This window comes from Anas platyrhynchos, chromosome 5 (assembly GCF_047663525.1).
Source record: "Anas platyrhynchos isolate ZD024472 breed Pekin duck chromosome 5, IASCAAS_PekinDuck_T2T, whole genome shotgun sequence".
Taxonomy (NCBI): Eukaryota; Metazoa; Chordata; class Aves; order Anseriformes; family Anatidae; genus Anas; species Anas platyrhynchos.
Genome location: NC_092591.1, coordinates 1175093 through 1236040, shown reverse-complemented (window position 1 = coordinate 1236040; position 60948 = coordinate 1175093). Strand labels below are relative to the sequence as shown.

The 60948-nt window shown below is 46.0% G+C and overlaps 1 long non-coding RNA gene across 5 annotated transcripts; it reads left to right on the top strand.

The window, feature by feature from the left end:
• Positions 1–5182: 5182 nt before the first annotated feature.
• On the top strand, positions 5183–44829 carry LOC106018308 (uncharacterized). 5 transcript variants are annotated; one of them, XR_011809373.1, is made up of 9 exons: positions 5183–5317; positions 5412–5518; positions 29429–29553; positions 29864–30076; positions 37076–37204; positions 42062–42213; positions 43212–43316; positions 43425–43544; positions 44032–44829. It is a non-coding gene; the product is annotated as an uncharacterized lncRNA (long non-coding RNA). The 5 variants fall into 5 exon arrangements; XR_011809372.1 differs by having other exon boundaries at positions 43212–43326; XR_003497779.3 differs by lacking the exon at positions 44032–44829 and having other exon boundaries at positions 43425–43774.
• Positions 44830–60948: the final 16119 nt, after the last annotated feature.

Sequence of the window (60948 nt, the reverse complement as noted above, 5' to 3'; positions counted from 1 at the left end):
CACAATGCACATCAACAGAGCACGTACGTTCAGGGCCCTGAGCAAGGGACGAGACGAGGGACGTTTCACTTGGCTGCTGGCTTTTGCAGGCTGTGGGCACTTCTGGTGCTTCCTCAGCTGTGCCTTGGGGGTGCTCCGTGGTGCCCGGGGCCGTGCAGGAGGCAGCTGGACAGGCATGGGGGTGCCACCTCGCTGGGTGCAGCGGTGGCTGCTGTGGGACAGCCTGACCACAGCCATAAGTGCCTGCTGCAAAACCAGTGGCCCCCAGGCTGCAGGGGCTTCTGCCATGCATGAAGCAACGGTGCAGGAAAAGAAGCCTCAGTTTCCTCCTTAAATAATATTTCTTTACATAAGATTTGTTTTCAAGTTATCTGTGTGTGTGTGTTTGTTTTTATCCCAATAACATATGGTACAGTGGATGTTGCCTAACTGCTGTGAGTAATTTAGCAGCGAGTAGGTGATATTATAGAATATGTACCTTGGCAAATGTGCAAGTCCTTTTAGCAAAATTGGTAAGGGAGCAATACCAAAGAGCAGAATGGAGAAGACACTGAAATATGAAAATCCTTTTCTACACCACAATTGTAATTCACTTGTGTGCTGTGCAATAATAGGCTTAGTGACCGGTGCTTGCGATATAAAGGTTTAATAAATTACCCAACTGCTTGCTGTAGCCTCTTCTCCAGGCTGCTATCCAGTGAGTTGCAGTTGTGCCAAATTGTACATCGGTGCCAGAGTCAGGATTGTGAATATTCCAGTGATATAGAGGTTTAAGCAACTTAGAAGCTTAACAGACGTGGACAGTTAATGCAATTTCATGGGGAGGTAGCTTTTCAAGTTTTTATCCTGCATTTCCTGCTCTAACTAAAAATGTGCCTGATTTCCTTCGTGATCCCTTGAAAGAAGAAAATTCAAAGGCTTTGTTTTTCAGGCAAAGGCTCAGACGCTCACTTGTATTATAATTAGATTTATATCCTATTGACCATTTTGTTTACCCAGGAGGTTTGTTTGTGAGAAAACGTGTGAGAGATGTGGGCTGTGCCTGGCATCTCCCGCTCGCCCACAGCTCCATGCACGAGCTGTTGAGAAGCTCAAGATCCCAGGCAAATTCAGTGCCTAATTTGTCATTTCCAGCCTGAGTGCCTAAGTTTCAGCTGTGTCTGCAGAGAGAATCAGAGACGGAAATCCCCCTTGGTCTGCCCCAAGCCCAGCTCCTTAGCTTGGCTGGAAATGTGGGGTGCTGGGGCTGGCGGGGCCCAGGAGGGCTTCATGCAGGGACTTGGGACACCCCATCACTCAGGTCCCACCACTGCAGAGGGGAAGGATGTGCTGACTGCCCCACAGAACCCCCCAGGTAAAGCCCTGTGCCATGAGAAGCTGGAGTGGGATGGAGAAGTGAAGAATGAGGGTGTCCTGATTTCCTGGTTGGCACCGAACACCTCGCTAGGCTTTTCTTTTTTAAAATGCAGTGGTTTCTTTGGAAATCCAGCACAAACAAACATTCTTACTGAGCAAGAAAATTAAAACATACCTTTTCCAACATATTTGTACCTTGTGCATTACTGGTTATTCCCACATAGATCTCCTATATTTACTAATTTCCATGATTGTCTCTCCCAGAACCAACAGCGATTTCAGCCTGCCTGCTGTCTGTCCAGTTTCAACATGAACAGCTTTGGGGAGCCACCTCCTGCCCACTGAGCTGAGCGTAGCCAGGCCTGGTGTTGCCAGGGGACAAAACTCTCTCCCTTCAGTGCAGGACAGCACTCAGACTGGGAAACTGCTCCAGCTCCTGGCAAGAGAAGTCTGCAAAACCCTTTTAAGGTGTTCAAGGGAAATTGACACTCTAAAGCCTAATATGTATTCTTTTGATCACCAACATAGTTTTTAAAGTAGGAAAACGTGTAGAGATGTGCCTGGAAATCAATTTTTCTGTTTTGCTGACCTTTGTCCCCTACTTTATCTACAGAAGCAAATTAAACGTGTGCCTGGGGTGCTGCTGCCCGAGGGCTGCATGAGATGTGGGTGCTGGCACTGAGATCTCCTCCGCCCCTTCCCCTCCGCTCTCCCCTGGTCTCCCCCTGCTTGCTGCGTGCTGCCAGGTCTCAGGCACGGCACAGCAGCCTTCCCAGAAAGAGAAAACACCAAGCAGTAAAACCACACTGTGGGCAGCATCTATTTGTGTTGCTGGCCCATCCCCGCTGCCAAAGCTGCTCGGGAAACGGAGCTGCTGCGGGATTGTTTGTTGGCGTAAGCAGCACTCTTGATGAGGTTTTGATAGCTGTGGTCCAGGCTCTGTACTCAACATATAATTTATACCAAAAAGGGGCTTTGCAGATGGTGTTGCAGTATAAACAGACAATAATTTGCAACTGCAGTCATATCAGCTTGGAGGAGAACTGAAGGGGCTTTTCCCACTGCTGCTGCAATGAGTCACGAACCCAGTGGATCAGTTTGGGGTGCAGAGAACGGGGACAGGGGAACAGAGAGCAATCCGTGCAGCTGGTCTGCCAGCAACCTTCCTTGGGCCAGTGTCGTGGTTTGGCTGCGTGTTTTGTTCCTGCTGCTCTGTGGCTGCAGCGTGGACTGAGCAGTGTGGCTTTTCTTGCAACGATAATTTGTAAAACAATGTCAGAATGAAAGGAGTGAAAACAGAGAAAGACCTGAAAAAGTGACAAAAACTATGTTAAAGAAAAATATTTCCTTTTTTTGTCCTTAATGCATTGCATTACCCAAACTAAATCCCGAGGCAATGCAGAGCTGTCCCCAGGGCAGGCTCTCCCTGGCGTGCAGGCGCTTCCAGGCTGCACCAGCTCGCTCTGCTGCCCTGGCAGTGTGGTGTTTGCACAGGCCCAGCCTCCCCACCTTGTTTTGGCTGTTTTTTTCTCCTGCAGGTAATGCCCGTTCCACAAATGATTTTGTCACATGAAGTGCTTTTTCCTCCCAGATGTTGGTGAAGGTATTGCAGCAGTGCATTTGATACTGGACACTGCAGAACCCTCAGAGGAGCACACGTGCTGGTGAGGTCTCACTGGTGTTTGCTTCTTCATATATTGGCTATTTGCACATTAATCCAGTGTGGCTTTGTGGGTTTTGTTTGTTTGTTTTTCCCCTTGGGAATGCTTGTATTTTTAATGTGAATAATATATATTTTTAAGTCATTTACCTTGAAAATTTGATTTATGGTACCTCTGTTCTATTATTTTATATTAACTAGACTTGAGCAGATTTTTTTTTCTCAGTCTGGAATGAGAGAGGAAAGGTGCAGCTCCTCTGGAGGACCAGCAGCTCTCCTGACACCGAGCGGCCAGGTAACGCCTGTGGCTGTGGGTAAAGGGAGCGGCCTGCCAAGTGCCATGGCAAAATACAGCACTTCTCCGAGAAAATGTTTGACTTTGCGTGAATGGTGGCACAACCTAGGACCAGGCTGAAAGATGCCAGCTGTGCCGGCACAGCGCTCTGCTGGGCATCCCACCCCGGCCAGCAATAGGGGAGGGCCCAAGCAGCCCGCGGCTCCCGCTGCTGCTATGCAGATCAGCGTTCACCAATGCCTACCATGTCAACGCCCTTCGTGAAATAAAATTGCTCCCTGGCCAGCCTTTATTACGAGCAAGCCATGACTCTTGAGTTCTCATCTGCGGACTTCAATGAATCTCATTTCGGTGAAGTAAATTCCGCAAAACGTATGATTTTCCTTGTCAAACCAAAGTGTGCAAATGTGAAGTTTTGATGTTAGAGTTTTAGACCAAAACACACTTTGATTGGGTAAATTTTAAAATACTGTCATTTATCAAACTTTTTTTCTCGGTTTCGAAGGAGGTGAAAAATAGTGATTGATACATGGTTGGGAGCTGCTCCTTCAATCTTCACCGGCCTGTCATTAAAAAAAATTGCAGCTCAGTCCATGGCCTATGCATTTTTCTTCTGTGAAATTTTGCAAGGTCAAAGCGTTGTCAACGTAACATCAATATCAGCAATCTATTATACTGCATCTTGTGAACAAGTTCAGAAATAACAAGTTTGCTGCTAGCATGGTAATACCAACTTACATCTGTCATTTATCAGGAGCAGGAATTGATAAAAAAAGAAAGTATATTGCGAGTGCTGCTACTGTGTTGTTTTCTTGTTTGGTTTTGTTTCGTTCTGTTGTTTTAAAGCTGTCACTTATGTCTTCTTCAGCAATACAGCTGCTGCCAGTAGGAGGCTTGGAAATGTTAATTTTTAATTTATAAATATTCTCAGTTTAGCTTTAGGGTACACCAGGGAGTATTTTATGGGGTCATTAATTCTTGTCTTGAATGTGATGTGTTGGTTTCTTCATTCCCTTGGGGCACTTTATTAATAGTCCCATGAAACATGCCTTGAAGTATCTAACAGCAATTAGAACATGTCCCTTTGTTCCTAAATTAATCTTTCTAATTCTCTTTTAAAAACAATTTGCTGAAGAACCCTACATTTAGAAGAGGGTTTGTGCACAAGCTGCAAATGCTTCCTGCAGATGCCCTCAGGACCGAGGGTCTGTGCATTAGGGATGATTTCCCCTACAGCCAGCCACTTTAATCACCAAAACTGACCAGCAAAATCATCTTTTGATTCCCTTCCACCAGCCCTCCCCTCCCCACAATCAGCTCCTCTGGGTGGTGTTGCATTTGTTGAAATATTTTCCTTTAGTAGCTACACAAGGTAGAAAATGTTAGGCTTGAGGAGTTTGCATGACATAAATAAATCATGCTGTAGGGATGCAACAAACTGCCCGTGTAGGAAACATGGCACACAGATAAGGGAGAGCATTAGGTCTCTGCACACGTGGAATAGAAAGTGCAACTTCTTTGCTAAACGCTGTGTTTTGGCTACTAATGAAGTGCAAGTTTAGACAGTAGTAGTAACATAATCACAGTAGTATATTAGTAAATGTGATGTGTTTTTAACAGAAGGGATTTGTGTGGTTCCTGAGATAGATGGCATGGTAGGCAATGGGACTGACATGCTCTGCAATAACGCTGCAAATGAAGCAAGTAAGGTATGGATGGTATGCCTAAATCCCTGGGTTTGGGAGGAGTTCCCTACGTGATTGAAATGCTAATTCCACCTCTTAATTTCAGTTTAAAGTAACCTGCAGCTCTGATCATTTTAGTGTGATTGATCCAAATCAGTCTAGCAGAGTTAGCAGGTCGTAATTAGGCTCCATCTAATCTTAACGCAATCTGATGATCACCACCTGCAGGAGGGCTGATGGCCCTTCAAAGGAGGCAGCCCAGGAGGCTCCTGTTCCTTCTAAGTGGGGTGCTGGTAGCTCCTGAGAGCTCCTAGCTGTGTGGTGAGTAAGCACGTTAATGCATAGTGTAGGTAGGTGTTTCAGAAGTGGATGGGTTTAAGTTCAGGTTCTTATTTCTATTCATTCTCTCTTTTAGATGCTTAAGAGGATGGCAATGGAGTTGCTGTAGTAGAAGTGTGACTACTTTATTTGCTTTAATGTGGTTTGGAGGGCTAGACTGGAGAAGGAAGCACAGAGGGAAGTGTAAGCACATGTGAGAATGAGAAGATGATGGGAATAAAGCCTGTATGCTCTCCTCTTGTAACAGAGCTTGAACACATGCACAAGTCACCTCCTGATTTAAGGCTGTGATGTGAGACTTACAGAAGAGCCAGGCAGCTTGCAGCAGCAGCTCTCTGTAAGACAGAGGAGGTGGAGATGTGCTTCTGTGCTGCATGGGCTTAAACCTGCACCTGCAGGCTTGGAGCTCCCCAGCTAGTTCAATGTACTAGTGTGCTGCAGGTAGCTTCCATCCCACGCTTTCCTTGGTCTGAGGATGAGCTGCCTTGCAGGCATGGTGTTAGTGCTGCAGCCCCTGCTCTGTTTCCAGCAGCCTGGTCTCTGGGCCAGGCAGTGGGCATGTAGCTGATGGGCACGGGGCAGAATGGCCATAGGGCTCCTGATGTGACAGTTAGCATCACAGGTTGTGGTGTGCTCTGCATACAGCAAATATGCTTCATGACAGTTAATCCTCGAAGGATGACAGCAGAGATAATGCGCGCACACACACACATATATATATCACAGAGTCACAGAATCTCTAGTAAATACAAATTTCTGCAGAAGCCACTTAGTTGCATGAAGGTGGGAATGTTACTGGTGCTTTCCTCAGGGCTGTGCGGACTCAGCCTGTTACTCTTCAAGCTCTTTGAGTCTGTCTTTGGTTCATGTCCATTGTCACTTAAACTGGCTGAAAACATGTGAGCTGAGCAGTATTTCCTCTTCTGGTTTAAGTAATCATATCTGCCGTATGAAAGCCTATGTGATCAACTGAACTCCTGTGGAATTGCTGGTGTATGTTGATCTATATATGGGTGTTATGTTTGCAGACTGAATAATTTCACAGTTTAAGTACCAATATCCTGGATTTAAACTTGCACTCTGAAGATATTTTTTGTTGCTGCTCTTTTTGTTTTACTCTTTTCTTAATCTGATGCCTTTGGTTCCTGTTATCATTCTTGCTATTGACTTGTTTGCCTCTTTCCAAAGGCAATCAATTGTAAGTGGGAAGGCAGTGAATGTTTGTGCTCCCTCCAGAGAGGTTTTCAGTCCGTGTGGGGAGCTTTTTATTTGCAGGGTGCTTTTTCTCTTTAAAATAGCATAATCCTCATTGTACTGATATTGATGTGCTTCTTAATAAGGTTAAAAGTGATACAGAGCAAAGCAGTAAGTGCATTGACTCAGCGTAGCTACCTGCCTGAGTTGCTTATACGTTTAAGTTACTGCTGTTGATGTGGTCTTTAAAAAAAAAAAACAAAAAACTTCGTCTTGAAGTTAATATTAGGATATTAGGACTTACTGAGGCTTAAATGCTGTGTAAGAAAGTGTTTTAAAAACCAACATGTTCCAATTCAGCCATTATGAAGCTATCTTGTAATTCAGCAAACTAGTAACATTTTTCATAAGTTTGAAGGGCAAAGTTACTGCTCTATGTGGCCTTTAGGGATGTGGATGTGTTGCCAGGCTGTCAGTGTAAAAGGAATGAGTAGGCATGAGTATTGCATGTGATGATGATACAATAATCTTGGACAAGACAAGAACTATGGGGTCCCTATAGGTGACATCTCGGACTGACAGAATAAACACAGTGCTGCAGCCAGTCCCAGACCTTGTGTGAGGTGGGTGCTGTCCAGATCTGCCATGTGAGGATGGGAAGATGCAGAAATGTGGGAGGGGGTTTTACTGGGAGGGCTGGGGTCTCCTACAGGCTCAGTGGATTTCTCAGAAGGATGAGGTGTAAAGATAAAAACTGGGAAAGCATTGAATTGTTTTTCCTGAGGGTTAGTCTCAAAACAAGAAAAGGTGGTACCTGGGACCTGGACAAGGGAAGGGGGGAGAGTCTGGTTCGAGAAGCATTTGGCATACAAGGCAGTGGCAGTCATGATACAGGGAGGTATGGCAGGCAGGAGGAGACCCTGAGGCCAATATATCCAGGTAGAGGTTAGAAAAAAGAGGATGTCAGAAGAAAATTGTGGTAATTGTCTCCTTTATTGTCTCTTTTCTTTAAGAGCAACCAAAAAGCAAGGAGCCTGTGAGCAGCCTGTTGCTGCTTTGCAAGCTCCCAGTAGGAAATGAGATAAACTATGTGCCAAAACAAAGTAAAGAAATTTTCCAGGGCTCAGGGGGGAGCATGTGGTGCCCTCATGCCATGTGGAGCTCTAAGGCTCACTAAAATAGCCTTCTGGTGTTGTGTTGGTGGTTGACGTGCTGCTTGCCGGGTTTTGTGAAGGAACCTCTCCAGATCTGCAGTTACAGTCTGGTATCCTCTGGGAAGGATGCGTTGGCATGAATGAGGCAAATCCAGTTTTATCTTTGTTTTGGGTTCTTCAGGACTCACTGAGAGGAAAGGCATTGACATGCGTGTCTCTATGCCTTGCAACTTGCCTTCAGGCAAAGGGGCTAACTGATCTTCAGCTGCAGTGGGTATTTCCCTTCTTACAGCTCCTCTATCAGCTTTGTAGTGACTGGCCCTCTTGCTATTACAGGGAGAACAAAACATGCCCTGGTTTTCACCTTTCTTCAAGAACAGTTAAGAAGGGTCAAACCAGCCTGGACAAACATTCTTGTGATATGTGCTGTCTGGGAAGAAATGGTCCTAGGAAATTTGCCTTAGGGTGCTTCTCTCTTCCTGAAATTTACTGTGTCCTTTCCAGAAGGAGGATGGAGCTGGCTGTTTAAATGCCCCCGGTCAGCACTCTGATGTTACAGGGTTTTCCTTTGCACAGCTCTAAAAAAGCAAAATCCAGCCTGTGCGCTCCCTGCTGCTAGCAGGACGTGCTGCTCTCCTGGTTAGGGAACAGCAAGGAGCTGCAGCCCCTGTTTGCCAGTCGTTGATGGAGGATGTTTTCCTAAGCTGAAGGAAAAAGGCTGCGTGCAGCACTGCAGGGGAGCAGAAATACTGTCCCGAGGACACTATAAATGGGATGATTTGCCCTTCACTTGATTCTGTGCTGCTCTGCTGTGAGGTGGGGACCCATTCCTTGGCTTAGTTTTTAATGTTTTTAGTTTCAAAACAGCTTTTTAATCTGATGGTTCTCTCTGTAAAGTGCCAAAAAGTAAAGGATAGGAGGCTCAGCTAGGTTGAATTACAGCAATGATGCTACAGCCACTTCACTTGAACCCTACCACTGCTCCTGGTGAGCTCTGGGGAAAGGTGCTAGATCACCTGCCTGTTGGTTAAATGTAGCTCAGAGTGTTTTCTGATGACTTGTTACCATTGTATCTCTGACACTTCAGACTGAGAAGACTAGTATGTGAAAGAAGGAGCAAAGCTGGCACAATGTCTGGATTCTGTCCTCCCAAATTCTGTGAGCTCCCTTTCTCTCCTCCCTTTCCCAGAACACCTGCTGTGAGGTTGGAAGAAGCAATTAACTTATTTCTATTTCCATTGCTAATCTTCATGCTTTGCCAGAGATGTACCTCCTTGTCTGAGTGGTCTGACACTTTTACAGCCTATTTTCTTTCTGTCTGCTCTGATTTCTGTTTATTTGACCATAACAAGGAGAGACTGCTCCTCCTGTGTATAGCTCTGGGCCCCTGGTGCTCTGGCCATGAATGAATTTCCCTGTTCCTGCCAGTGACTTCTCTGCTCTTATCTAAAACCATCTTCATCAGTATGTTCCTGCGAGTGCCATAACAGAAGGAACCTTTAGATCAATGATCTGATATCTCTGGCCAGCCTACAGGAGATGTTGATGCTGGAAAATCCTGTAGGGAAGGGAATGTGGTTGCCTGCATTTGGAAGCTTGTTAAATATGTATACAGGCCATGAAAAATGGGGTAATTTCAACAGAAATGTCCATTTGAGTTTCCCCCTGGGGCTTGCAGGCCATAATGAGTGGGGAGTGTTGGGCTCTGCACAGGCTGTGCACTGCACCTGGCCTTGAAAGTGGCTTCTTGAAACATCAGCAAGTATCTAGAGCACAGCACGGTCAGGGATGAGACCAGAGAGCTTTTTCTCTACGTACTAACACCACATATCAGTCTAAGTTCCACAAGAGGATCTGGTAGCAGCATGCCCTGACCTGCTCCTGAGACACTGCTGGGTGCTGCTCTCATCTGAAGCCTAATCAGTCATGCAAGTGTGCAAACTTGTGGGGAAACCACCCCTGAGTGTCCTAGTGAGTTCACACAGGCATAAATGATCTAATCTCCCTGCTAGAGTAATAGCTGTGGCACTAAGGAGATGTGACTCAGCAGGGGGCTAGTGATTAAGAACAAATTAATAGATGGTATGAATAAAACAAGCTGTAAGAGCCTGTTTTCTTTAGCAATTAAGATACACTGGGTGAAAAGTACAACTGGAAATTGCTACTTTTGGCAACTGCCTGACTTCACTGAAAAACTAGATGTTTACATGCCCTGTAAGGGGGAAGCAGGAAGGGCACAGGTAAAAGCAGTGTTTGAGTCCTGCGTTATGCTGGGCAAGAAATCAAAAGCATAAGGAGTGGAGAACAAATCTTGTATCAGACATCTGATCATCATCAGGCCTACTTCTAGGATCATTTTGGTAGCCCTCTGGAAATGCTGCTGACCCTTCCCAGGCAGCGGGCACCTGATGCTGTGTGCTGGCTCCTCCCCAGTTCTCAACCCCATCTCTTCCCAAAGTCCTGGCCTCCCATCGCGGCACTGGAGGAGGCAGTCCTGTGCTTGGTGCTGCCAGTGCCGGCTGCACCGGGGGCTGATGCCACTGACAGCACCAGGTGGTACCCGAGTTACCCTGCAGCTCCAGACTAGTGTCTGTCCCTGGGATTTTGGCAAGTCAAAGCAGCCCGAAGGCCATCTGAGCAGCTTTAGTCAGCAGAAAGGCAGCTCCAGACCAGGCTGGATGCCTGCTGCCCTGACACCAGCTGCTTTCTGCAGAGAGCACAGCAAGCCCAGCATGAACCTTCCCTGCTCTGCTGCTAAGGCAGCCTGGGAGCAAAGGCTCCTGTGCTCTTTATTGGGCTCTGAACACCAGCAGGGCATGGGTTATAGATTTTCTGTAGCCAAAATATATCTGAGGGACTGAGAGTGGTGTCTGCAACTGGACAGTGCTTCTAAATCTGCCCCTGGCCACTGCTCACTGCACAGGAGGAGCAGCACAAATGCCTGCTCATTGACATGTTGGGGGGAGGCTTTGGCTGCCCCATGCAGGGACCTGATGGGGATGTGGGGGTGCTCAGCCAGGGGCTGGCCCCAGGCTCCCTGTGGCAGGGCTTCTTACATCGCATGGTGACGTTGTGCTGTCAGGCATTACAGCAGGACCCCTTTCACTCCTGCCCCAGGCAATATTCCCCCATTTAGAGGTGTTTTGGGGTCTTCTCCTTTCTGTTCTGTTTTTTCTTCTCTCCAGGCTGTTCTGTAAATAACCCATTGTTTTAAAAACATATGGAGCATCTGCAATAATCAGGTGATCTTAATCTTTTATATCTGACCTTAACTATCACTCACTGCATGCCTCCAAAGGGTACAGGTCCTTGCACGATTTTGCTCGTAGCTTCCTCCAAACTTGAAACAGGAAAATTTGTAACAACTTTATGGTATCATGTTAATCACTTCTGTCTTCTCACTGGCTTTTGTAAAGCTGTAGTCACTGCACATGATTCAAAAGATGTTAGTTTTATTACTAAACTTATAGGGAAATAGATGTGAAAAATTGCATGTGCTGTTCATGCTGATTTAAGGGCTCCTAAGTGGTGAGATTCTGTCTTGCCATTGCATGAGATGCAGCTGTGTTAGAGCTATAGTAATAGAATGAGTTATCAAGGAGTGCTTTTCCTTTATAGGTTACCTAGCTGATAAAGCTATATAAATCTTCTGACTGAAACACTTGGGCACATCTCATCCTTCATGGGATGTGATCTCCAGTATCCTGCCTTCTGCCAATTCCTCTCTTCTGCCACCAGTGCAAGCCTGAATTAGTGCCACTTGGTATGCCTGCATTAGCCTGTTTTGGCATGATTTAGCTGGTGTTTCTCTCCTGGGAGGCCAGAGCAGCACCTGGCAGACAGCCTGCTCTCCCTGACCAGCTGGAAGCACGGTGCCCGTGGTGTGCACACCCCAAGTCATGCTGCTCCCCAGAGAACCTGCTAGTGCCAGTCCTGTTTTGTGCTGGAGTATTAAGTATGCTGCAGTGGGCATCAGAAGTCTCTTTATTTTTCTCCCCTCATGCAACCAGTTGCTTCCCAGGATGGAGGAGAGCAGGTTAAGGCTGCTGAGCAGATGTGCCTGACCGAGTGGGATGTGTGTCAGGGGATTAGCAGGGATGTGCTCCCAGGTCTGCGCTGTGAAAGCAGGAGGATTATGTACAAGTGCAGAAATGTCCCCCTGCATCACGGAAACAAATGCGTTCTGAACTGAGTGCTGCTGAGTGACTGTGTGCACTTAGCATGTGAATAAAGTAATTATGCGAGTGCATGATGTGTGGTAGCCAGTAGTATGGGATCTCAGGTTTTTATAAAGGGCAGAAAATGATGGGATTTTTGGCTTCAGGTAGCAGGATGCTGTACTCCATGGCCCTCAGTACAGGTAATATGGATATCTGAGATGTTCCAAATACAGACACCCAAGTAATGGATTTGGTCATGAGTCAGTCTGCTGGAAGTAGGTGGATGTCTCCAGGTCCCTGCCTTGTATGAGAAGCAGTCTGGAGCAGTCAATGCTCACTGGTCAAAGCTAGGAACTGATGCTGGAGCTCTGATCAATACTGGGCAGTAAAAGATGTATCCTAATAAGAAACTCACCTGGTGCTGCTCAAAGGTGTTAATTTGATCCTCTTACATGAGGGAATCTGGTTTATATTCTGATTCATATTAAGGAGAAAATCACTTGTTTTTACGATGCTGATGAGCTGCACCATGAAGGCCTTTGCCAGAAGATATCACCTTGTGATTTTAATGCCTTTGCCTTGAGACTCAGCAGCTCAGAGAATCATCGAGTGGTTTGGGTTGGAAGGGACCTCAGAGCCCACCTGGCTCCAGCCCTCTGCCGTGGGCAGGGCCCCCTGCCTCCAGCCCAGGCTAATGGATTAGTGCTGGATAATTCAGAAACTTGAAAGTTTCCCACATGTTCTATGATCCAGATTAAAATCAGTTTCTAGTCTGAGAAACCACAACCTGTTCATTTCTAACACTGATAGTTCCAATTAATAAACTTACTACTGGTGGAAAAAGGGCTCTTTGGGATCTTACACAGACTGCTCATTCTCAATTTCACATGAAGACACTTCCTGTACACATTTATTTTAATTTTAGTGCCTTTAAGATATTCCTGGTAGGATGTTTGCTGTACAAATAGTGGTTCTCTCTGCACCTCATCGTGGAGCAGCAGCAGCATGCTGCCCCCAGCTCAGCACCCAGCAGCTCGCCTGCTCTCTCCCTTGCTGTGCAGCACCTGGGTCAGTCCAGCCATCAGCCGTGTGTTGCCCTGCACTTAAACCCAAACCAGCACCAACACCTAGGTGAGGGCTTGTTCTCCTACAGGCTTAGGGCCTTGAAAGGGAGGTGTAAGGGTGCTGCACCCATTGACCTGGCAGATAAGTGGGTGGATGACACTGAAGTGGAAGGAGCGATGAGAGGTCAGATCTGGACAGACCAGAGGGCTGGGCAGTCACCAGCAATATGAGGTTTAACAAAAGCAAGTGCTGGGTTCCTCACCAGGGTTGGGGAAACCCTGCCTGTACGTAGAGGTTGGGGGATGATAGGCTAGAGAGCAGTCCCACAGGAAGGACGTGGGAATTTTGGTTAATGGCAAGCTGAATGTGAGCCAGCAGTTTGCCCTGGCAGCCAAAAGGCCAAGCGTACCCTGGGGTGCATCAAGCACAGCAATTTATTCCTCTAGAGCACTCATAATTTTTATTACTGTGAGGTGTCTTACCAGCATGCTTAGTAGCATAAATTATTTGCAGTGTTAACCTCTGCTCTGCAGCAGTAAATAGTAAATAGCAGTATCAGTGCCCCCCCCTTATACCCCCCCAAGAGCTATCATTGTTCATCCTTAAGGATGTTATTGGGAGAAGCAATTCGTCTGCAAGGTAGAAAGAGAACCTCCCACCAGGGCAGTGAAGGTGTTACCACTTAACCAGGCAGTTATTGGTGAGCATCTCAGTGCAGCATCTGTCTCCTGGAAAATAGAAAATTATAGGTAGGATTGGTATCCCTGTGATGTGAATCAGTGCTCTGCAGGCTTCAGATTAATGCTGTGTACTGAATATCGCGTGCTCTGTTGCTGTACTGTATACCAGGCATCACAGCTGTCACAGAATGCAAACACTTTCTCAAGATTGCCACAATAGGGGGGTTAAGCATGGTCTCATCAATAGCTTACCTTGCTGTAAATCAGGACTTCAGTGTATAAGATTTTACTAAACTATTGAAGTCTTCAGTGGTGCCGAGTATGGAGCTCAGCATTTCTCTGTCAACTGGTGGCACAGTGTTGTACTTCAGTTGGCCCAATATCAGTATTTGGGACCACACCAACACAAGTATAACCTCTCTGTCTTTTTTGTAAGTGGAAGTAGAGTTGGCAATACCTAACCTCGTATAAGTCATGGCACGAAAATGCCAAATTCTTGCCTGGAGCATTGTTCTGGGTCACATGTTGGTGTTCCAGACTTCAGTAGTACAGTGAAAGAGTTAAAGGATTTTTTTTTTTTTTTGCAAGACTTCTCAATAACTATATATGCCTCAGGTGTTTTCTAACTTAGAATCATAGAATCATAGAATATCCTGAGTTGGAAGGGACCCTTAAGGATCATCAAGTCCAACTCTTGACACCGCACAGGTCTACCCAAGTTCAGACCATGTGACTAAGTGCACAGTCCAATCTCTTCTTAAATTCAGTCAGGCTTAACATCAGTGTCTTTTATTTTAAAAGCACCTTTATGGTGATTACTTCTATATTCCTTAAGTAGTTCTTTGTGTCATATTTTGAGTTTAATGTGTTTAAAAGCAAGTAATCTGAGAGCAGAAGTGAGCTTAGATGCAAGAGAGTGGGTGTTGTTCCCACTCTGTGTGTGAAGCTCCCTGGGATGGTGCCTCTGCCCTGGGTCAGGTCTACCTTGGACCAAGTATTCCTCCTTTCCAGACATGCTCTTCCCAAACATCAAGAAGCAGATCAAGTTCCCCAATCTATCTGCAGCATGCAATTGGCTTTGAAACTCAGTGGTGTGCTGCCTCCTTCAAAATGCTCCAGCCTTAACTTCCTTGTGATGGCGTTTTTGTGGCATTATTGTTCCTGCCTTAATTTAATCTTCACTTGCTAGTCTTCCTTCTAAAAAGCAGAATGTAAAAACTGCATAAGGAGTCTTTGCTGCTTGCATTCATTATCCTTCATTTCTTAAATTGTGGCAGCTCCCACTGTCTCTTCTGTAAGCACTATAAGCATCTGTCAGTGGTACCATTAGAAAAATCCCATTTTCCCCTGGCTTTGTAAGTTAGCTATGTGTACCCAGTCTGGATGGAAACTTGCTCGTGTTTTAGCTCCCCTGGAGTGATTGCTTTCTTTTCCTTGTGGATGTTAAAGTAAAGGCATTCCATCATTCTTGAATTTGATTTTTTTTTCCCCTTCTGGTTCTTTAGCTTATCTGCTTCATTGTATGTATTCTGCTCTGTGCTTAGTAATTTTTTTTTAGGAAGAGCAATGAATGTTAGAGGCAACTGTGCTGTTCTGTAGACAGAGTAATTTAACAACAAAAAAACAACCCTTCCCCTACAGATTCACGTCTGACAAATTTCAGTGTCAGTTGGCCTCAATTTTTACAGATTTATGCATTTATTAATCTATTGACTGCAAAAGCTTCACACATTTTCTGAAGGAATGGTTGCTTCACCAATTACAGTATTGAGGAAATTACAGTATTGAGCAATAATGGCTAAAATAGTAAAAGACCTTTTAGTGAGACCACTGTGACCTCTGTCATTCTACAAACGGATGGGTGAGAAAAGTGAAACAAAACTAAAAATGGAAATGACTGCAGAAATCAGTTTTTTGCACAGGTTTTTGTAGCCAGCTCATGCATGGGGCCCCATGTGGCAGCTCAGCCTCAGCACCCAGCACTGTGCTGTGGGAGCCCATCCCATGGGGACTGGAGCTGGCACCCAGGCACCACCCTGCAGTCAGGCCCTTGGGTGCCATCGCCCTGGTGCCCCTCCAGTGCTGGTCTTTGCCCCTGGGGAGGGCACAGGGTGCTCTGCCAGCCCCCCCCTGCAGGACCCCAAGTGCTGCTCGGGGTGAGCTGCGTGTGCCCCTGCTCCCCACTGCTCCCTGCCACCCCACTAGGAAGCGAGATGAAGAAGCCTTCATCTCAGGGTATTTCCTGAGTCACTCCTAATGTCTCGCCTCTGCAGCGGACAGGTGCTGAGCCTTTTGGCTCTGAAGCTGCCAAAACAAGTGGTTGTTTTCTGGTTTTTGTCTCCTCGGCTTGCAGCACGGGGCTGGCTCCCACACCAGCCTCCTCTGCTGAGTCTCTGTTTCATGCCTGGGGCTTAAACGTTCTAGGCCAGCTGCTGTAATGTGTGGTCTCGCTAATGTTTCTAATGTAATATTTATAATAACCTGCACAGCGAAGAGAGCCCATGGACCCTAACAGCTGCTGTTTCCCTTCCATTTTTCCTGTCTGCTTGCTTCTGGCAAGGCAAAAAATGGGGAGAAGTGGGAGTCCTGCCAGTGATGCTTCGTCTTGCTGTTCAAAACATGGGTTCACTCTCTGTGCTAATCTGTTTGCTGCAGCCTTCCTAATAGTCTTTATATGGAATTATTATGCACTGGCAAATAACCCAACCTGATGAATGTAGGTATTTAGCAGGGCAAGAATTCAAGCTAAATCGGTTTTGGGAACAAAATCTGTCTCTGCATAATGTCAGGTCTGCCCTGATAATGCAGTTTTGTGTTTTTATTTCGGTGCTGCTCAGCCCTCTGAAGTGCGTCATGCCCGCAGGCAGCGGCTGCTCTGATCACTTCTGCTTCTCTCTAGGTATAGCAGCAGCATTTGTCAGGCACGCAGACAAAATTGGGCTTTCTCTATTCAATATGCAGCTTGCACTGGTAGCTAATGGCTGAAAATAAAGCTATTACAGCTGACCTTATGGACACAGCTTTGTCTCTGCACCACGGCCAGGACTCAGCCATCTAACTGCAATCCCAAGGAAGCTCCCACTGAAGTAGCCCCGATGAAGTGGCTGAATGATGATGCTATGGAAATGTGTACAGTGCCATCTGAATTGGAAATGCTTCGTGCAACTAAATGAGAACCTTCTTGGGGAGCTCGGCTTCTTCCCGGGGATGCTCTGTACGGGCAGTGGTTGGCACAGGAGGAATTTGGGTTTGTGCACCAAATCCGTGTGTGTTGGGGCCTCCAAGGTGCTCATCTGTCCGCCCCGTGCTTCTGTAAACTTTACCTTGAAGGCCTGTAATACAGATAGCAGGGAGAAAAACTGTTAAAGCATATACAGCATTAAGTGATGGCTTCATTTTAAGGTTCATTCATCATTTCCCTTTTAGCTGAAACAGACCTTTACAGGGAAAACCCTTATTTGATAGTCTTAGATGGTATTAAAATGGTTTCCTATTTCAAGAAGAGATGAACAGCTCCCTGATAAGCTGGTTATTAAATCTGATCCTATTTCCTTGAGGACTGAACAAGACAAATATATTTGTGTGTGTGTGAGGGGGATGTAGTTCCTATTACCTTCTCAATCAGGATATGTCTTCACCGGTTTCACCACACATGGAGGAAGAAGCTTCAGTACTGGTCTGCTGCTGAAAAAGCATTGAAGTCACAGCAAACAGCTGTGCTGCAGCAGCTCCATAACTTGGATTTTCTTGAGTGATAGAGAGGAGAGGGAATGAAGGGAGTGAAGACAAATTGAGAAAGTGCCATGCTCATGTGTTCCACCTGAAGCAGAGATGCCGTCCTTGCTGTCACTGGTACCCGTGCACCCCGAGCGATGCTGCCCTGCCCTGCATGGCTTTGCTGCTCCATGTTCCTCCTGCTCTGCAGGCACAACAGCAAAATCCATTTCTCTGCTTTTGTCAGCCCTTCTTAGGGTATGCTGCTTCCAGTCTCCTGCCTTTTAACCTCAGCTGGCCATTAAATGTCTGTCTGCAAAGAACCAGGTTAGGTTTCTGTTAGTTTGGCTGGTGGGAGCTATAAACGGCAGCACCTGGAGCTGCTTCCCAGGCTCTGGGCCAGAATGGGTGTCACTGCCTCGTCCCAAGGCGGAGATGTGCAGCAGGTCCTGGGCACCCTCCGTCCCTCCCCAGGGAGAGATGTCAGAGTGTTACTCAGGGTATAAATAATACATCGCTATATCCTTGCTGACATCTTTGAAATTGGGCTGTGGTGTCTGAGGATTTAGCATCCAAATCTGAGCTGAGCCATTGGCATGTAGACAGATTTTCTGCTCAAGAGGAGCAGAGCTATCATGTCCATGCAAATTAGTGGAAACCAGAATTAAAAAGCGATTAAGTTACTTAGGAGCAGAAGTGCTTGTGGAGGTGTTTGCTATACCCCCAGGCTGGTTATGGTGCAGGGCTGCTCACAGCCAGGGAGCCTCATCCACATGGGTGCTGCTGAAAATCAGGGCCTGGCAGTGGATCTCCTGCCTTCAGGTGGCTTTGTCCTTCAAATAATGGTACAAAAGTAACAACAAAAACTATTTCCATGCACATTTGATATGATATATCCCTCTTAGAAAATATCCCTCTTAGAAAAGTCCCTCTTAGTAAGAGCTACTTAGAAATACGTCTACAGCAGCTTGTTAGAGCAGCTATAAATAATGCAGCAGTGATGCAGAAACGTCTGTAATGTTACTTTATTTACTGGAGGTGCACTTTCTCCCCGAGATACGGAATTTTTCTGTAACTCTTAAATTCCCCAGATGCTGCTGTGTGGACTACAACACAGAGCACATGCTATAGCACAGGTCAAGCTACAGCTCAGCTGATGTGTGGCCTGGGGCTCCTCTGACTGTACACACCGTGCTTTTTCTCGTAATTATCTTGTCATGATAATTCTCCTTAATTATCTTGCTGTAATAATTTCAATAGGTGAATTAATGCAGAACAGTCACTGTGCAGCACGGGTAATTCCACCAGCTCTGTGTTCTGTCAGTGTTTCTGCTGACAGATCAGAATCCCTCTGCTCCCACAAAGAGCACTTCCGTGCTAATTTAATAAGTGCCCAATTTCTTGCATTCCGTGTTTCTGTAGCACAAAGGAGGCCATGGCACAAGGTGTGAGGTGTGCGTGGCATGTCTCTTACTGCACTCTGAGAGGGGATGGGAGCAGGCCTGGCAGTGCTGCAGGAAATATAACTTTGCTACTGCAATGGACCAGAGAAGTTCTGCAAACTTTTGCTGTAATAGTTTACTGCTACTGTGTAAAGTCAGTGATTCAAGGTCTCTTGCATACACTTTTTTTCAGAGGGAAGAAAGTCGGAATGCTTCTTGTCTTATGAAGATTTACAGGAGTTCAGCTGCACGCAGAACAACCCGGGTTTAACAAAACAAAGCGTTCTGACAGCGATATTTGTTGTGTTGGTGGCACAGCGGGAGCTTTAATTTGGTCTCTTCTTCCCAGTTGTGTTCGGAGAGGGAGGGAGAGACCGAGGCTGGGGGTGAAATGCCTTTTTCTGCCTGGCTGCTGAGCACCTTCCCCCTGCCCCAGGGTGCTGTGGCCGCAGGTCCTGCAGCTTCCCCCCCTTCTGCGTGCAGAGCTGCAGCATCCCGCGGTGATGCTAATTCTCTGGGACAGGGGAAAAAAAGACCTGTCTCTTTCTGATCTCGTTAGCTGAGAAGTGAATCTCAGGCTTGTTAGCCGGTGCTGCAGTGCGGTGTGCGTTCCTCCATCAATCAGGAGGCTGCGTTTTGGCACCCTCAACAGAGCCCAGGAACCTTTTAAATACAGGCGACCTACATACGGCCCCACCATGGTCTGAATCAATAACTTTAACCTGTTTTTTTAAAGCTGGCTGATTTAGGTAGGCACAGTCTCATGCACAAACTGTTGGTGAAAGCTATTATGGCCACCTGTAATAGCTGGGGGTATTTTATGGTGGCTGTGTGCAGGTGCTGATGGAGGAGCTATCAATTCCTCATGTGCTGCCCCGTGCCTTTTTACTGCATCCTTTGCCTTATCTTGCTCTGCAAGTCTTCCGAGCTGCAAGGCTGCCTTCTTGATGCTGTTCTCCAAAGCTGATAAAGCTTTGAGGGTAATGAAGTGCCCTGGTTTCCCCCAGAAACGGGGAGAGGGAAATAAAGCCTTGCAGATGGTCTCAATGCTTAAACAGACTCGTCTCATCCTGGTAAATAAATGCTGGCTCTTCTGTAAGAGCAGCTGTGTCACACCTGAGCTGTGGTCAGTGCTCTCCCAGGCAGCTGTTTATTGTATCGGACTGCTGAGAGCAGAAATGTCACCCTCCTCTTGGCTTCTTCCAAAACGTGGGGTTTCGGTGCTCCCTCCCCTCCCCAGGGAGAGAACGCTTTCTCTCTGAGTCCCAGACAGCATTAAAAATTCATGGCTCATGGCTTTCTGTTGTAAAGCTGATAGTTATAATGACATTTATTCTGAAGCACAACAGCCCTGGGCTTCTAGGAGGAGAAAAGTTGGGAAAGAATAAGTGGCTGCTGAAAAGTCACTTTGACCCATGCAGGGAAAAAGTAAGGTGTTTATTTATAACAAACATCCAGAGAAAGCTTTAAACCATTTTGAATGATTAGCCTGTGGAAAAACACTGTTTTGATTCGGTTTCACTTGTATCCATGCATGGACACTTGCTGAGGCTGGGTATGGGCACAGGTCTGTGCTCCACTGAAGCTGCGGGTTTCTCCATTGGGCACGGATCCTGATATCCATGACTATTGTGTTGATCTCAGGCTCAGTGAAGCCCATCCGATGTGCAGCTGGCAGAGGAGCTCTGGGAGGTGTGCTGTGCTGCTTCTCCAGACTTCATTCCTGTCTTTCTCTAGTGCCGGTTTTGTGTCAACTCTCCTTATACAAGAGGAATTGAATGCCACCAGCAGCTGGACCTGTGTGCAGGAGCTCTCTGGGGCAGGAGGAGCTCAGCCCTGCGTGGGTGCAGGAGGAGGCACAGCCCCAGCCACCGTGTGGGTGCCCTGGGCCCTCCCTGCCACCAGCATCCTGCAGTCAGCACTGGTCCTGTGTCCCCTGGGCACGCTGCGGCCAAAGCAATACTGCACTACTGATGTGTTTGATGGTCTGTGGTGACAGGTGCTTGACTGACTTTTTCTTTACCATGCTCACAAGCAGCAGGTTAAGTATGGAGAACTGAAACTCTGGACAGGTTTGTTGCCTGTAGCGTGGTGATAAACCACAGGGACGTCGTGGGTGACTGCTTCCCGAGGCAGTGGTTTGGTGGTGGTGCTCTTGTGAATGCTGCCCCCGCCCCATCCCTATGTGACATTAATGTGTACTTGCTGCTCAGACGTAAGGTGTCTCGAGATTTGGTCAACTGTTAATAAAAAACAAATCTCTATATAACTTCGCACCCAAAGTGCAAATGGACGCTTTCATTTTCTGGATAGAAGTAATCTCAAGATACAATGCAACCGTTTATCCTATTGTAAATGAGAATGTTACAGAAATATTCTCAGCATTTTTATGACTTGATAGTGGTCTTAGATGATGTGAATGCATGTTGTCATCTGATGAGGTGCTGCAAAGCAATCTTGAGCAGCTTTTTGTAATTTCTTAGTCCTTGTGTATTCCGGTGGAATTTGCTTCTTAATTTGGAATTGCAGACGGGAATGTCCTGTCCTTCCCTCCTGGGGCTTACTTAGCCAGCTCTGGCAACTGCTCAGGAAAATCTCAGCATTGCTTTCCATTCATTATATGTTTTAATGGCCACACAATTATAATAGTGCAACAGTTGCTCATTTTTCAGTTTTTCTTTCGTTTTGTGCATGTTGAAACAGCACCAAGAGTCAGTGAGGATGGTTTTTGGACTTGCAGATGTGGCTGTAGGGAGAGGGCACTCGCAGACATCATGCTTGGGTCCTGTAGCATCTACAAACGATGCAGTTTATACTTAACAGGAACATTGCTGATTGCTGATCAGCTAAGGCTGATAACTTAATTAGGAAACTAATCTGTGCGCACTACCTGCAAGGCACAGACCTTGCAGGGGGCCTTGCAGTGCCCAGGGCTGGGTGCATGGTGGGGGGCACGGGGGTGCCCTGAGCAGCTGTGGGGCTGGCATCCCATCCCACCTCTGGTAACTGCCTGCACGTGTAACTTCTTGTTGCTGGAAATCCATTCCCTTCTGCTGGCATGTGCTTATTGAGCATTTTGTATTGCTTGTCTTCAATCACTGCTAGATGCTGTAGCTTGAAAAATAGGCTGTTATTATTGGGTCACCATCCAGGTGGTTCGGGGGGGGGGGGCTTTTTCTTTCCATTTTTGTGGCTTTGGAAAGTTCCTATATGCTTTCTTCTCCATTTGCCCACACATGAAATGGATATAATACTTACCTGTCTAACAATGTTGTGAAGCTTTTATTTATTTAAAAAGATGGTTTTAATACCTTAGGATCAAGGTACAATTCAGTCCTAAATGCAGTGTTGTATTTCCACCTTCAAGCAGTTTTTCAGCCCTGCTGTTCCTTCAAGCTTACCCTTACAGTAGAGATGAGCGGGGTTGCAGCAATGAGCAGTGGTCTGTGCCCTGTCCTTGTCCCATCTCTGAAGGTAAGCCTTGGAGCTCCATCTGTTTTCACTTCTATCTTCACTCCTGTCAGTTAAATAGCCAGGACTAACCCCCTTAAAATTAGTCACATTAAAAATGGCAAAGAGTAGATATGAACCAAGAACACCCGAGTAACAGTAAACAAATTATTTTTTAGTTTCTATAGAGATGTTTGGGCTGGGAAAGTAAGCAGCCATGGCATAAAATGTGCAGGTCGGGGATAAACGATGTTGCTATTACTAAAAACACATTCTGTATCTTGCTTTTTTTAGAAGGGCTAAAGATCAAAACTTTATGAAGATTTTCTTTTTGTAAATGGGCTAAATAAAAAAGATGTTGTGTTTTTTTTATAGCAGACTAAGAAAACTAAAAGCAATGGTACTAAAACACTTGACATCTTGATCCTGAGTCATTATCCGTTCATGCCAATGGGAAATTCTTAATTCCTTAAACATCAACCCCACTGACCACGGGGCTCAGGAATATATAGCCACCCCTATTTATACTCTTGATTGTTCGCTAGAAGCAATGATGGAAAAGCATTTCTTTATTAAAAACAAACAACAACAAAATCATCTACAGTGGTTTCTAAGCAACAAAGTACAGGAAAAAAGCAAGTATTTTCTATTTCCTTTTATGCTCATTTTTAACAATATTAAACAGGCTGGTTTCTCCCAATGCTGGTGAGGACGCAGTGTGCAAATCAGCATTAATTCCTCCTTGCAATCTGCAGCTCCTCAGAGTGTTTGATTAAAAAGACACCAACTTCTCTGGACATTCAAAGCATTAGAGAAAAGTGCTGGAATACGGCTAATTTAGCCTCATGCATTCAACAATAGATCAAGAAAACATTCAGCAAGTCCTGGGAATACAGCTCTGGGTTATTTACAGACTAATCATGAATGAAGCAGGGGAAGCCACTAATGAACAGTGTGCTTAGACTGAGTGGAACAGCACAAAGAGGCACCAGCCGCTGCCTTTGAGGTAAAAGCCTATAGGTCACGGCTGTTTACAGATTAAGCACCTTCACCATCTTGCTATTGCTCACAGTGCTTATTTGAGAACAGGGAAATCCTTCTGCCAGTGCCAGGATTGGTACATAATCTTGACATTGCTGGATAGACAAAACAGAAGACTTCCAGTCTATTTAAATGAGGGGTTAGATTTTAAGAGCTGGGTAAGATCTGGCTGCCACAATATCCCATTTCAGGGGTGGCTGGTAATGGGGCTGAAGGAAGAGGATAATAGTCGTGTACCTATGGTCCTTCCCCTGTACAGTCTTCTCAGCTCACGGCTGAGCACATGCATTTCACTATTTTTTTTCAATGTAATATGTTAAACCTTTGTCAAACTTCCAGGTTTTCTTTTCCATGCCTTTAATGACTTCAAACACAGCGATCTTACCAAAAATGCCTGAATCAGGAGCGAGTATGTACCAAGAGACATCATGCGCTGCTGTTCTCCATGAATTCCCGCTGCACCCAGGGGCACAGCACAGCCCTCTGCTGCTGCCTGGGGTCCTGCTCATGTGCTGTGTGTGTGCTGTGCCCCCCGTGTGCTGTGCCCGGGGTCCCACTCACATGCTGCATGTTGTGCTACTTGGGGGCTCCAACCAGCGCTGCCTCCTGTGGGTGCTCAGCCAGCGGTGGCTTTTGCTGCTCCTCGCTCCACTTGTTGGGTGAGGCACTGCCGTGCACACCTTGCTCATGGCCTTGCAGATGCCCTCCCATGGATGAGCATTAGTTTTTACTGTGATAACATAAAATAGAAAACTGTCAGTGATGGATTTTCTTGGGAGGGTAACGATGTGATCACATTCATCACGCAGGCAAGGGTCTCCTTCCCTGCCACCTTCCTTGTTTCCAGGGTGCCTGACTGCACTGAGCAGAGCTGGCTGAAGAGCCTTTCTGTGGGGTGGTTTCCTGCTACAATATTTTGCTGCTTTAAAAGTTTATTTGTACAAAACTGAGGAAAATGCCTCATTTCCATTGGCAAGGGCAGGTTTGTCTCTGATGGGGGCCTGGAGCTCAAGGCTGCACATCGTGGGCCGGAGAGGAGCTCTGGAGAGCCTTGGCCCAGCTGCCTGCTGAAGCAGAGCCAGCTGTGAAGCTGGACCAGGGCCCCTCCAGTGGAGGATCTTTGAGGGTGGAGACCCCAAAGTCTTTCTCGTCCCTGTATATTACCCCTCTCATGATTTTTTGTTTACCCTGGGATTTTGCTGTGCTGCTGTCTCTTGCCCTACCCATGCAATCCTCTAGCCTTGGTCCTGCAAAGTGATCTTCATTGGCTCTGTGGCAATAAAATTTCTTATCTCTGTGTCTCCTACAAGGTATTAACTCACCTGCCCCTCTTAGGTGATGACTCTGCCATCTATTAACTAGATTAATTTCCCTTCAAAGTGATCCAGATATCCCCCAGCTCTGGCTGTGCAATGCTCTGCTCTGGCAGAGTTCCCAGCTCCCCAGTGCGTGTGTTTTAGGGGCTGCCCACGTGTTACACGGATGGGTGCTTCCTTTGCACTCCCAACCACGTCTGTGCCCCAGCAGCAAACACTTGCTCATCCTGGCTTTTACTCTCTCGCAGTGGGAATGGTGCCCGGACACCGCTTGTCTTTTTGTGCAGGAAATTTCCAAGGCTTGCGTGGCTTCCACACCTAACAAATAAATCCACCAAGGCTTCTCACTTCCAGAAATGGCAGCTGGCTGCCTGGGACAGTTATTTATAGTAACTGAGTTAAATCAGAACAAATTGTGTTTTGCTTTTATTTGTAATACTGTGAACAGCATGATAACAATACCAACCAGTAAGTGTTAGCTTGTAGAAAGATCCAGAAGTTTATTGGTTTGTTATGGGAGGTAGTCCAGGCCATGGGACTTGGCTGGTCCTTGGGGAATGCTGCAGCCCTCAGCAGGTGCAGGGAACACCTGGAGGCTCCTCAGTGTGCTCTGGACCCCAAAGCTTTGAGTTTCCTATGTCCTGGTGGAGATTTTCTTTAACCCCTCATCAAAACTGAGATTAGCTGTAGATTTCTTTTCCCAGTGATATTTAGTGAAAAATCTTTTATTGGAAATGGAGGTTGCTGATGTACTTGTTTGTCCAGATAGTCCTTCTTGCTTTTTGTCCTTGGGAGGATTTTGGCAGCTCTGCACAGCTCCTGAGTGCTGGGGCAGGCTGACTGCAGCTCTGGGACCTGAGAGCATCCTCGGCTCTCCCAGCCAGTGAGCTGCCCTCCTGCGAGTGCCACCCTGCCTTCTGCTGTCCCTCTGGGAAGTGGCCCTGGTGGCTCTTCTGGGCCAGGTGGGCATGGCTGGGGGGACCCTGGGTGGCCCTGCCCTGCGGGGGCTGCCCGGAGAGCCCAGCCTGCAGGGCTGTGCATGGGGCTGCGGGCTGCTTGTTCGATTGCTGCTGGCCCGGCACGTTGTTTGTGGCTGCCAGAAGCAAGCTGCCGAGTCTGAGCAGCCTCTGTGTGTAACTGCTCGGGAAGTGACATTTAGATGAATACAAGATTGTGATTTTTTGCTTTTAGGGCTTAAAAGTGCTGTTAGCTTCCCTCTAAATGCCTGTTGTTCAATTCAAACGTCTGGCTTGGTTGCTGCGAGTGTTTTCTGCTTTAAAATATATTGCTAAAAAGTTGCAATGAGGAATTAAAAACATATTAAGAGCATCACAAATCATCCATGCAGCCCCTCGGTGGACTGTGGGAGCTCCTGACCTGTCCCTTTCCTTACACTTGCCAGGGTAAGCGTGTGAGAGCTGCAAAGCTTTGGCTTTATGAAAAGAAAAAGTGACCCTCAAGGACTCCATAATTCATGCCCTGGATATAAGTAAACACTACTCATTATTTTAGCTCTCTGTTGGCAGCAAAGTTTGCAAAATGGTAATGTTTCCCTCAGAATGGCGTTTGGATTAACAGCATGCGGGCTTTAATGCCAGCTTCCCCGAGATGCGTGGCTGTGGCTGCTTTTCCAGAATGCTGTTTGCCTTTTAAACACGACGTGCGTTTTTCTGGTGTGATGTACCTGCAGGTTGTTTTCATACGTGGGGAGTATTTACTGCGCCAGTGGAGCTGCAGTGCTGAGCACAGTATAGTTTTTTCTGGGTTTTAAGTGTAGGTGATCTTTAGCGGTCATAACAGGGTGAGGAGAAGTGCAAGATGCTTCCCCAAGGTCTCTTCTAGCCCCTGCTAATTGTATGGCAGCTCTTTTTTTCCTAAATTGGTCCTTAGATGGAAGTGTTAGTAGGTAAAGTCTTCCCATCCCTCTCCCCGGGGAGACCTTCATTACCAATTAGTCCATTTCTTCTGTTGTTTGGGTGTTTTTTGGGGTGAGAACTTATTGCCTCTTAAACAGCTGCCACGATGTCCTGTGCTGGGCCTCCTGAGGACACCCTGCTCCACAGAGACCGTGTCTCCTCGCTGCTCCAGCTTGCATCGAGGCAGGGAAAATGCTTGGGCAGCTGCAGAAATTACTTCTCGTTTTCAGCCTTGTTCAGAGCAGATGCAACAAGGCAGCAGTGCAGTGCTCCTGCTCGCAGCAGAGCCACAGCTTCACTCCATGCAGAGGCCACTGGACTTCTGCCAGCAGATGGATTTCTGGTGGCAATCCTGGCAGGACCTCACAGGGCTGCGGCTCAAGGCGAGGGGCAGTAGGAGAAGTAGTAATGAATGAAATATATTACTAAATGTGCCACGTTAATGTTGTGCTCTATTCTGTGGAGCTGGAAGAAAAGAACTAACTTGGTTGTGTAGTTAGCTGCAAAGCACCAAACACCACTAGCACAGGGAAGTGCACGGATATTTAGCAGTGACTCACAGAAGCAGAAAAGACCAATGCAAGATTCAGCATATCAGAAATTCCCCACAACACCAGGGAGGTGACCCTACCCTTGGCAATGGGTAAAATGCTAGGGGACGATTATTTAGCATATTCTAATAGATGCACGATGAAGCTGGGGAAGATGTTTGACATGCCAAGTAAAAGATAGGGAGGGGTGCAAACGGGGCACCCAGGACATGAGAGCAATGTGAGGGTTTCCCTTGAGGCTGGTGCGAGACCAGCAGCCTGTTTGAAGATAATATGGAAATGAGAGGAGAATTGCCATCAAGCAATTGCAAGTCAAGCAAAGCTTCTACTTATGCTTGAGACAGTGGAAAACTTTAAGATTTGATTCTGCCAAGCTATAACTCCTCCCGGAGTTAATAATCTTCTGGGGCATGCTCCTGGGAATTGAGTGGTTTTCCTTTTCTGAAGTTTGTTTCAGAAATTAATTTCAGAATTCTGAGTTGAATTATTTATAAACATACGGCAGGTTGTTAAGCATTTGCTAATGACAGGCTTTTCTACAAGCCGGTGAATGAACTGATGTGTAATCTTTGTTTTGTACTATGATTAAAACACAAAGTCAAAAGGTCACAAGGTGAACATTGACTAAGTTTTTTTTTTTCCTCCAAGCCTGAAATATATCTTTATTCCTAGGAACCTGGACAGATGTTTAAAAGTGGTAGGAGGGATACTACTTAATTACCACGAGATCCACATTTCATCATGTTAATGAAATAAAAGTTACTTTGTTACCACTGCTCTAATTCTGTTGTCTTCTGCAAATTTGATTAGTAGTGATTTTGTTTTCTTCAAAGCCCCTGATTAAAATGCTCAGCAGCCTAGAGCCAACTGTCGATTCGTGCAGAGATGAGGCTGCTCAGTGGGCTTTCCACTCTGAGGCCAATCACTGAGATTGCATTTAATTGTTTAAAGACCATTGTATTGATTTTGTATTTTTCTCCTTTCTTCATTGAGAAGCTGTATGGTACCAACTCAAGTTTTAGGTATATTTTACACCAGTGCTAATTCATCTATCACCAAAATGTGTAACCTTCCTTAATTATGGAAATCATAAGATAATTTTTAATGTAATTACCACAAACTAGAGTTAACTGTCTAATTATTTAGCTACATTTCTTGCCTTTCTGTTACTTGAACCAATTTTACTTAAATCAACAAGAAATGACATTTCCTAGACAACTTTTTAAATGAAATGGATTGTCAGTTTTCTTTCCATCTTTCTGCTTTCTCTGCTATCCAATTTTTGGTACTTCCTAATAGCCTGGAAGTCCTTTGTTTGCATGGCTGCTGTCTACCAGCTCCCCAGTAACTGCAGGGAAGGATAAGCAGACTCATGGGCACGTGCATCTCTGTTCATATCCTAAAGAGAAATGTTTAATACTGTTTTTCACCTTACTAACTGTCATACTATATGTCTGCTTATTGATAAATACAGTTTTCAAGATCCTTGGCATAGTTCTTAAAACAAACTCATGCTATCACCTCTAACCTTGCTGGCAGAGGTTTTTTGGGTACTGTCTACACTGGGTTTATATGTATGCTCGTGCTTTTGTAAGTATCTTTATATTTCCATTCTCTTTGGGCAGTTCTTTTAATTACCACTCCAATACTGTCAATAAAGTTCACTCTTCAACCCCTTTGGCTCATGCTGGGCCCATCCAGCTCTGTGTGCTCATCACTGACCTGTCCTTAGCCTGCTTGTGTTTGCCAGCTGTTATCGAGTCACGATTTCCCTGTGCTGAGCCGTCAGCCCACGGTGACGTGGCATTCCTATGCCATGTTTTGGCGTTACTCTGGATCAAGGAGTGCTTTCTGTAGCTCAGGGTGTCTTCTGTCACCCAGCTCATGGCTTTGTGGTGATGTGGGGCTTTATCCCCTCTGTTTTCCAGGAGAGCAGCAAAATCAAATGCATAGACCCAAATTTAAAAAGCCTTTCTATGCAAATTTGGATTCTGTATAAAGAGAAGAGGAACTAGCAGGCAATTCCTAGTAAAAATTCCTAGCAAAATTCATTTCCACATATGACCAAAAAAAACTCAAAACATCCCCTCTTATTTGTACCAAGCACCTGCCACCCTCCAGGGTGAGCACTCCCAGGGACTTGCCTTGGTGTGGGCACATCTCCCTTGTACATGGGTGCTGCCCCCTGCACATCCCTGCTGACCACAGCGGGGCCTCTGCAGGGACTGCAGTTGGTGCTTCTGTCTGCCCAGGAGGGGCTGGCCCTGAGCTGCAGCTGGTGAGCGGGGCTGGATTTCTGTGGGCATTGCATCCAGTTAGCACTCTGCGTGCGGTGCTGTGGGGCTGGAGCACTCCTGTGCATCCAGACTCAGGAGCAATTTCTGACAATTTTTCTTTTTTCCTCCTTCAGTTTTTCTCCTTCAGTGTTGTCTTGATGTCTTTTCCCTGGCTCTGTGGATCCTCTGGAAGGTCTCACAGCTGCACCATCAAACAATTCAGATACTGGAAAATAATATTTCCCACCTAAAATTAGATGTGAGTTTGTGTGGTGGTTTGGAAATGCTTCCTTTGCAATTTCTGTAAGTGCCTCTATAGAGAATATAGGCTGAAACTGCAGAACAGCCTGAGAAGCTTAACTCTCCTGTGGCTTCAGCAGGAGCCATTCCTCCTAATTTCTGACTTTCAGAGAGTGAACCTGGGTGTACTCAGAGAGGAGGAGACAGAGACCCTGGTGCAGCTCTTCTCATCCAACTGATCAAAGGAAGAGTGGTGGGTGGGGATGAGGCTGACTTCTGAGCTCCCTTTTCAAGTTTAATTTTTTGCTGTGTCTCACTTTTTCTTTCAGAGCCATCTGCATTTGCTAAGGAAGGAATAATGCTCTTGCTTTGTAGTCAAATGTGCCTGACATCCCTGGCTCCCAGAGCACTTGCAGCCAGGGAGCACAGAATGGGAGAGTGACAGCTGTGAAGAAGCGCTGATGGTGGCCACGTTAGGATGATTTGTAGGGTTGGTGACAGCAAGAGGCCTCTGCAGCCTACGGGAAGCCACAGAGCTTCAGGTGTGTGCTGTCCCCTGGGAGCCACCCAGGTGTGTGGGGCACGGGGATGTGGGCTGTGGGTCCTGGCTCAGCGTGTGCAGCACCAGAGGCGTGCTTGTTGCTGACTTGCTTCTGCAACACGTGCTAGCCTAAGGCTGACTGTATCTTAAATATGAGTAATTGCTCTCCAGAGTTTATAGAAGAGGACAAATTCCTCATCTTCAGTTGCTGTTCACTCTTGGTGATCTCTAATTCTGCTATGGAAAGCAAAGAGGGGAACAAACCGATGAAGCCTGTGTCAGTGCTCAGCTGGTGGTGCTGGAAGCACACAGGAGGCTCAGCAGCCTCCCAGTCCCAGGGTGCAAAACACCCCTGGCAATTTTTCAGGTACAGTGTTTAGAGGAGGAAAAAATAAAATGCCACTCATCTATTTTTTTAACACACTGCTCCGTATTTTGGTGTCACAGAAGGTGCAGCATTGTATTGACTTCCTGGGTTGTTCTGAAAAGGATCGGGTCCTGGTGGGCATGCTTCAACAGGAGAAGAGATCCCGAGTATGCAGGACTGCTCCCAAATGACCTTTGCAATTGTCTTTCTGCTGAGAATACATCAGATATTTGCCAGTAACATAACTCAAAGATGTTGCAGTGGGTCATTTCTTGATTTTGAAAGATGAAATACTTGGAGTGTGCCATAACAAGTAAAGGTTTTCAAACCTGGTAGCTTGGAAAAAAATATCGTGAAACTGAAAAAGTAACTTTCTAACCCCATGAATTCAGGATGCTTCTCAATCAGACCACTATTTTAATGTGTTATCAATCTCTTTTTAGTGGTCAGCTGCTTTTAAAACATCAAAATTTGTAGCTTAAATTTTTTTTTTAGTGTAGTTTCAGAAGCCATAGCCATGCAAGGAGAGGTTTTATGTGCAGCTCAGTGCCCATGAGACTTGCAGTCCCCTGTGCATCTGAAAGCCTGAACCTTATATCAAAGCAGTGTTAGACTGGGACAAAAATAGTACTTTGAAAATTAAATGAATTAAGGTGAAATTAAATTAATCAGCCAAAAGTATTCTTTTTAAAGCTCCCTACAAGAGAAAACAAATTAAATGTTTGTAATTGCAGCTATGTTAGAGTTTATCCATAAGTAATTTTTGAATGCTGTCTTGTATGGAAAAAATTCACGTTAGTAATGATGATCATGGAGCTGCACAGCATACATGGGTTTCAGTGTGCTGTTTTCCACTGGAAGGGAAGACCTGTAGATTTCACCATCCTAAAGCACTGAGTGCTTATTGGAAAGGAGTTTACTCACAAGTAGCTTCTTACCAGTAGCCACAGAATGGTACAAAATGATGTTAGTGTAAATAACATAAAATGATGCACACAGCAGAGGGAACTGAAGTTGCAGGATTTATTTATTTTCAGGGAAAAATTAGTCTGTTAGATGGGATTTTTTTTTCCTTTTATTTGCCTATCTCATTTGACTTTTCATCAGAACTCAAAGTTTCAGAGGAAAGCTGGCAGGAGGTCAGTGCTGTCACAGATAGGTGATTACCTTTGCTTTCACCCAACTTTCAGAGGGCAGCACCCTCCTGCTCCTGCTGCCAGGACATGAGGGGCTGGAGGGGGCTCTGTATGCCCCCCATGTACCAGGGATTAGTGCTCTGTGCTGGAGGTCACCGCGGAGCAGGGTGAGCAGAAACCAGCTGGTGGGAATTAATGCACCTTTCCCGTGGACACACCACAGCTGTTTGCCTGTGTCTCTGCAAATGAGAACAGATGAGGTGCATGAGGAAGAGCTGCCTTGTTCAGCAAACGGCAGAGCTGTGGGTTATCTCTCATGAGAATTTTGCAAGGTATGTGTTGTCCTCAGTGTGTCCTGCTAACAGGCAACCTTTCCTCTTTTACCACTGAAGTACTGCAGCTGAAAAATAGGAGCTGCTCCTTCCCCTGTTCTTGGGAGTCAAGTCTGATTTCAGCAGCTGGTGGGAGGGGGCCCCATGGCAGGGGTTGGGATTTAGATGCTCCTTAAGGTTCCTTCCAACCCAAACCATTCTGTGGTTCTATGATATAACAAGTTCCCAGTCCAATTAAATATTTTTTTAATGTTTTTCATTTTAAAATGTTTTCATTTTGGTGATACTCAGCAGTGCTAGGATAATTGCTGGGGTTTTACATTTTGTAGCTGGCACAGGGCATGGGGAGTGGTGCAGGGCGGCGATGCCAGCACTGCGGTGCCTTCCTCCAGCCTGGGGGGTGCCGTGGCCAGCGCTGGGAGTGGGACGGGGCCATTCGGGGAGCTCAGGCACTTTGGGGCCCGGGGCTTCTTTTAGCTTGTGTCATTTTCTTGGTCATGCTGGTGAATTAATGTCAGACTGCTCAAGTGCCCATCAACAACACAGGGCACAGGAGTGCGGAGGCTGGCTGCGGTGGTGAAGGCTAATAAATCATGCAAAGCAGCTGTCTCTGTAAGCGTTCGTTGCTGCTTGCTCCTGGAGGTGATCTGCTGTATGAAAGATGTCTTTACAGTGTTGTTTGTGGTCAGGAAGCATTTTATATGCTAATTATTTGGTTAAAATAACAGCAACTCCACATACACTTAGGCTAAAGTGCTTTGGTTGAAACCTGTGGGAACAAAGGCAAGCGGCCGGAGAGGACATTTATTATTAGAATGGAGTGTGCAGAGGCAGCAATTTTACTCACTAAAAAATAGAAAGTAAGATTTCAATAAAGATTTTTTTTTTAATAAAAACAACTATGAGAGAACATTTTGATCTATAGGGGAAACAGAACTGCAAGCACTACCTCCACGAAAGCTAATCCAGGAAGAAGTGCCCACTTAATTCCCGTGATTAGGCTGAGTTACGGCGGTAATGCTCGTTTCCTTTCCATTAACGGGAGTTCTGCGAGGCTGAAAAAACCTTCTGCTTAGCACTGGTTTTTAAAAGACTTCCAAAATGACAATAAATTTAGGGGCACTGATGAACTCTCAGTGATGGATTGAGCTACTTCAGTGCCTGTTTCAGAGTGCTCTTGCTGCAAGCTCCTTCTCCGGAGGCTGCTGACAAGCTCTGGAGGACAGCATAGGACTCGAAGCCCCTGCAGGTGCAGATGGCCCCTCACAACCGCAGTACTAATACTGAGAGACTCGGTCATTGTCTCTTTGAAATTGCTGTAAGACATGACAGTTGTCAAGTGACACGAAGGGGAGTCACTCGGGCTGCCTTGCTGGCAGCGTGGGCCATTAAGAGAAGTGCTTGGGAGAATGGCTGATAAACCCATAAATCCCACTGACGCTCAGGAGTGGAGAGCTGAGCCTGGCTTAGGGGAAGGAACAAGGGAAAAACAGCACCAAGCAGAAGATTTTTGTTCACTTCTAAGAATTTCAAAACTGATTTAAACAATGCAACAACGTGATCTACGATTTTTTTTTTTTTTTAATTTGCTTATTCATTGTTTATTGCATGAATGAGGTTTTAAAGTCTAACTTGAGACGTTTTATTCTAAATTACACTGAGAGCTCTATGGCTCTGCAGGCATCTTGCTTGACTTTACTATGTATGTTTGTAGTTATTTTTGCTTCCTGAGATACACATGCTTAAGTAGTTTTGGCCACTTTCTCTCCATGAAAATCATTAGAATTTGGCAATTCTTTGGTTTAGAATTCTGAAATGAAAGGGTATGTCTGGTAAGTTTTAGAAGCTGAAGTGTTGCTTCCTTTCCTTTTCAATTCTTTTTCTGCTGGTTGGCACGTGGGAATGAAACTGCCCAGCTAAGGCACCGATGTGAGCTGAGCAGAGCAGTGGGTGACAAGCCCCTCCTGCCACCACCACGGGCACAGAAACAATGATGTGCTGGGGAGAGCATGTGGCAAGTTTCTTTAATCACTGGAGCTGGGCATTTTATGATAGTGCAGCTGCGGTGTCACACCTTGCAGGACAGAGAAGGGATGTCCGGAGGGGGGCCAGGAGTGCTCCCACTGCCAGCCCCTGCTCTCAGGGGTGGCAAGGGGACAGGGTGGGACACCGAAAGGTGCTGGGAGGCAAGGGGGTCCTGGTAAGAGCACAGTGTGCGAGTGTGAGTCCCACACCACCAGCAGTGGGTGGGCTGGGGCCACAGGGCAGGGCCAGCACCCACAGGTGTGCTGGGCTGCAAGGCTCCACTGCAGGTAACGGGGGAAGCTGTGTCTATGGGACTGAGTAGGATTAAACCAGCCTGTAATTTAATTGTTCTTGGTTCAGAAAGATACCATGAAGAGCCATAATCTGCTGGGTGCAAAACTGATAAATATTTACTTCTCATTTATGTTGCTGGCAAAAAACGTATCTTAAAAAATGGCTTTTCTATAGTGTACTGTAATCTTCTCTCAGAGTGCAGCGCAGCAGATGTAGGAGGATCACTACACTTTCAGCTGAAATTAGGGCTATCTCAGGTTAAACAAAAGAAAGGCATGTGAGGATGTAAACATAACATTTCTAGGAGACAAAAGGATTTCTAAGCAAATTTCCTCATTTAAAATATATCTCCTCCCCCTGTAAGGCTCTGCATAAAGCACGTGTCATTTCAGTCTCCAGAACTGTTTATTTGAAATTTCCATTTTTTACAATGATCAAACAACCCAACCTCAAGCCCTGAATTACAAAACAGGAAGAAGAGACATAACAACTTTTGATATTTATTTTCTTTTGCTTATGTGTTTGATCGCACGCATTCCCTCCGCTTCCCTCCAGATCGCGTCTTCCGCTTCCTTGTCTCATCACACAGCATGTGTCTTTAAAATACACCCATGAATATGAAAGGCTCATCAGTAATTAGGTTGGCATTAAATGTTAACATGTCCGTGTCACCAGGATCATACCACATGCATCGGCCAGACAAGCTGCTGGCAAGGCCATTTGAAGGTGATGTGAGATGCCGATGAGGGCTGTTGTGGGACGGGGCGCCACAGTCCTGTGCCTCACACGGGGTGCCCCCCTTGCTGGGAGGTCTGGCTCCCTCTGCGCTCTCAGGGGCTCCTTGTAGGGGTGCACCCAGGGGGATCCAGCTGCTGGCGAGAGGGGTGCCCGAGTCCCCTAGCAGCTCTGCCCTGAGCCACCAGCTCCCTGACTGTCAAAACGCAGATTTTCACAGCATCCCAGATGTTTCAAGCACGTCATTCTCTTTGGCCTCTCTTTGTGTTCACCTTGGTGATACAGCATCTCAGTTCCTCCGAGGCGGGGGATGAGGTGTGGTTGTATTTCTTTGCTTCATATTAATGTAGCTCTCACCCCATTGCTCTTGACCATATCTGCTTTTTCTAACATTTCAAGATCCTCTGTGAAATCTGTAGCAACACAAAGGAGAAGGGCGTGATGCCTGGCTTGCAATGCACTGCTGTGGGTATTGGGAATTCAGTGGCCAGGCTGCAAATATGAAAACTCAAACTGCTAGGTAGCAGTGATAGCCCCCTATGTCTCAGGGTCCCTCTCTATCTCATCTGGCAGCCAGCTGCTTTCAGTGATCCTGCGAGCTGTGCTGTGAGCACTGGTGTTCAGAGCAACGGCTCAGTGTTTCCATTGACCATCTTCAGACAGCAACATACATCAGCTTCTGGTGCCTGGTTTCTTTTCTTGTTTATTACACTATTTTCCTTTCCTCTGAAGCATTAAAGACTGGCATCAGCTGGACGCAGTGTATTGGGCTGTGTTAGTGCTTCTGGTACTGGCAGTTCCACAGTCAGTGTTGTTGGGAACGTGGTTTCACACACGTCCTGCTGGCTTTGGTTGTCTTCTGAGTGTAGGAGATGCCCAGGGATGCTCTGCCTTCCTCCATCACATTTACCTCCGTGCCCCATCAGGGTGTTTTCTTCCCGGCTTCATGGGGAACGTGCTGGGAGCTTTGAGGGTTCAGCGAGGAGGCTTCAGCTCCTCTGGGAGGTGGTGCATTTGTGCAGCAGGAGATGCTGTGTCTAATTTTAGACTCAGTATCTGCTGCCTGTAATTAAGCACGGCTGGATATGATGACCAGGGAGTCCTTTCTGTCTATCCGTTTTCTATAAGGCTTCTTCCAAAACATCTGAAGGTGTAAAACAAACAGGGAGGAATCAATCATGTTTTCTCCTGAGACATCCATCCACAGCGCAGACAGGGATTTTCCCCCGCTGTGCAGTCTGGCTGGCAGTGGGCCCTGCAGCAGAGTGCCTGGGGACAGAGGCAGGCCTCCAGATCGCGGCCCCTCCATTTCCCATGGCAGTGACACAGCCATGCACACACTTCAGTCAGCCTTTCCTGCTGAGGTGACGTCTTCCCCTGGCAAAGCACGAGCCAGCAGGGAATGCAGAGCTTAATCCTGCTCTTACAGTGACTTATTGCGTGACCTTTTGAGCAAGGACTTAACTTACCTGAATCTCCATTTTCCTAAGGAGATAATACTGCATCATATTAAGTGGCTCATTGCCTTGAAAATCACATTTCCTCCTGACAACAGTTCCCCTGCTGATTTTCCCAAATGACAGCCAGGACACCCCTGTGCCCTTGGGATGGCAGTCTGCACAGCCTGCCAGCCTGGTGCTGCTGCACGGGGACAGTGCCAACGTGGGGCTGGGGACGTCTGCTCTGCCTGCACCGGGTGCACCTGCCCTGCCTCAGCTCGTGTTCATGGCTCCCGAGCCATAAGTCCTTTAGTCAGGTCATTTAAAAAAAAAAAAAAAAAAAAAAAAAAAAAAAGGTTAACAGAGTTGGGATAATGAAGGTTAAAAAAAAGAAGAAATAAATACGAATAAAAGAATAAAGAAGAATAAATAGAAGAATAAAAACGGAAGGAAGGAAGGAAAGAAGGAAGGAAAGAGAAGGAAAGAAATAAGAAAATAAGAAGGAAGGAAGGAAACATGAAGAAAGGAAGGAGAGAAAGAAAAGAAAGGAAGAGAAAGAAAGAGGGGAGGAAGGAGGGTGGGAAGAGGAAGAAAGGAAGGAAATACGGTGTTATAACTCCTGAATGATAAACTCCTGAAGTTGAAACCGCTGTTGTTTTGCATCATTTGCAGAGACTGTAAAGCAACTGGCTCAGAATCGAGTCCTGACGTCTTTACGCAGTTCTTAACCAGTCCTTGTGCAAGAGAAGAGCATCTTGGGTGCAGATATTACAGAAGCCTGCAAACCTGAAGAACACCAAGGTAATGCACAGATGCTTTTCTATAGTCTTAACTTCAACATAAAATCCTTCAGTGTACTGAGCAAGAAGTTATGAAAGCAGAAATTAAATAGATTAAGAGCAATGAAAGGGAATAACTGCATGCAAGAAATCATTGCTGTACAGAAATGTTTGCACTGAGACTCTGCAGGGCCTCTCCAGCATTTGACTCAATCATTTTGAAGGATGTTACTGTTGATTAAAATGAATAGAAAATGTACCAAAGCTCTGGCAGCTAACGGAGCAGGAGCCAATCAGAGCAATATGGGCCATGCAGCAACCTGGAACCATTCACAAAAATGCATCATCTACTGAAAGAGCAGTGACGTGCGTGCATCTCTACATCGACCTCCCCGAGCACAGTGTTAGGGCCATACCCCACCCGTACCCCTCAACCTCATGGATAAGGCTTCAGTAACTGGCCCGGGGGTCCTAGCACCTCATCGCTAACTGCACCACCGCCTGGCTGCAGTCCCACTGCGATGTGCATGAATAAACCACACGTCCTGGTCCTCAGCAGGGGGCTGCTCCGCCACCGCTCAGCTTGTTCCCGTGCTATATTTGTTTCTGTAAGATGCATTTTTCCCCTTGGATTATGGCTAATTTAAAGGCATAAATATTCATATGGATAGAAAGAAGTTTATTATAGTTCCAAAATGTCAGACTCATTCAAGCCAAAACCCAAATGAAATACTTGATACAAAGCCACGGACACGGAAATGTTACGTTTGGTGCTGCAGCACGAGCTGCAACACGCGACAGATCTTCCCCCTGCACACAGGAAACCAAATGCAATTTGTAGCTGATATCAGCCGTGGGTTCATAAAATCAGTGAGATCTGAAACCCTTTTGCAATTTTTTTTCCCCGTATAAAGCATCAGCAGCCATTTACAGCAGCAGTCATTCAGGTAGCAGTTACAGCAGCTCCTGCACTGTCTCCCTGGGCTCAGCCCTCAGCAAAAACTGCTCCAGCCCCTGCCAGGGGAGAGCTCTCCTCTCCTTGCCCAGCTGGCATATCTCCAAATGAATGTGCTAATTGTTACCCTCAGCCCGTTATCACGCATGTGCTAATGTCAGGGATAGGGACGTTTCTCCTGTAGCTCCCCAAGGGTTTTTAATTTCTGCATGCCCACCCGCAGCAGGCTGGGTGACGCTTCCAGCCAGGCACTGGGAGGCAGCCACGGGGTGCGCTCACCCCGAGCCGAGCCGCGCGTGCTGGAGCAGGACCATCAAGTGCCGGGTGTGCAGCCTTCCCGTGTGCCTACTGTGGGTTTTGGTGTGCCAGCACAGAGAGCCCAGCCTGCTGCTTCCCTCCCACAAGGAAGGAGTCACCAGGAAAGCCCGTACTGAGTTTGTGATTACCACTTTCAGCAGACACTGGTACAGATGGGCAGTGGGTATGGGTGGTCCAGGCACCGCCAGCCACGAGGAGGCTTTCATCTCAAACCTGTTGGATTTCAGGGCCTCCAGAAATGGGGGGTGCAGGAGCAGAGCTGCAGCATCTCTGAGAACAAAGCTCTGCATCTCTTCAAGAGCATCCCGCGCTGTGTAAGCCTGGGTGAAGGCAGCAGGGCAGCGTCAGCACTGCTGCCTCCCGTGCGGCATCTCGCCACCCAAGCACCCCTCCGTGGGCATTGAGGGGGCAGTACGCATCAGCACATCGGCCTGGGAGCAGATGGCACTGCGCTGACACTGACAGAAGCTCCCTGGTGTGGCTGCTTGCAGGCTGGTCCCTGCAGAGCGGCGCTCTGGGAGTGCTGGAGGGTGTCCAAAGCTCTGCAGAACGGGGACCAGCGCCTCGGTACCGCTTGCAATGCAGCGCACGTTGGGGCACTTGTCTTGCTTTCAGCACAGCTTAGTCTCTGTCATTCCGCTGCTTGTCTGAGGTGTCTGGGTTTCTTTCTCAATTAAGCACCCTGCTTAGTGATAGCTGCTGCTCCTCGTCACACCAGTTCTGACTGTAATAGGATGTGGCTGCTAATCGTGATGGATTTATGCAGGTCAGTTTGTCCCGTGCTCATCTCATATTCCTGAAAGGGCTGCTGTGGTGGTGGTGAGCTCTGGTGCTCCTCGAGGTCTGCTGTTAGCGTGTGTCCTCTGGGCAGAGGCCACGAGGAGGGTACGAATGAAGCCTCAGTGGGTGAGCTGGGGTGATTTAACCACAGAGTCGATGTCCTCAGATCAGTGCTGACTCTCTGGAGAAGTGTATGAACATGTTGTCTTGATGCCTCTACGAATTTCCAGCTGTTCCTTCACTTTTCACTTGTACTGCAAAGAAGGACAAGGGGGTGGTGAGAGTCCCTGCAATTTGCACGAGCCAGCAGGATTCAAGAGACACCACCAGACAAGGGCGTCTTCAGGCTGATTTCTGATTCTAGGAGGCATGTTGAAAGTAACACTTGTTGGATTTTCCCCTTGGTTTTGCTTTTCATTACAAAGCTGACAAGCTCAATATCAGAGGATGAGGAACATGACAAACCCAAGGAAGGGAAGATACACTGCTTTCCATCCCGCAGGAGGAGAAAACAAATGTATCCTGTGGCCTCTCCGTGGGCCGTGACACACGGCCCGGTTTCCCATTCATCACCCGCAGTGTGGCTTTTCTCGAGCATTTGTTTGCAAGCAGCTTCTCCGCAGTAGCATTACTATTCAGAAGAGCAACCACCTTGGCTGGAGTTCTTCTTTAAGAGAAGAAAAAATTCCACACGGCTGCAGCGAGGAGTTGCCAAAATTACTTCTTGATACCAGACCCGGTGCTCAGAGCAGCAGCAGTGGTTGTTCTGCATTTTCTTTACAAGAGTTAAGGGTAAGGCCGGTTGTGCTTTGCCTGCAGTGTCACAGCTTTTCCTAGCTGACGTTGGCAGGGATGGGGCTTCTCAGTGCCTCCCCTGTGTCTGATGGGGGCGAGCGAGCAGAGCCCTTAAATCACGACAGAACAGTCTGTTTTTCAAACCTGTTATTCTCTTTCCTGGTCAAAGTGTGGAGTGTTTATGGTGTTCTTTGTAAGACTTTGTCTGTTTTAGCAACAAAGCCTACATAGCACCAGGACCTACCTCTAGAGTCTTCCTCCGTGGGAGATGAACACTGCAGAATAACTCCTAACTTCTGCAGAAATAACCTCTGCCATAAAGCTGTGAGCAATCTTACGGAATGGAAAGAGAACACATCGGGCTGGCTGCAAGGCAGACGGAAATAAATGGGGAGGCTTGTGCAACTGAAGAAATAGGAATAGGAGTGGTGCTCCATGGCAGGGCTGAGAGCTGCAGCCTGGAAAAAGTATGTGGTAAAAAATCTGCAAAATCTGGGGGCTAAGAGCCCATTTGGAAAACATCGATTCTGTGCTACAGGAGAGATGATTTGGTACAGGATTTATACTGATGCGCTGAACTAGATTGACTTTGAAAGACTAGGGCTATTATTTGCAATTTTTGGAATGAAACTGTACGTACGTGCTGCATACAAAAGAAATCTGCATCGATACAGGAGTCACTGACCAAATTCTCACCGAGTCAATGATGCTGAACCATTCCTCCATTCCTCATATCCAGTGAATTCAGCATTCATCTTCAGGCACTGATCTCTGCAGAGAGACCAAAAAGTGAAACAGCTTATATTTGCTGAGAATAAAGTTGGGAAGGGAAGAGAAGGGAAGGGAAGGGAAGGGAAGGGAAGGGAAGGGAAGGGAAGGGAAGGGAAGGGAAGGGAAGGGAAGGGAAGGGAAGGGAAGGGAAGGGAAGTTTCTTTGGTAACCAGCCTAGTTACAATTAATGTTGCATTAACAGGGAACTGCGAGACCATAGTTATAGGAAGAGGGGCAGTGGGGGAGGCTGACGACCTGGCAATGTCATTTTAAAGACTCACACTGACTTGTACTGAGAGGTTTTCATGATCCTCCTCTGTCCCTGGGCTCTGAAGTACTTTGTGAATCCGGGCTGCAGGAGTCACCATGCACAAATGGGTGTTTTGGTTTGCCAGTCTAGGAGGATGGCGGAATAGGGCTTTGCAGGTGTCCTACATGAACTGTGGTTAGGAGAGGTAACATTTGGTGTATAAATAAATACTGAGTGATACCATGGAGGTAACCATTTTCCATGAATACCACATCAATAGTTGTAATTTGCTGCTGCAGCTGTGATGATACAAGGCTGTGCAAGACGCGAGGTGTGTAGGGATAGGTAATGGCTTTTATTAGTCCCAACTCTGTTACATCGATGTGAAAAAAGTTTGTGTAACCAAAAGCTTCCCTGAGTTTCCCAGCTATGTCACTTGGCCTAGTAAAACACCCTGCCCTCCCCACAAGCTTTTCTCTGTGCCGTGAAGCTGTGAGAGCACCAGAGCCGTGCTGTGCTGCACGAGGGTTGCCGGGGCACTGCTGCAGGTCACCAGCCCCTCCTGAAAGCACTGCTGCTAAACTGGATGGGGGTTGGAAAAATGCAGCTCCCGACCTTATCTTCAAAGGAGAGACTTGCAAAGCTGGAGTCTGTGTGAGGGATTTTTGTGTGGATCTTGTCAGCAGTCTACCAGTAACTGTGGGGAGAGCGGGCTTTCAGTGACAGGGAAACCCATAATACATCCAAACAGACGTAACGGGAGGGAAATTGTGTGGAGGTGAAAGCACAAATGGAGACCACTGAGGAGAGCCCTGCAGCTGGGCTGGGCTCAGAGGTGGGCAGCAGTGCTTGGATCCCAGCTCCCAGCTCTGCCTCGTCCCCCGCTGGTCCTGGGGGGCTGCCGGGGAGGGCTGGGCCCGGCTGGGTTGAGCTGGGCTCTGCGGGCTGCACCCGCCTGATCCCAGAGACCCTGCGGGGTCTCAGTGCAGGAGCAAAGCCTTTCCTTCCAGAGAGTGAACACAGGACCTGCACCCATCACGGCGTTCAGCTGCCAGACCTTCACATCTCAGGATGGCCCCTGAAATAGCTGCACACGTGGAACAAGATTTACTCAGTGAATGGTGCTGCTGATGGATGCTGAGTGTTGTTTGGGGACAAAGAGGTACTTAAATTTTATTTTGGAATAATGCATTTATTTTTGGAGCGGAGCTGAACATAGCAGATAGTTACACTCCACCAAAAAGAAAACACTTAAAAAATTTAAAAATGTTCTTTATTTAAAAACCCAAACAAACATAAAAGCTTAAAAAACCCCACTAAACTAGAGTCATACAAGGATTTGAGGCAAAAAAATAACATATATATATTTTTCATATAAATCATAAAAAAATTCTGAAGAAAAAAAAAAGATAATGATAATAGATAGGGAACCTTTTAGTGCAATGACTGTGCCAGCAGGTTTACGTTTGGGTGTACTCAAACCAATTATTTTTTTCCATTGGCCAAAGATACAGAGCTACTCCCAGCATGGTGGTGACCCAGTTAAACCAGTAAACGAGCCGTGCTTTTCACAAGCGCAGGGAGCCCTGCCTGCTCTGCACCCTGCTTGCCATGCTCAGGTTTCCAGCCCCAGACACCTTCAGCTACCACGGGGTTTTGCTGACCTGGGGACAGCTCAGCAGTGCAGCCAGTGCCAAAACATCTCTCCTGTCCTGGGACACTTTATGGCCTTGAGGTCCCGGCAGTGTGGTGGCCTCACCTGCAATGAGGTTCTGTGTCCCAGAGTTGTCTGGCGGTTGAAGGAAACCAGATCTCTCTCTCTCTCTTTATTTTTTATTATTTTTTTTCCCCTACTTCACAGTAGTCCTCCAGAGAGTACAAAGGGGCTAAAACCAGTTGAAGCATGTCTAAGTTCTGAATTTCTATGATGTAGCTTCAAAATTCAAGTTTTCAGAACTCAAAAGATTATTTCTAATCTTCCAGAGGGTTCATTTTATGTAGTTTTATTATTCATGCGTTATTTTATGAAGTGGCAGCCATACCATTGATTTGTCATAATACAGAACTATTGCTGAAATATTCTTTTATTTTATGTCATTTAAACAAATCAGTAACTGTGGCTGATCAGTGCTGATTAAGACACATAATCTCATTTTCCAGGTGCAGATGTCTCGGCTGTATGGAGCAGCAGTGGGGGGGACAGGACTCTTGATTATTTGTTCAAAGTTGCCTCTGCAGTGGACGGTCTTAGGAAGCCACGGCCAGGTGATGAATGGTCGGATTCCTGCAGCTAGCATAAAGCCAGCGCATATTCCTCCTTGTGTGCCCTGGGTAATTTTCCAGAAATTAATGTTTGTGCTATTTCTGATATAGATTGTAGCAGACTTGCTGGGTGACCTGCTGCTGCCCATGGCCAGTACCAACGGCCAGGACATCCATCGTGAGCTCAGTTCCCTCCTGTGAAATGGCTTTGCCCTTCATCTCCAATGCACGGTGAGTTTGTAATTGTGAACTGCAGGGAACACTGCGCTTAAAGCTGGGAGGATGCAGGGGAGGAACCCAGCTGTCTGCGGTCCTGAGCTCCTCTGCCTGTTCGTATTGCCCTCTGTGTCTTAGGATGTGCAGCATGGGGCTTGGTGGGCTGCCTGCTCCTTGCATTCATGGTGAGCACGGGGAGTCCTGCACTGCAAATTGATTTTGGCTCCATCACTTTTTTTTTTTTTTTTTTTTTTTTTTTTTTTTTTTTTTGGTAAATGACAGTGTGACAGTGATAAGTGCGTATCTGAGGTTGCACTCATACAGAGGATTTGAGCTATTCTAAAGCATCTAAACAAGAGATGCCTGACTGATCCCCAAACTTCTGTTCCCAGACATTGCCCTCTGACTCACTGGCTTGTTTTGGTTTGGTGTAAACCTCTCTCCTCTTTCCGTTCTTCTCAGCCGGCATCTTTCAGCTGGTTTTGACACTTCTTAAATTTAGGACGCAGGTGGACTGCCAGGCACCGCTCTCCATACAGGTACAGAAGAGCGAGGTCAAAACACGGTACCAGCTCCACTTTGTGCACCTTCTCCTGGTGAGCCCTCCCAGTGCTCCTTCTGCAAGTGTTTTTTTTTTATACCCCTGCTGGGGGTTATAAAAAATGCATTTTTCTTGGCTCAAAAAAGTAAATTTAGGCACTACTTTTTGTGTTTTAAGACTCTAAGAAATACGTGTACTTTGATTTAAAAATGCCTTTGTGTCACAATTTATGCCCCCTTGAGCCCAGCTCTTTATGAGTTTTTCATACTGGAATATTGCTGTTATTTATTAAATCCCTGATAAAGCTGCACTTAATACTCCCATAATAGAATATGCATCTTTAAATCTGCTGAATATGTGGTTTGTCACTGATGCAAAGTGTACTGATTAATTAAATAAGACTTAGAGATTCATAAAGCAATTGCTGCAAAATGAAATGTTATTTACATCTAAGTATATTATCAATTATGGAAACTTAATTTTTCCCTTACACAATCTGTCTTGAAATTCCACTGATAGCGTAGTAGTCTCTGATGATTTAATGATTTAAAACTAATTTTCAGTATTGAGCACACTTGCAAAAAATCAGCAGTGTTTTTCAAAACAAATAAAGTTGATATTTTGCATAATGGCAACGTGCAGCTCTTAGTGGAGGTGAAAAGGACATGGGAAATGAAACCACATGTGCATTTTTGTTCAGTTGTTTTAAGTAAATGTTTTAGCTGTCACAGCTGTAGCATTTAAATATTAAAACATTCTTCTATCACAATCAGGTTTTGGTGATGAAAACGTTGTCTATCCTGCTTTCATAGGTAGTGTTTTCTGAGTCAGCTCAAACTCTGCTGTTTGCTTGTTATCTATCAGCTGTTTGCTGGCCGGTTAATCAGCCAGCACCAGACAAATTCAATCCTTTATCAAGCCCTTTATCAAGGCTCATCAAATGGCTGGGAGACTGCTCAGACAGTCCAACGAGACCTTACTGTCACAGCTGTATTAATTCAGCTGTATCACTGGGGGGAAGTAAAAAAAAAAAAAAAACAAGGGGGGGGGGGGGGAGAAAAAGACAAAACCTCATTTATTAGGTTCTTGTTGTTTTCTCTTTTACATGTTTTCCATGTAAATAGCCCAGTGAGCTATGCGTCAGGTATCTTACTCTCTCCTTCACAAAGGTCTCTGTCCTCATGTTTCCTTTTCATATAATTAATGTTTTAATAGATAAAGGAACGAAGGTTTGGGAGAAGTTCAGGATATCTAAGGCCTGATGAAAGTTGATGGGTGGAGTTGTTTAGAAAAACATGAGCTCAAGACTTGGTCTCTGGCAGAGGAGTTTTCCTCATTCCTTTGATACCGCGGATCCCAACAGCATCTCCTGCTGAGTCTCTCCCAATTATCACTCACAGCCCAAAGGGTCGTTAGAACTCGTGCTCCCAGGGCCTGCTTTATATGCACCAGCCCATAGGAAATGTTCTCATTACTGCTTTCGTATAAAGGTACAACTGCACTCCAGCCATATGTACCATTTATTCATTAAATTATTTGCTTATTAAATTAATAAAAATGACACCGTTCTGCGTGCTTCTAACCTGTCCCAGCAGGTCCTGCAGACCTCCTGATTTTACCACTTTCTGTGCAGGGACCTGGGGCTGTCTTACTTCCTTACTTTGTTTTTCCTTCTTTCTTGACGCCATCCTTTGGGCTCGCCTCCTCCTTCCCCACTCAGTAATTCAGCAGGGTGTGCGCTGCCTGTGCCCCCTGTGCAGCCACCGGCTAGGAATTTGGATGTCCTGCTGTGCCTCCCTACTGACAGCGAACACGTGTCGGCAGCTGCTAGGAGACTGTTGGCCACTGTGCTTCTGCCTCGGACCCTTTCTTCCCAATGCGCTCAGCCCTTCCTTGCCAGTTCTTGTGAGTTCTTGTTGTGAGCCGCTTGGGGTTGGCTCTCCATGGGAGTGAGTGACAAGGTTTGAGTGCTCTTGAATTTATTGAACCAGTTCACCTACTCTCTTTGTTAGAGAGAATAAATAATAATAATTTTCCATGTGGAGATGGTGAAAATTTAGATTTGTTCCAAGTGATTTTGTGTTAGTTTAATGCTTTTAAAAAGATTTTGAAAGTATTTTTAATCTCTCTGAATGCTGATGGTGTAGAACAGGAAGCACTTGAGTTTTAGATCACTTTGTTTTAAGTACATTGGCTTATTTTTACATAGGGCCTGCCTGAGTCTGAAGGTCTGGCTTTCTTGGCCCCGTGCAGTGAGCAAGCGGTGCCAAAGGCGCGTTCTGGGGCTGCTCCGCGGGGCGAGCCCCTCCTGGCGAGCTCCCTCTGCACGGCTCTGACGGCTCAGCCCTTAAATCTCTTCTCTCTTTGGTGGAACACTGTGCTGCAAATGTGTACTGAGTAAATCTGTCATCGGGATTTTTATTATGCAATTCTGATGTGCAAGAATAGTATCTGAGCTGTTTAGAGCCATTGATTGCTATTGAGCTAATGAGCCAAGTGCTAATCAATTCTCTAGGAGCTGCCATGGAAAACTATTACACCTCCCACAGTGCCTGCATTGACTGCTTATTGGCAGAGTGATTGTGTTATCTGCCTCAAATTTCACCAGACAGACTATAATAATCTAGAAAAATAATTTACCATCAATGCAACTGTAAGGCATGCCTGAGAATGATGGAAGAGAGCGGTGCCAGCAAATGGCTGCACAGAGCCTCTCCTAATTGTGGCTGCGTACTCGCACACTGCATATTCTGCTGTCTCCACCTGCCCTAATGTGTGTCATGGTGCTTCAATCAGTTATCTTCACCTAATTGATTTTCTAGCATGGGAAATGCAAGAGATCTACTTCCAGGCTTCAGAACAGTGCCCGGTACTGGCTCACAAGGAGAGCGGGCATTTTTCCTGGGGGAGGTGTGACTTGGTATAGGAGGCAGCGAAGGAACTGAAGTGTAAAACGGCACCGAGTTGTTCCCAGAGCAGAACTGCTGGGCTGGTCAGAGGATTTCTGAGTGAGAATCTCAGCAGTGACTCAAGCACATCATGGCAGAAGGTGGGAAACTGGAGGGGTTTCAGCAAGGTGAGGGAAGGAACAAAATGTCACAGTAGAGGGAGTGTGCGGAAGACAGAGATTCAAAAATGGATGAAAGTTAAGGGTAAAAATAAGACTATAAAATTCAGGACTAATCATGTATTTATGCCATGAGCTGAGAGTGAATTAACTTGGGTACAAGTGGAGAATACAGACATCTCAGTCAGGCTCAGGGTAGCTGTGAACAGCAGTCTGATCCTCAGAGCTGGGTGCATCTGCATGGTGCACCATGGACTAGGCAGTAGGATTTTAAAAAAACAGACAAAAACCTGTAGAATGCTGGATTCATGCAAACATAAATCAGATCTGAAGTAACTTTGAGAAGTGCTCCCACAATTGGCAAATGCTGTTGAAGCTGTTGAAGAGCAGCGTGTCTGCCTGAGCCTTCTGGAGGGACGGGCCGTAAGGGTAATGTGTCTGTGCATCGAGCCAGTGCAAATGGCAGACATGTAAAAGGATGAAGTTCAAAATGTAGGCTTTAAAATACTTAAAAAATAAACAAAAAAAATCACCCCTCTTCACTCTCCAAAATAGACTGAACATTGCAAGACAGAAGTAATTTTCCCTTTGATTGGATCCTTTTACCTATTTTCAGTGTTTTCAAGGCTTACTTAAAGGTGGAGCAGCTGCCAATGACAGCACAGCCCCAGATGCCTCTCTGGGGCAGGGGTGGTCTTGCTCCCTGCATGCCCTCTCTCTGCGGGTGCTAGGGAGGCCTGATAAAGTGAGCCCAAGAGATGCCAGTGTTTTTTTTTTTTTTTCTTCTCCTTCCTCCAGCTCTTCCTCCTTCCAGAGAATTTTTGAGGCTGCATTTGCCCCTGCCCCTGCTGAAGTCTGGCCCTGCAGTGTGTTGGTGTGGCTGTGTCCATCCTCTTCCTCCGTCCTGCTGCTGCTTGTTCTTTCATCTTATGGGATGGGGTGCAGAGGGACAAAGCTTCAGAGGATTGCTTCGTTTTCCCTGCATTTCTGTCTGGGACAGGATTTCTTCCCTTCCTCCAGCTCACACTTGTGATGTGTCCCCTAATTAGCACATTCCCTCTGGTTGAAGTGCTTTTCACATCACTTATGGCATTCACAAGATTCTCATGGTATTTAATAAGTGGTTTACAACAAGATGTAAAATTTGTACACACTTCACTCCTCTAGTAACTTTATTCCAGGTTCCCACTCAGGCCTTCCTGACACAGCTCATACAGGTGATCTGCAGACTTGGCATTTACTCGTTCTCAGGTATTTTCCACCAGCCTGCACCCCTCACTCTTCTCCTGTGCCTTGAAAACACCTCCGCTGTGTTACCACGTTCATCATGAGCTAAAGGCTTTATTGATAAACTGCTAAATCAAACATAGCTCTAACTGTTGTATAATTCCTCTTCTATTTCTTTCTCTTTATTAGCCAGGAACATTAAAAACAAAACAAATTGGTAGTGTATTTCCATTGATGAATATATTGAAATTTGTTTTAACATCCAAAACACCCAGTAAGCTTCACAGAGTTTTGTACCTTGGAGCTTGATTTCACTAAATATTAATATATAAAAAAAATAAACAAAATGCCATTTCTTTAAGACAACCAAGTTTCCCCACCCATATCTGCTAAATTACAATTAGAGAAATAGGGCTCAGTCAGCTAGGGTGGGATGAGGGGTGGGTTTATGCTAAGCCCAGGGCACAGGGTGGGCAGGAGGTGGCCAGGCTGTGGGGCAGGCAGGATGCTGCTCACCCCTGGGTCTCTGACACAGGATGGCCTAAGAGAGGAGAGCCAAGGCTGTGAGTCTGGGCTGCCTCTGCCTGCAAGCTGGAGCTGTGTAAATAATTTAAATCATGTTACTTCCTTGCTGCAGTGGCTGTAAGAGAAAAGGAGCCAAGGTAGCTTCTAGGGCATCGTGTACTGATCTTTCGGGGAAAAAAAATAATCCTACTTTTCGCAGAAAATTTTCCAATTGGAAGAAAACAAATTTCAAATGTCATTACTGAATAGTTTACTCCTTAGCTCTGGGTGCTGCAAGAATTTCACTGTGCCCACAAAGAAGGTCTTAGTTCGCCACTGCTCACTGCTGCAGGGAGCAGCCTGTTCCAGACATCAGCTGCTGGAGGTGAGGCCGATCTTATCAGCACCAGGTTTTGTGATGGCTCAGGTGAATTCCATCCTCTTCGTGTTCCGTCCTCCAGAGTGCAAAATCTTCAGGCCTCTGGAGATACAGAGTGGCAATACCACTGGAAAGATCATTTATGAATGCATTGGAAAGTTTGCTGTTTGTGGGTTTGCTGTTTGTGGGTTTGCTGTTTGGGAGTTTGCTGTTTGTGAGTTTGCTGTTTGTCACACGTTCCATCAGAGGCTGCAAAGAGCAAGCTGTGGTTGCCTCTCTCACGGCAGTGTGTAAGGGGATGTGCTCCCAGGCTCGCTGGCTGGCACGTTCCCAACTGCCCTGGGCACGGCCACAGCCACAGCAGGGCTGAGCAGCGCCTTGGGGAGCTCCCGGCCAGAGGCAGGCAGGGACACGCGCGTCTCGGCAAGCAGCAGGCGGGGAGGTAGCAAGGGGACAGCCTGGTCCCACGGCGGGGGGCGTGCTGGCAGCAGGGACCTCTGCAGGCTCCTGCCTGGGGGTCTGCAGGGACAGCAGCACCCCCCCAAAGAGCAGCCAGGCAGTTTTGTAACTCTGCAGATGCGCTTTTTCTGGCTGTCTCAGAGGGAATGAATCCTGGATGTTCTGCATTTCATACGGAGTTTTTTTCTAAAGAAGAGAAATGGTGAATTTGCTGTTTTCCTTTCTGTTTGTTTCCTCTTGTTTAATCACAGCAGACTTCGTTCCCCCTGGAATTTGCCGGCTGCAGCTCCTGCCCATAGCTCCTTGTTATGCCTGCCTCGGTTAGATTAGAGAGACCTTTAATACCTGTTGTTTTCTCCCTGTGAAAGTACTTAGACGCTGTAATCAAGGCTTCTCCTAATCGTCTTTCTGATGAACTAAACAGATTAAACTCTTTAAGTCTCTCTGGGTAAAGAACTTTCTCTAATAGTCAAATTATTTTTGTAGCTCTTTTCTGCCCTCTAATTTGTCGAAGGCTTTTTAATGCTGGGGAAGTCAGACTGTGCAGCTCTGCAGCTGCCCCACACACACGCTGAGGGATGTCCTTAGGCCCCGTGCCCAACATCGGTGCCTGTGGTGCTGCCCGGTGGCCCTGGGGTGGGGTGGAAAAGGGCAGGCGGTGTCCAGAGGAGCAGCCCTTTAAGGGGTATTTCAGGGCCCCCATTTCCACAAAGCCAAATGCCTTGTCAGAGTCTGGATACATCTGACATACCCAGGCACCCTTCCTCAGTGCCATGAAATAATAAAACCCCTTTTTTTTGTCAAGCTATATATTTTCCGTAAAGCCAGGTTTGTAGGCTCATTTGTAACCTTGCCCTTACTTCACCTAGCTGAATCTTATTTCTGCTTTTCAGTTTTCTATCTGGGATTTACTTCTGACAAACAAACTTGTTTCTACTCAGATCTGCCACTCTGAACACTGACACATTTTTTGGCCTCTTGCACTCTTCCCAATATTTAAATGTGCATGTGAACGTATGTATGTGTATATAGGTATATAATTTCTCTAGCTCTTGTAACACTGATCTCTTTACTCATCCTGCTTTCTTGTAGTATCACCTGAGCTTTAAAAAAAAACCAAAAACTTATTTGATCTCTATCGTATTCAAGAAATTAAAAACATATTCAAAATACATCTTGCCTGTGAAGAAACAGAAAATAATTGACTATCATCAAGTGAAAAATTTATCCACTTAAAATTTTTGGAAAACTGGGAAAGCATTCCTTTTAACAAGATATCATTTGTCTTCCAGCTTTGATGCTGCTAACGTGTTATTTTTATTCAGAGAGAGGCTCTGTCCTGCAGCAGGCTGACGGCCGGTGCCCATGTCCCCACCAGCCTGGTAGTCCCACAAGGGATGTTGTGTTTTTTCTTGCTGGCATGAGCGGCGGTTCCCCCAGTTTGCAGGCAATGAGGGAAAGGGGGAGCAAACCCACGGGCTTCTGTTCACTCTTGGCTGCAGTGTTTCAACTTACTTATGGTTTGCTGAGTTTGAGTTTAAGCTGTGTTGGCCTTGTTAGTGCCCAGCCTTCTGGTGTTAAATTGAGCTGGATGTGCCAGCCAGCCTCTCACCCAGCATGTTAGCTCGCTTGCCTGGGAGAAGCGATCTGGCTCATTTATATAACCTCCCTCCCATGATGTGCTGTAAAACTGATCCCCTCCACCCCCCGTTTTTATGCCAATCCCAAATCAAGTGTCTCAGCCTCGGCCTCCTCTCTGTGCCTTGGGACTGGGAAGGTCTCTGAGCAGACCCCTAGGAACTGCCTACATTGCTTTCCCAGACCTGGAGACATTCACTGATTTGTTCTTCTTTGTGCTCCCTTCAGGTAATACTTCAGGAGAAGTTTCTAGCAGCACAGGGGGAAAACCAGATGAGCCAAGTATTTAGAGTGTTTTGAAGTGTTTTGCTTCACACAAGCCATTTGGAGGCATTGGCAGTAGCGAAATATGGACCAAGTGTATTAGCATAATTCCTGTGATGCCTGTGGGTTGGATGGCAGCGTGTTTACAGCGCAGCTTTTTGCTGGGTCCTGATTGAAGCTGGCATCCCCTGGAACGCAGGTGCAGCTCCCGGGCGGGCAGAGAGGAAATATCTTGCAGAAGTTAAAGGGGAAAAAGGCTCTCATCTCAATCAGATTTCAGACACTTTTCTTTTTTCAGGGTGGAGAGGAAGGATGAAGGCAGAACTTGGCTGCTTTCTAAGCACAACAAGCTTTTGCAGATCACCAGCTGCTCTCTCTGTTGGCTCAGAGGAGTGAGAGGTGCATGGGGGTGGCTGCACAGAAGCGGGGCCCCAGGGGGCCCCCCAGGGCACCCCCAGCCATCTCCCCACGCGGGGTCACCGCCTGACTCAGGTTTCCTCTGTCGCCTTCACGCTGTTTCCACATGGCAAAACAGCCAGTTGTGTTAATAGGGTATTAATGAGAACAGCAACAACGCTCCCTTGTTACTTGAAGCTAAGCAAATAGTGATTATTTTGCTGTTAACGATTTTGTTCTACAAAGATAGCTCTACACCACTGTGTTTTCTCCTTTGGGTACCACTTTCCAGCAAGAGTAGACTCACATGAGTACACTTCAGTTAATTTCTTTTTTCCACTTGCCATGCAAAATTCTGAAGAAAAATGCTGGACAACAGAGCTCTGTGGAAGAGAAGTTTTAGCTCTATGATAAGTGATGTTGTCAATGCTCATAATGCAGGCACCTCAACGTAGAAGGCCACCTTGGGTTTTCATCTTTCTGCCTCTCATTTAAGATAATTATACATGATCTATACATTATATGTGTGTGTATATATGCATATTGTATATATGTATATGTGGATATGTGTATACACATATGTACATACAATATGTATATATACATATATACATATATAATTATACTCAACAACAGGCAAATAAAAATGGTAAAGAATATTGGTTTATTTTCAAGTTGTGTGAAATTCTCTGACGTTAATTTTTAGGAAGTACTGAAATGTTTGTTTTCTTTAGTAGAAAAACTGCAGACAATGGTAGCGTTATTTTTAAGGGATCAGAAATTAGAAGGCAATTAGATGGGAGGAACAACAAGCACATTTTTCATGATAAAGAAGGAGGATTTTAGAAATTAAGGAACTGAATGATGACTGATGAGCTTGCATTAAGTTCTCATCTCTACCGAGGACTTGTTGTGCAGCTCAGATAATTAAATTTCTTTGTCCCATTTTGTCCACCCACAGCTATTCCTTCTGATTGTGAATTCGTTGCAAGTAGCCTGATGCTGAGTCTTGGGTCACCTTCCTTGGCATCACTGTTTTGCTTTGACCGTTGCTGTAGGAGCACATCCACACCACACCTCGAGTGCTGGGATCAGCTTTGGGCCCCTCAGTACCAGAAGGACATCGAGGCCCTGGAGCGTGTCCAGAGCAGGGCTACGAAGCCGGTGAGGGGCCTGGGACACAAGTCCTGTGAGGAGAGGCTGAGGGAGCTGGGGGGGTTTGGGCTGGAGAAGAGGAGGCTCAGGGGACACCTCATTGCTCTCTGCAACTACCTGAAAGGAAGGGGTGGGGAGCTGGGGGTTGGCCTCTGCTCACAGGTAACCAGTGATAGGATTAGAGGGAATGGCCTCAAGATGTGCCAGGGGAAATGAGGAGACATTTCTGCTCAGAAAGAGCAGTCAGGCATTGGGATGGGTTTCCCAGGGAGGTGGTGGAGTCACCGTCCCTGGGGGTGTTCAAGGAGAGGTTGGACGTGGTGCTTGGGGACATGGTTTAATGGTGATATTGGTGGTAGGGGGGTGGTTGGACCAGATGATCCTGAAGGGCTTTTCCAACCTTAAAGATTCTGTGATTCTATGGTCTGAAATAGGTTGGAAAAAGCTTCTGTGGAATTTGTTTAACCCAAAGGACAAGCTGGGTGACTGGCAGAAAACCCGGGGCTCTTAAATAAAAGTTAACTTTTTTGGAAGTGCATCCAAATCAACATGCAGTGGTACGAGTCCCAAGAGTCTGCTTCAGATCACATTTGCCTTTTCAGAGTCAAAAAAATGATTATCTTACACATAACATTACTTCCCAACAGTGCTCCACATTTTATTTCACATTACTACTGGGGATAGGGCTTGTTTTTGACATCCATGGCTGTTCTTTAGCGAGGGGAGGGAGGGGGAAAAAAAAGTTTAAAAATGAGATTACTGCAAGATGGGGAAGCTGTTTGTCATGAGAAGTTTGAAATGTGAAGGGAAAGGCTTTAGAGAGCTGCGTGCCAGCTCATCCAGGAGAAGTGAGTTTAGAGCAGAGCTCGTGGCACGAGGCTCAGTGGCCCGTGTTGTGCTGGAGCCTGGAGCAGATGGTTCAGATGGTCCCTCCTGGCCCTGCAATCTGTGCATCTGCGGGAGAGAAAACCTGCTTTACAAATAGGCAAAGTTCACGTACCTCAAGTTGCAGAGGAGTTTACATTAGCTTGAAATAATGGTTGGTACTAGCACTGAGTCATATTTTCAAAGACTCAATAATATGATACAAATTAAGCATTTGGGGCAGAAGAAGAAATATAGCATAATATACTTATTCTATTCTCATTAATTCTTTTTTCCATAAATAGTAATTGTGCAGTGTATAATACATTCCCTCATGTCAGAATTTATCAGGGAAGTGCTTTGGCTGGGCAATTGCTGTGTGAAAAATTAAGGGTTGTGCCTGGTTCTATCAACATGTTTTGGTTTCATTGTTAAATATACTGCTAACTATTCACTGTTAAATATTACCGTTAATAAAAATAGATTTTTAAATAGTAATCTAACCAAAAAAAAAGAAAGAAAAAAGGAAAAAAAAAGAACAGAGCCCATTTTCATTACATAGGCAGATTCAGTAGTGTTTGATGAAACTGGAATAGATCACTTGGTAGCGCTAATTAATAAGGACCTTTATTAGAAATGCAACAGGGAAAAAACAAACAAACAAACAAAAAAAAAAAAAACACATCCATTTTGGTATTATTAAGTTGTATCAGCCAACTGTAAGATATCAACCAGCCTTCCTATGCAAACATTCTGAGTGAGGAGGGTAAAAGAGAGCTGCTTTCCCTTCTGGAAACGGTACTGGCTGTTCCCTGGGTACACTGAGTCCAAATGGGCTGAGAGCAGACAAATGAATTTGTCAGAAAACAGACTGCAGTTCAAGACTGCTTTTACAGACTCTCAAAATATTTCATTTTTTTCCCTTTCTTTTCTTTTTTTCTTTTGGGGTTGAGGGGTTAGGTTGAGTTTAATGTTTACCAGTTAAAGCAGGAGCTTTTGAGGCTGTTTCTCCTGGCAGAACTCTGCAGAGATCATTCACCTGTTGAGATGAATCAGTCCAAGCCAGACATACGAACTAATCCCCTCTAAATAAGTGCACAGCAGCCCTTCCTATGGCATATTAAACTGTTGTGTGGTCAGGCAGCAGACTCTTATCAAATCCCTGGCTTATGGCCTGATTACCTGGAAAATTAATTCATAGTAATTATTATGGTTATTCTTCTGGGCACAGGAGGCTTCCTTGATTTGTTAAGGAAAGAAAGAACTGACCCCAAAGGAGAGGCTATGGACACGGACACTGCTGTTGTACCGATGTGATTTACGTATTTATTAGTTTTGCAGGGTGTGTTGCTGATTTCTGGCAGTAGGAAGACCAGTTAGCTGGAGAGCTGAAGAGCTCTGCAGGGTGCTGATGGAGCCGGTACAGGAGAAGATGAGCAATCACAGGCAGACAAGCCTGTATTAGTCAGATGCGCCTGAAACCGAGACGTGATCGATGCCATTAGCATCACCTGGCAGAGCCCCGGGAGAAAGTGCTATTTCTGGCAGGCACCTTGATTTCCAGAGAATGGAGATGATTTATGATTAGGAAAGGCTGCTGGTGGACTGGCTCAGTGCTGGAGAAGTTAATCACTTGGTAGGAGGATACCATGATTTGTTTGATGTTCCCAAGTTGTGTTGTAAAGATTTTGTGTCAGGCAGCATTTATGCAGGAGTGAAATGAGTCTTATTCTTGTTTCACTTTATTTGAGCCCCGTAGGGATAGGTCTTAAAACACTTCTGGTGGGAGAAAGCAGCTGAGATGCTGGGATTCCCTCAGCACTGGCTGGCAGGAGGGCACGTGCAGGCAGGCGGTGGGAAGCCCTCACCAAACCCCGCAGTGCACTGCAAACAACCTGATGCTGTGCCTCTGGAGGCAGGAGCTGCTCCGGGGGCAGTCGGTGGTGCTCTGCTCCTGGCTGCCAGAGCCTGCTCCTTCCCAAACCTTCCTCTGGCAGGAGAGTGGGACAGGAGCAGAGTCCCCTTGCCTCAGGGTGGGACGTGCTCTGCAAGGAGGTGACACCAAGAGCCTCTCGCCTGAGCTCAGTGAGCACCGTGCAACCTTCACATTGCTCATCCACCCTGAAATGTCTCCTGCATGCTTGCTGGCATGAGCAGCTGCCACAGGACACATCCCTTGCTGAAGACAACGAGTGAAATGTGGTACAGCCAGATGCTGTTTTTAATAAGGGTCTCAGACTGGCATGGCTGTGAGGGGGAAGCATATGAGTGACTTGCTTTCCGTGCTCTCGGTTCTCCAGCAGTGTGGTGAGGATTCAACCAAGACTCAACTGCCTGGGAGAAAAAGTGCCTTAGCCTCACCAGCAAACAGTGACTGAAAATTGTCAGAACTGTTTCCATTGGGAGATTTTATGAACAGGCTCACTGTACAACACAGAGCAGCGTGATATGAAAATGGATCCAGACATGCTTCATGCTTAATATTGGAAAACAGTGGCATAAGCTTTCACTAAAATTAAAAGTTCTCACCAAGGACTGAACTTTTCAATCTGTTTTGCAGGGTATCAGTATAATGGAAGGAGATTAGATGAAGGCAATATAAATTAATTAAATCCCCTGAATAGGGGAAAAAAATGGAAGGCTCTGTATCTTTCATGTTTTATTTTTCTGAATTTTATATTACTTCAAATATTTGAGTCTCCACCTCAACCATGTGTTTAAGCACATGGTGGAGTTTTTCTTACTTTAGAACAAACCAAACATCAGGAGGCATCCATCCTCTGTGAATGACTCAGATGAAGATTTTTATTAAAACATTTTAACAGAATCAATAAATGTATCTATGCAAAAGTAGAAGTATCGGGTGTTAGCCTGTCCCATCTGGGAACCGAGATAGGCGATGTACAGTACAAAGTAATTAAAGTTGGTGAAAAATTCTCAACTAAATTGGCCAAGAGGCTGATTTCCAATTCATGGGGTGAATGCCAACCACAACTGCAGATCACTCCTGATTGCTAAAGCTGAAGCTGTACCCACAGAGCATGCTCTGAGAGGACAAAACCAGTTTGGTTTGGTGTGGGTAATGATGAGCTTATACGCGATATAAATACTTTATCACAAGAGCCTGGAACCGGAATTAATTGAAGAGGTACTAGAGAATGCTCAGACCCAAAAATCTGTGAGAACAGCTGCTTGTGCTGCTCTGCCACGGGAGCTGCTGGGTGGATTTGGGGGGATGCATTGCTCCGTGCCCCCTGCCCGTGGTGCCAGGGCAGCCCCCGCAGCCGAGAGCGCTGTCCCCGCTGGAGTCCCGATTACGCAGGTCATCCCCCACGTCTGCATGCAGCTCCGAGGATGCGTGTTGACTTTTCTCAGTTAAGAAAAATTGCCCGAGGGCCTATTGGAAAAGCATTATGAAAGGGCACAGACAGCTATTTTAGATTTGATATTTACTGAAAGAAAGGCTGGTGGAGAAACTGAAGGCAGAAAGTAATTTGAGTGATAATGACCATAAAAAATATAAAATGATGGAATTTGTTATTCTAAAGAAAGGAGGAAGGAGAGCAACAGAATAATAATAACGGAGTTCAAAAAGGCCGGCTTCAGTAAACTCCGGGAGGCAGCAGTGCGGGTCTCCGGGGAGGATGCTCAAAGGCACCACGAACTGATGCAGCACAGGCTGGTACTGCGCAAAGCTGCTCCGCGGGCACGACAACAGCCTCCTGTTGCACTGGAACGGCAGGCACTCCCGAGGCTGTGCCTCAGCTCTCCGAGGATGTGAAGAAATAAAAAGAATCCTCCAAAACAACAGAAATAAAGACACTTGGCTAAGGATGAATAGCAAGGAATAAACTCTCGCCTGTATGGATAAAATCAAAAAGCATAAGGCATAAAACTGGTGAGGAACATAAAAAGCAAAAAGAAAGGCAACTGTACGTGCATCAGAAATAAAAGGAAGACAAAGCAATGTGTAGCCCTGGTACTGAGCAGAGAGGGAAGCAAATGAAGGCTAAACCATTCAATGCCTTGTTGTTTCAGCCTTCAAAAAAAGGTTAATTGTGCCCAGACAATTACTGCAATTAATTTTAACAAGGGGATAACAGGGAAAGAAAAGATTAAAGTATATTTAGATAAATTAGATGTTTTCAAGCTATCAGAGCCGAATGAAATCCACCCTAGAATACTTGCTAAATTACCCCAGAAAACCTCTGGCTTGGTGGTGATTACCAGGGAGCAATGAATACACCTGAGAGAGCAGGAGGCTGCCGGCCGGGACTCCTGTCCTTCAAGGGCAAGTGATGACAACCCCAGACAATTATGGAGCTGGAAGCCTAAATGAAGTACTGGAAAACGTACCAGGGCAAATGATTAAACAATGAGTTTGTGGTGTATGTGGAAGACAATAAGAAAGAGCCAATGTGGATTTTTCAGGGGGAAATCACAGTGAACTGGTGTGATTTGCTGCAAGGCAACTGCTCAGATGGCCCAGGTGGACCATGTGCAGCATGTGCCCTACCAGCACCTCCTAAAGGCTGCCTGAGGATGGAGAAACTGCCCTGCTTCCCTAAATCCACATGTAGTCTAACTCACCATCCTCGCCACCTTTATCATTTGTCCTGGGAAAAATGGCACAAGTGGACGTGGGGAAAAACAAGTTTCCCCTGGTTATTAAAGAAATAGTTTAAGTGCACGACATCTGATAATGCTTGCCCTTCTTGAAGACAGAGTTCAGATGAATAGCAAAAGAAAAAGAAACTTGTGTATAGAGAGGAGAACTCACCACAAACTAGACATCCCAGCTGAAGGTAAGTGATGTATTTGATATCTTGAGTTTTTCAAATGACCAAAAAAAAATAAAATAGTTAATAACAAATTTTAACAAAGAACTTTTTAATAGCTTTTTTATCCTTGTTCAAGAGGGACTTTTTCCCCCTTATGACCCTCAAGCATTTTTTCACATCCATTTCTAGTAAGAAACGTGGTGCTTTACTTGAGCATGCAATGAGGCTGTAATAGCATCTCTGAGCCCTGGGGACTTCGGTGTCTCAGAGAAGCTCTCGCTCAGCTCTCAGCCCCTGATAGCAGCAGGCTCTGCATGGAGCAGGAAAAAAGACCAAATAGGTTTTAGTCCTAAACTTGTGACAAATATATCCCTGCTTGGCCAAATACAAGTTAGCTCTTCTGTCACTGATCTTCACCTGGGAGCATGGCACATCGTGGGTCTGTCCTGGGCTGTGTAGGGGTAGGTGTGTTGGTGTGCATCCACTGTGCCACTGGGTGTGGTGGTCCTTGGGATTCTTCACCTGCTGCCTTTTAACCTCCAGGGTGTAAGAACTGGACCCCAGCTCAGGGTGGGATGACCACCACAGGAACCATGAATAATTTTGGCTGGGAGAGACCTCTGGACATTCTTGGTCCAACCTTTTCCTCAAAGCACCATGAACTTCAGACCTAAGTCAAGTTGCTCCAGGCGTTACCCATTTGTATTGTGAGTATTTCTAGACATGGGAGATCCATGGCTTGTCCAGGACCTTGTTCCACTGCATTCAGCAGTGCTGTAACCCCACAAGTCTGAGGATTTTGTTCTGATCTCAGCCTCTAGATGTTTGTAGAGTGACAGATAACCATCACAAGGCCTAGGATCTCTGTATATATATACTATACCATTGAAAAAAGACTTCTATTCATATTACGAATTAAAAAATATAGTAAGGTTGAGTGCTATAAATATGTGCAATTTAACTTTCACATTTGAAATTATGAAATTAGCTTGGAAAACCCTGTAATTCAGGTGATTGGAACTTCCTCGCTTGGGTTTATTTTGCTTTATGAGCTTCCTTCTAAAAACATCCTTCCATGCAAAGGCGTTGTGGAATAGAGCCAAGAAAACTCTTCTGCAGTGTTATAAGTTCACACAAAGTTTTATAAGCTCTGAATCAAAGCATAACGGAAAAAAAGGTTTATATTCGTGTGCTTTGGTTGTATTTTATTTTTCTCCATAGAACCTAAATATCAAACCCTTGAGACCTATCTTGAATGCCTGTAACCAGCAACTATTCTGGTTGCGGTGTTGTGGTTGTTGGTTTTGTTTGTTTTTTGTTTATTTTTTTCCCTCCTTTTGCAGAATTCCTTTAATAGAAAAGCAAGTAAGACATCTGAATGAATTTTATATGTTCCCTGAACTGTTCAAGCCTTTGAAATAACTCAGCTTGAAGTTTTAGTCAATATGAATAGAGACATTTAAAATATCTTTGTGTTCTTCTGTCAATAAAAGATGGCAAAAGGCTAAACAGTTGAAAATAGACAGTAGAGTCAGAGATGCAGCCAGTACAGAGCATCCTCCACAGGGAACAAGGCATTAGTAAGTGTAATTGACAAATTTGATTCGAATTTATAGCAGTGTTGATAACCAAAGAAACAGCTTTCATGCATTCCTTTTAAAATAAAAATAGTGGCTTCACCTCTTGAAACCTAGTATAACAATTTTTGGAAAGGGAATATGTACAAGTTGCATCATTTGAGCATTTTACAAATATCATTGCTAGGAGGCGCCTCTGTTGGTAGGTAGCGCCACTTCATTGTACGAGGAATGTATGCATCCATCAGCATAGAATCAAAATACTCCTTTTAATTTCCAGGTAAATGTTTAGTTACACCAACAAGACTTCCATGCAACTCTGGTGTTCTGGGACAGAGGACTGAAGACAGCTCTGACCACACAGCAGAAAGCAGGGTTAGCATTGAGTGGGCTTGGCCCGGGCACTGTGCGGAGCCGTCACCGCACTGCAGCGCCTCGCCTGCACCGCTGGCCTCTTCTCCTCCAGCTCAGGCATCACTTCATCACAGACCATTGCATAACATGGAAATGGCTCATGGGTGATGCAAGGGGTAGAAATGGATGATAAATCAACCTATTAATGCACGA